At 42.4% G+C, this 72,089-nt stretch overlaps 2 pseudogenes; one reads left to right on the forward strand and one right to left on the reverse strand.

The window, feature by feature from the left end:
- The window catches only part of LOC136132240 (ornithine aminotransferase, mitochondrial pseudogene), a 1,306-nt pseudogene extending 518 nt beyond the window's left edge, over window positions 1-788 (forward strand).
- A 40,425-nt stretch (window positions 789-41,213) lies between these two features.
- LOC136132170 (DNA-directed RNA polymerase II subunit RPB11-a pseudogene) lies at window positions 41,214-41,538 on the reverse strand (annotated as a pseudogene).
- Between the last annotated feature and the right edge of the window lie 30,551 nt (window positions 41,539-72,089).

Below are 72,089 nucleotides of genomic sequence, written 5' to 3' on the forward strand. Positions count from 1 at the left end.
GGAAAGTTTTGGGGTAGAACATTGTCTGCTATCTCCAGTTCCACAGACCCAACCAGTTATGATGGTTTTGGACCGTTTACGCCAGGTTTCGAAATCATTCCATGTAATGATTTGCCTGCCCCTGAGCATGCATTTCCGGACCCAAACGTCGTCGCGTTCACGGTGGAACCAATTCGGCGTTGCTGTTCCGGATCCAGGCTACCTTGTGGGCATGTGAGAGCTCTGCACCCAGCACCAGGTTCTGTTTATTGCTGATGAAATACAGACAGGATTGGCCAGAACTGGTAGATGGCTGGTTATTGATCACGAAAATGTCAGACCTGATATGGTCCTTCTAGGAAAGGCACTTTCTGGTGGTTACACTTCCTGTATCCGCAGTGTTGTGTGATGATGAAATAATGCCGACCATTAAACCAGGGGCACACGGTTCAACGTAGGGTGGCAATCCTATGGCCCTGGAGGTTTTGGAAGAAGCAAACCTTGCTGAAAATGCAGAGAATATGGGTATCATCTTGAGAAATGAACTCATGAAACTACCTTCTAATACTGTAATGGCTGTAAGAGGAAATTTACTATTTAAATACATTTAAATAGTATTAAATGCTATTGTGATTAGAGAAACCAAAGGTTATGATGCTTGGAAGGTGTGTCTGCGACTTCAAGATAATGGACTTCTGGCCAAGCCAACCCACGGTGATATCATCAGGTTTGCACCTCTGCTTGTGATCAAAGAGGATGAGATTCTGGAGGCCATGGAAATCATTAACAAGACCATCTTGTCCTTCTGAGGGTGACAGTTTTCAGTGGTGCCTGGGAGCCGGCTGGAGACAGGCAGTTCATAAAGCTCTGTGTTTCTGCATTTAATGCAGACATATTCCACTTCCCCCATGTCAAGGGCTTTTTAAAATATATATGTTTTTCAGTTCATACATAATAGAATGACATTTATAAAAGTGCAGTTTGCTGTGTAACATAACTAAGAGAATATCCTGGCATCTTATATTCGATTGTTTGTGTGTGTGTGTGTGTGTGTGTGCTTTCTAAGGTGAGATGCATCTCTCTATATAGACAACCTTTTAATCCAGCCCCTTAGCACAATTTATATATGTTTTAATAATTTCTGGTATAAATTGTTTGTATTTGAAAAAGTTCTATGAGAGTATTGCATAGAAGATTAGCTTAACCTCATAAAGTTGAATCATAATTATTGAATTTTAGGAAGGATTAATGGTTAAGCTTATATAAAATACTAGATTTAAGTAAACTCCATATTGGCTAGCACCAAGATGTATTCTATGAATGTCATTACTTTGAATTAAGAATTATTGTTTAACATTCCTAGATTATGTTTTAAGTGTTTGATATAATTTGTAAAAAGTGTTTATTTTCAGTGTTTCTTTAAATTTAAAATAAAGCTCATATTTAAAATGTCTACTTTGGGACCAGTGTGTGATTACTGCAGTGTTATCAATTACCTCACATTTTAAAGTCCTCTGAGAATATTATTACCTGTTTTATTTCATGTGTTTTCTAAGAACATTTTGGTTTCTTTGGTAATCTCTAGAAAAACAAATTATGAAAAGTCTCTTTAAGTACTACCTTTTCCACTTTCAAAATAACTGCTTTTCTCCCATGTGTATGCTAGTATTTACCATTTTTATTAAAGTATCCTTCTTATGCATGGTAAAAAAAAAAAAAAGAAGCAATATTATAACAAATTCAATAAAGACTTAAAAAAAAATGGTCCACATCAAAAAAAAAATCTTTAAAAAGAAAAGATCCCTGCCCAATATCGTAGACTATAAGCATTAAACCTAATAAATAAGTAAATCATATAGTATGTTAGAAACCAAATAAAAAGGAAAACCTAAAACAAGGTGTGAGGAGTCAGGAGGGCCCAGGAGGAAGGGCATGGTGTGATTTGAATTTGAATGGTCGAGGAGTCCTCATGGAGAAGTGGTATTTGAGTGGTGAACGGAAGGTGGTAAGGGAGTTTGCCAGTGGATATCTGGGGGAAACATTCCATGCAGAGCAACTGTCCAAAGATAGGAGCATTCTTGGCACATTTGAGGAATTTCAAGGAGGCCAGGTTGGCAGGAGTTAAGTGAACACAAGGGAAAGTAAAAAGAGATAAAGTCAAAGGGAGATCACCGTAGGCCACCGTAAGGTCAGCTGGAACAATTTAAGAAATGATGGTGGCAGGGTCTGGGTGGTAGTAGTGAGGGTGTGAGATACTGTTTGCAAAGCATCTTGTTCATGGCAGGAACCAAACCCTGTGGTCGTTGCAAGGCATGTCCCTTTTATGATTCTCCGCTCGTCATACCAACTTCAGAATATGATTTAGTCTCCTATCATGTTTACTTCCAAGGAAGCCTGCCTCAGCCTCAAAAAGCGAGAATCTAGTCATCTTGTCCACTTGGCAGTTACAGTTTTCACTATAAATGCACTGTTATTCCAGGTGTGTGCTTGAGTCTTTCCGAGCCCCCGTCTTGCCAGTACAACTCTGAGAGATCAATGAATCCCTAGTGGTCTGAGGGCTGAGCCAGGGGGGTCCACACTGGTACGTAAATTATCCCCCGAAGTCTGCCATTTCTGAAGCCCTTTGAGTGGACAGTCTCTCCTGGGCGTATCCTGACTTTACCAAGTGTTTTTCTTGAATCAAATCACAATAAACATCTAGGATTGGGAGTTACCTAGAGATCTGGGGGAGTTCAGCAACTTTGTTACTTTAATTCCAGTAAGTTAGATTTAGAGACACTGATTGTGCCCTACAGTCTGAAAATCTGAGAAAATTCATTTTTTTCCATTTTTATTGCCTCAAAAAGGAACATTCTGGATTATGGTTATATAAACATCAAAGAACGTTACTGTTTGTTGGACCCTTCCCATGTAACAGGCACCATATTAGACGTTTACATTGTATAATGTCCCAGCCTCAGCACAACCCTTCACAGCACAGTTAGTTTAGCTGGACGGGCAGGACCCTGACATCCTGGAGGTCCAGCGCTGGTGCCTGCACGTGGTCCATCAGCAGAAATACACCTGTGAAGACAGGTCCCTCTATTGCTTTGGTCCATGCTGTTGTTTCCATTTATTTGCTTGTTTAATGGAAAGGAGAGGAGGTTGTTTCATTTTGTCTGGCTTTGTTTTGACTATATTTTTACCATCACACGAATGATGGCTCTTGTTTACTTTTAATTTTGTTTATTTATTTGTTTACTGATCTACTCTTCGTCTTCAACCAGACCTCTCAGCCATAGGAGTAGGAAAGACACCGAAAGTAGCCACAGTTCCCAAAATATATACTGTAGAGCCCTGGGCTTGCAGGTAGTCACCCCCAAAATGGCTCCTTGGCCAAACAAAGTCTTATAGTAAAGAAAATATTTTTAATCATGTTTCATCTCGTAGTTTCCAATATTATTTGCCCACACAGCCCTTTTACTGGAAAATAACTATTAAACCTCCAAGACTAGTTCTAAGGGGCAAACTTGGGGGCTGAGGAGATGAGGAACAAGGAAAGTCATTTGTCTGCTTTCTCAGAGGACTCAGGAAAGAAAAGTGAAAGGTTTTCCCATGAAAATAAGGTATTGAAATAGAGAAGAAACAGGAGGCATTTCCTTGCTACGCGATTCAAATTGCTGAAAAATCTCTGCAATCCAAGGCAGAAAAGTGAGCAATGATGCTGTGCCTTTGGGCATTAAACTTAGACTGTGAACTGAGAAGCCACTCAGGCAGCTTCAGGGACGTGCTGTGAAGTCCCATCCGCAGACGTACCCTGCAGCCCTCACTGAGCGCTGACCCGCCCCTCAACCCCAGGCCAGAGATAAATGAACATGTGGAAGGGCAGCCAGTCTCCCCTCTCTGTTGCACATCTTCAGGAAGAGTGTGAAATTATCTTTCTTCAAGAAAGGAAGCTGCCTCCTATACCGTTTCTCACCCACCTGGACCAACAGTGGGCAGAGCATCTCTGCCCGTGAGGCCACCGCCTGGTACCACCCCAGATCTGAGGCTTTGCTGGGGACGCCCCACCAGCCACTGATGAGAGCCAGCCTCACTTCAAACAAGCATAGATCCTGTTCCCTGGTGCTGGAATTAAATCAGTGATCTAAAGTACTGATTTTATTAACTTAATGATTAAATTAGTTAATATCTAGAAAGATTTTTCTGTGCTCTGAAAGGAATAGCATCATCATTTTAATTTTATTTAATGTTCAACACATTCAACTTACAACGAATTACCAAAACTATGAAAATTAAAATTTCTTAAAACAGTTAAACATTGATTAAAGTCTGAAATAAAATCGCTTAAATGATTTAAATAATTGTAAATTTACTATGACTAATTATTGTTTGAAATAAATAAATTTATTTATTTATTTATTTATTGGCTGCATTGGGTCTTCGTTGCTGCGTGCGGGGTTTCTCTAGTTGCGGCAAGTGGCAAGCGGCGGCTACTCTTCATTGTGGTGCGCGGGCTTCTCATTGCGGTGGCTTCTCTTGTTGCGGAGCACGGGCTCTAGGTGCACGAACTTCAGTACTTGTGGCACGCGGGCTCAGTAGTTGTGGCGCATGGGCTTAGTTGCTCCGCGGCATGTGGGATCTTCCCGGACCAGGGCTCAAACGCGCGTCCCCTGCATCGGCAGGCGGATTCTCAACAATTGCGCCACCAGGGGAGTCCTGAATATTTTTAAATATTAACTAACTCCAATTAAATATTTAAGTAACTCCATAAACAACAAAATGTGTACAATTACAATGAGAATAATGCACTTGCAGGTATTTTGTAAAAGTTAAGACCCAGGGCTTATTTTTTTGTCTGTATATCTTCATTATTTTTTCTCATTATTGTTCATATACCTTCTTTTCTTATACTTAACCTGCTTCTTCCCTCTCACAATTAATGTCTCAGATTAGTTGAGATTCTAGGATTTGGGTGACCAAGAAGTAGAATTTTGGCGGGAGTGAAGAATCTAGTTGCTTCTCTCCAAATAAGTTATATGTGAACTGGTAGTCATTTGTCTGAGCTGTTTGTTTGGCTTTTTACCCTCCTTTTTTTCAGACACTAAGACCTTTAAATGCATGCTTTCACCTAGGTTTTTGAAACCTGGCATCTCACTCCCTTATGTATTTTTTTAACTCTTGCATGGCCGGTGCAGCCCGTCCTGTCACAACTCTTGTCATGCGGACTAGATAGATCTAGTCCTTTAAGATCTGGTGTTAGGAGAACCTCACCTATGCTTTGTTATATCATAACAGAGGCACCACTGAGTTTTCATCTCCTCGAATACAAACCATAGGGTTTGCCTTCTTAGTGATTCTTTCATGTCTTACCAGCTAGTTAATTCATTATCTTAGTACCCTCAATGTTTATTCTTTTCTACCTGGTTGTTCTGTGACACACTCCTTGTGATACGTAGGAAACCTCTCTACCTCGTTGTTCAGTGTGCTCCCCAGCACCAGAAAGTCTTACTGGGTAGCAACATTTGCCAAGAAAAAAAGTGCATGTCTATACTTTCTAAATATAAATTTAAGAGTAAGCTAAATATAAATTTAATAACAAAACTTATATGTCCATGCATAAATAGTCCTCTCCTTATGAAAATCAATAAAATAAATATATACCATCACATCGTTCTTTCTTTTCTATTAAAGTTACCGTGCCCTTTGTATTAACTTTTCTGGAATTTTCTAGGACTTTCAAAGAAACACTCATTTCCATTAATTCTGATCAAATTATCACAACTTGACCAAAAGGGGTCTCCTTATATTGCCCCTAGATTCTTTAGCACTACCCCCAACATCCTTGAAAATATCCCCTGCTTTCTAGCCACAAGAAGATGGATCTTGCTCACTCTGGATTCTCCTTTGACCATGGTATCAGATCAGCTGCTCCCCTGGGTGCCCGGTGTTCCTCTGTGGAGACAAGTGCACGAGACCACATCTACGCATGGGAGTGTGTAGACTTAGAGTGTCAGCCATGTACACGTGCACTGCTGCTCCTTTTAGCCACTCATATGGAGCTGGAGAAGATATTCATTTTCTTTTCTATTTATATTTTTCTTGCAGTTTTTTATTGAAGTATAGATGATTTACAATGTCGTGTTAGTTTCAGGTGTGCAATAGAGTTATTCAGTTATATATATATCTAATTTTTCAGATTCTTTTCCCTTGTAGGTTATTACAAAATATTGAGTAGAGTTCCCTGTGCTATACAGTAGGTCCTTGTTGGTTATCTGTTTTATATATAGTAGTGTGTATATGTTAACACCAAACTCCTAACATCCCCCTACCCGCTACCCCTGTGGTAACCATACGCTTGTTTTCTATCTGTGGGTCTATTTCTGTTTTGTGAACAAGTTCATTTGTGTCATTTTTTCAGATTCCACATATAAGCTATATCATATGATATTTGTCTTTCTCTGTCTAACTTACTTCACTTAGTATGATAATCTCTAGGTCCATCCACGTTGCTCCAAATGGCATTATTTCATTCTCTCTTATGGGTGTGTAGTATTCCATTGTGTATATATATCACATCTTCTTTATCCATTCATCTGTCAATGGACATTAAGGTTGTTTCCATGTGTTGGCTATTGTAAATAGTGCTGCTATGAGCATAGGGGTGCATGTATCTTTTGGAATTAGAGTTTTCTCCGGACATATGCCCAGGAGTGGGATTGCTGGATCATATGGTATTCTTCTTTAAGGACATAAGTTTACTTTGGTTCTCCCAGTAAGACCCATAAATTGTTGCTCCCTTACATTTCTGAAAGACCAACTTCAAACCACACCGACACACTCCAGATTCTTAACCCCCTGAGTAGTACGGGGGATTCTGCCTGGGTCTGGCTCACATGCTCTCCATGACTGGAGTTGCTGAGGTCCCACCATGCCAAGACCATCCCTTGCCATCTAATTGCTTGCTGTGCATAGCACATCATCTCTTCAAAATTAAGTCTGAAGTTTCCACTCATCCTTTTGTTTCTTCTACCCATTGAGCAATGAAGATATCCTCATGGAAAAGTCAAGGCTTTTCAGACATTTTGCTTTTAGCGGAATTATATTTCTGGCAGATCATTACATCTGTGTATCTCTTTTTCTTCTGTAAATAAAATTTCCTTCTCGGTGACATGCTCTCTTAAGAATCAGACCCCTTCCCAAGTCACAAGGCTTCAGAGAGGTTCAGGAGGAGGTCGCTTGTCCACCCCTCCCAGTTCCTCAAGTGACATTTCAGCTCATGAACAGGAACAGGAAGGTGGATCCATGGGCGTGCCACTTAGTAAATGTACATTCTGAGAGGCAGCAGCTCTTCCCCTTTGAGTATTCCCCCAGGGGACTTCATTCCCCGAATGGAATACTTTTCCCCTCCATATCAAGAGGCACTTAGTCCTTTGGCAAATCTTAGTCATTTGCTATTTTCTTGCCTAAGTAACTAGGATAAACCTGTCTCCTCTGAGATGTCATCCAAGTGTCTCCTAGAACAAACAAACAACCTGGAGAGGTTAATATTATCCCTTATTATTGTCATTAGCTTTTGGAGGATATATCACTAATTGCTTGTGGTAGTTCCACGTCATCTCAATTAATCCCAACTACAACCACCTGCAAGAGTATCACTTTTATTCCATTTTCCAGGCGAGAGACCACAAACAGCATTGAATTAACCCCGCTTGGAACTCGCAGGGCAGGGATTAGAACTCACGGCTTTCCCAGAGTCTGGATTGTTAGCTACTAGCTCTGCCTCCTTCTTCCTTTCCATCCTTGCTTGTACCCTCATTTTACATCTAGAGAATGTGCCCCCTAAACAGATTTTATATTCCATTAGCCTAATCATCACACAATTTAATTTAGAGACCCTCCTAGCAACTGCCACCGTTCCTTAGTTTTAAACTGTAATTTACAGTAGCCTGGAGACCACGTGCTGTTTCCAAACTATGCCCATTAAGTGTATAGACTGTCCACACTCAACCTATCCTATCCTACTGTCCATCTACAGCTTCCCTCCTGGGCCCTTATCAGTGAAATCAATTACAGCCTCATGTCCTCGCCCTTCACGTGCCGTCAAATCCATTCTCACACAGCACACTCGGGCTAATTGTGTGAATGCCTTTCCCCCGAGTTACTGGGTTTGAACGGTTGCTGAGCCCTGTCACCTCTTGGCCAGCAGCGCACACAATATTCCCACAGTGATGTGTTGGCCTCATTTTGGATGAACCCTTTGGTGCTGCTCTGGGTGTATCTCTTCTTCTCTCCGCTCCAATTTTCCCTTCCCCAGCAACTTCAGGGGCAGATATGGCTCTAATGCTGATCTGTCCAGAGTCTGTGAATAGAAAATAGTGAAGCTGAAACTATAGGAACTTCTATATATATATATCAACTTCTTGGAATACAGATATTTGTTAAATACAAAAGGTGGGGAGGAAAAGAAGGGTACAGTAGAACTCGATGTATATATAACATATAACTTGTATTCTCTTCGACCAACTCCGTCAGCATTTTGAAATGGTGCATGTTTAGACATTTGGTAGACTTTTGTAATAGATACCATTAAGAGGCTTTTGTGTCTCTCTTCCGTTTCTATCTTCTTCCCTAATGCAGGCTTGAAATTCTCATCTATAATGTCAGTGTCAACTGTCACAATTATGAATATAAAAAAATAATGAAATATCAAAGTATGCCTCCTAAGTAGCAAGTGGAATTTGAATGGTATTCTTAAAACATTCTAGAACACGTTAGATATTTCTAAATTTGGAAGAGGTCTAGAACAATCCCTTCATTTTTCACATAAGAAATTTAGGTGTTTGTTTATATGAAATAATGGAAACAGCTTTTTTGTTAACAAGAATATAGTTAATTAATAACAGTAATTCTGGAACCCCTGACCAAATTTGGAAGCAAATATAAAACTCCTAGGTTGAGAGAGTGGGAAAATGCCAGGATCAATTCCATTTCTGAAATAATACTAGCGCCATCTAGTGGCCAAAGCAATAATTTCCAGTTAATAGCATCTGTGTTTATGATTAATGAACTGTGCTTTTTTTGGGGGGGGGTGTTTGTTTGTTTAATTGGGGTATAATTGCTTTACAATGTTGTGTTAGTTTCTGCTGTACAATGAAGTGAATCAGCTATATGTACACATACATCCCCTCCCTCTTGGACCTCCCTCCCTCCCACCCCCCATCCCACCCCTCTAGGTCATCACAGAGCACCGAGCTGATCCCCCTGTGCTTTATAGCAGGTTCCCACTAGCTAGATATTTTACACCTGGTAGTGTATATATGTCAATCCGGATCTCCCAATTCATCTCACACTTCCCTTTCCCACTGTGTCCACATGTCCATTCTCTACATCTATGTCTCATTTCCTGCCCTGCAAGTAGACACATCTGTACCATTATTCTAGATTCCACATATATGTGTTAATATACAATATCTGTTTTTTCTCTTTCTGGCTTACTTCACTCTGTATGACAGCCTCTAGGTCCATCCACATCTCTACAAATGACCCAATTTGATTTCTTTTTATGGCTGAGTAATATTCCATTGTATATATGTACTGCATCTTCTTTTGGGGTCTAAATATTTGAATAATTTAGACTACAAATGTAGTAAATGCTACCATTTCTGCCTGTGATTAGCCTCTTCCAAAGAGCATAATTATTCATAAATTGTTGTTTAAAGTGAAATTGGAAAAGAGGCAAAATCCAGTACAGAAAACATAAGGTATTTCCTCAATTATCTTCCAAGAAAAGTTCGTGTTCATCTAAAAATCTATTGATATATTTATTATTAAAAACAGCAACAAAATACTATTTTTAACCAAGGCAATACAATTCGTACCAATTTATTAGTTAATATACATTGCCAACCAAAATGTAAAACACATAAATTATTTATTGATTCTAAAAATCCATGGGATTAGTGCTTTATTATCATTTTCCTGTTCTTTGGACTAATAAACTAAAGCATAATGAGTGGATTGTTGTATTTGTATAGGGAGGGAAAGCCCATTTTGTGTTTATCTAGCCCAAGAGTTGTTACCTAGGATTCTGTGAAAACTTAGACATTTCAAGCTAAACTTTTTGTGTTTGTGTGTATTTGAGAAGAAACCTAAGCTCTCTTCAGATTCTCAAAGGAGTTTCTGGCACCTTAACTGTTTATGAAACCCAGAGCACTAGTTACACAAGTGGGTTCAGTGAAAATTCATCAAGTTGTGTGCTTGAGTCATGTTATCCCTTAAAAGAAATCTTACAACTTTAGGAGCCATTGTTTTTGTGTTCCCAAACTTAAATTAATAAACCCTCACCATGTGCTGAGTTAAATATGTGGTAAACGTTATTAAAGCCTTTTGAGGATCAAATTCTCCAATGGTAAAGTATGAGGAACTTCCCTTGGCTTGTTGAGAAACCTACTCTAAAAACTACTATAAAATTAAAACTTTCTGAAACTTGATCCCTGCTTCCAAAACCCACCCACGCTGCTTCTTACTACTTCTTCCTCCACAGCTGGTAAAGTGATGTTTGGAATCTTTAATGCACTGCCTGAGGAAGAGAATTAGACGCTTATTGTCACTCTCCCACAAGGAAGGAAAGGGAACTTGGAAAAATAAAGAACACGAAAGATATGCATGCTTTAGATTTGTATTATAGCACCAAGCCCGTGCTGGTGATCTATTTCTCGTCTCTCACCTTCAGATTCCGCTTGTTTTCCTGCTCCGTGAAAGTAAACCTGGGCCTTTGAAATATTCTTCCTCTGCCACTTGAGCCTGAAGCTTCGTGAGTAGAAGGTGCCAGGGAGACATTCCAGGAGGAAAAGAGTTTTGCTTCCTGGTTGCAGGGTGCTCACCCAGCAGGGTCCTGCTGGTTCGGGGCTTCTCGGGTCCCAGGCTCATGCGGCGTCCAGCCCGGGCAGTGCCTGGGGGTCAGCGCACTCAGCGGGCAGCAGCTTCCTCCAGCCCCACCCCTATGGTGCATGCACACACACACACACACACACACACACACACTCGGTGCTTTTGTAGCAGAGCGCCTGACTCATCTGGGTTCAGCTCCTGCTGATGGTGGTGCGTGGCACCCAGCAGCCAGCTGCCTCCTGGATGGCCCCGCGTGGGGTTCTGGGTGGACGTCCTCCTCTGAGATGCTTCCCCGTGAACAGCTCTCCCTGGCTCTCTGGAGGGTGGATAGCCAGCAAATCCTTCCCGTGGGACCCCACTGGGACATCCGTGCTACGCACGAGCCAGGGCAGTGAGCAATTCCAACAGGGTCTGTGTCTGGGCCTGGGGTCTCCTCTTGGGGCACTTCATCCCAGCCCCAGGGACCCTGACCGGTCCTTATGCTGCTATTCCTGTATTCTTCAGAGTTTTTTTCCGATTCTTAGTACCCCATCCCTCACGTTCTAATCCCCTGGTGTAATTAATAATTCTTTGTGTTAAACTTACATGGTTCGGGCTTCCCTGGTGGTGCAGTGGTTAAGAATCCGCCTGCCAATACAGGGGACACAGGTTCGAGCCCTGGTCCGGGAAGATCCCACATGCCTCAGGGCAGCTAAGCCCGTGCGCCACAACTACTGAGCCTGCGCTCTAGAGCCCACGAGCCACAACTACTGAGCCCGTGTGCCACAACTACGGAAGCCCGCGCACCTAGAGCTCACGCTCCACCACAAGAGAAGCCCGCGCACCGCAGTGAAGAGTAGCCCCCGCTCGCCGCAACTAGAGAAAGCCCGTGGGCAGCGACGAAGACCCAACGCAGCCAAAAACAAATAAATAATTTTTTTAAAAATCCCAAAACTTACACGGTTCAACTTATTGTGCGGTTGTCCTCTCCTCAGTGGACCCAGAGGCTGTTACAGCCTCAGCCTCCACTCAGCTGAGATGTGCTAAAGGAATCTGTCAATAGGTGAAGAGAATAGTAACTAGATTACATTAATTCTATAGAACAGTTAATCTGGTTAAACACAGTTGTATGGCTTGCTACCTCCTCTTTACAGAGATTTCAAATACATGAAGAGTAGAGACGAATCCTTAATTGACAAGAGTTATGCAAACAGGACCAATTGTTGTATGTGCGATTCAGAGAAGCTTGTAAATCAGATATTTGTACCATGGAGTAGCTTTGAAAGGTGTGAAGATCAGAACTGTGGAAAAATATCTGAGAATTCTTAACCAGTCAAATAACTCAAATATGGTTCTTTTCCTTTAAAGTCCAGAGACATCTTAACAGCAAAGAGCGCGAGTGATATGGTGGATGGTAATTTGGGGTTATTGTAGCGGCCATTTTCCACTGGTCCACCATTCTCTCTCCACCTGTGGTTTGTGGGAGTCTGACTACCTAACACCTCCATCCTCCTCCGCCCCCTCCAGGCCCCACCCTATGTATGACATGAGCCTGGTGATCAGCTCTCCCACCCTCTGGCCACGAAGATTGGTGTAAAATGGGCACAGGACACAAATCTATCTGATGAATGTGAACCTGAGCACTTGACTGGAATGTTTTGCAAAGAGAAGATTTCTTTCTGCTGGGCTTACTGAACAGCTAGGATGTAAGCCTGGATGTGCTGATCCCATCTCAGCCAGTGCACAGGGGAAACCTGTCTGATAAAGAGGGAAATGGGAAAGCAGAGCCAGAAGATGCAAAACAAAGAGAGAGAGAGATTGCTGATGACATCATTTGACAACCTGGATCTGGCCTCCGGCTGCAGGTTACCTAAAGTTTTCAGAAACAGGAGATGATGAAAACAGGTCAGTATGAGCTGAGTTCTGTCCCTTGTGGTCAATATAGTCCTGACTGCTGCTGTCACTGCCAGTGGTTTGTCTATCGGAGGCCCTTTGGTCCGTCGTAGGCGAGAGCGAGTGAGGTTCAGCCAGGTTTGTATTAAGTACCTACTGTGTACACAGCTCTCTGTGTTAGAGAATGAGCATTGGAATGATGAAATCTAACAAGTTTTTCAGGGGTGGTGGGCATCATTACCAGAGCAGACACTTCTACCCTCAGTGTTCAGTAACAAAGTGTCACTGCTCTGAATCAGGCAAGCTTCCTTAGAATATTTGGAAAAAAACGCTTGGCAAAATGGCAAAACACCCTTTTTACGCTGCAATTCTTTTTTCTTTTTTTTGCAATCTCTGATCTATTTTTTCTCACTCTTTAACCAGTTGATGATGGTGGAAATATTGAGATAGAAATAACCCACACAAATCCAGGCCAGACTTCAGGCAGACCTGAAGCAGAATAGGGAAGCTGGTGAGAGGCTGAGGTATTCGGCTCCCTTGTCCCCTTCACATACGTTTAAAGTTTTCACCACTGTCTTTGTTTTTATTTTCAAGACTGCTTGATCCGGAATGGATTTGTATAAAATATAAAAGCAAATTTTAAAAGAAATACAAGATGTGACATAGTGACAAAAGCCAGAAAATAGTGCATTCTAACGGACCTGTCCCTCTTTCTTTGGGTCCTGCTTCGTCTTCTCCAGCTGGGGGGTGACAGCCTGAGGGCCTGGTGTCTGTCAACGTTTCTCGCAACCGTGATATTTAAACACAGGCCTCTTTGTAGTGATTTTCTTCCATGCAGTCTTTTTTGGAAATGCGCCAAAGAGACATTTAATACAAAAGGTCAAGTTTTCTCCCCTGCCTTCCATTTAAAGCAAAATATTTTTTCTTTGTTTTATTTATGGAAGGGTTAAGTTCATTATTTTTATCATGCCGTACTAGGTTGCCTCATTACAATCCATAACTAGTGTCAGTTTTTTATAGTTTAATCTGTTCTCGGATGTTGATATTTTCTCCTAGATGCTTATCCCTATTTGTTAAATTTCTTTTTTTTTTCTTTTTTTCTTTTGTACTTAAAATTCAAAACTCAGTGCCAATCTTTTTGGAACCTCTGTACTTTTTTGTTTTGCTACGAATGTTTTTTATGAGGGAAATATTCTTAGAGTGGTGGTTACACGACAATCTGGGACTAAATGAATGCTATTTGCTATATAATCTCATCTTCTAAATGTATCATTTTAAATAAATCTATCAAAAGATGGATTCATATGAGAGTATTCTAGAACACTACTCATTATGTTACAATGTCCCATATGTTAGCAGTAAACTGTCAGCTCTAAGAAGTACAGTCTCCAAGTGATCTAATCATAAAGCAACATACATTGGGTGTTGTTTATTGGCACTTTGTCCTAGAAGTTAACATTTACTCTTTGTCTCAAAATGAACATTAGACATTACAAAACTAGAACCTGTTCTCCAAATATTCTAAAGTAAGATAACTTAATACCTGTCACTCCAAAGTGAACAGAACACATCTCATCTGCTCACAGTCTCTTCTCTCTGCAAAGGACCTCTTTGTTGACAGAGCAGGTGTGGCAACTTTGGACAAGAACATCAAAATTTCTTTAATTCCTAAGGATGTACCATTGACTCAATGAATGCCTCCCCTCAAAGGCTGTAAAGGGAGAACTTAAGCAATATTTTCACCTGCTGGAAGTTTAAATGTTTGTAAATAGTTAAAAATGCAAATATGTAACAAAATTGAGTTATGGCTGTTCTACAGTTAGTTACACATTATTATTTAGAGCATGTTAATTTTAATCCACATGCTTTCTAACGCCAAAAGGATTTGAAAGTGTTCACAATAAAATATGTGCCTTTACAGCAAGGTCCTACTGTATAACACAGGGACTATATTCAATATCTTGTAATAATTTATAATGGAAAAGAATCTGAAAAAGATACAGATATAGATAGATAGATAGATAGTTAGGTATAACTGAATCAATTTGCTGTATACCTGAAACATTGTAAATCAACTATACTTCAATAAAAAAACAAAAATAAAAAAATTAAATCCACTCATATCATAAATGAAAAAAAATGAATAAAACATATGCCATTAAAATTATCAGGATAAAACATCATAATCCAAGAAAGGAGATATTAACATAATTGTACCAGGACAAAAAAGGCTAAAAACACCTAGAATAAATTTTGCCAGGCAAGGCAAAAAAAAAAGCATAATGTATTGTATACTGATCAGCCAATGAAAGGAAGTATAATCCTTCAAAAGACACAAACATTTTCCAAGCACTAATCTCTAAGATTGATTGCTCAAAGTCTATAGGAGGAAAAATTAAGTATATTACAATCTATAAAAGTTTTACAAAAATACCAAAAATCTATCCTATGACCAGCTTTTACTTAATATCAATGACAGCCAAGGAATAGATGTTTAAGCCTTCCTCTTGTGAAAAAATGTTTTTGAAGCACTAACATTATATTTTTAGGTAAATGATATCAATTGGTGTGTAGGTCATACATAGAAAAGATCAGGATAAAATGGTTTTCAAATTGTTCTGGGTGAAATTCTAGAAATTTCGTGCTGGAGGCTCCAGGCTGAGCTGGTTGTGTTCCGCAGAACCCCCCATTCTCCCCACCCTCCCCCATTTCCACAAAAGCAGCTCCACCTTTATATGTGTAAGGCTTCTGCAGATGATCGCACTGGAGGCACAGTTTCCAAGATAAACAGGGACCGTCAGGGTGAGTACTCTATACCAATCAGGTTCTAGCTCAGGTAGTCTTTATGCAGGGTGTTTCTTCAACATCACTTGCCGATTCTTACAACAACCCTAGAAGGGTGTCATTATTATATCTCTTTTACTGACACCAGGAAACTAAGACTTTGAAAAAAGGCATTTTATGAGTGAAGAAGAGGTGAGGTTCCTGGAAGCCCAGGTCATTGGGATTTTGAAGTCATCAGGGAGAATGACAGGCGTGGTTCTGGAGAGTGGCGGTCTTCAAGAAATGAGGAGAGTGGCATTCACAGCAAGGAGTGGCCAGTAGAATCTGTGGGGGGAAATTCAGCACTGGAGATTTCTAGGAAAGAGAGAGGGCCAGTGAGGACATCTGTTCTCCCTCCCAGATCAGGGGCATGAGAAGGATGGAAGAAAACACGTCCTGGGGGGCCAACCAGGTGTGAGGACAAGATTAAGGAAATGTTCAGGAAGTGGGTTGGGGACCATGGATTTGTACTGATGACTAACCACGAGGTCCAGGGCCATGGAAGAAGAGCAGGTGGAAGATGAAGTCAGAAGTGGGAGGGGCAGAGCCATGGGAGCTTCTGCCCATGGTTGACGTAAACAGAAATACGGGCCATGGTGAGATTTTCTTGATGGACCCATCAAAGGGGTGGGTTTTTAGAAAGGTAAGTCTCTTAAAGGAGAACCCAGATAATTAGGGCTTCCACTTGATCTGTGCTAATAGGGACATGGACTCTAGAGAAGCGTGGGCTTGCACTGAGTGCCTGGCTTCCCCCTTAAATTCTGCAAATGGGGCTACAAACTCGCAGAAGGGCCATCTCACCCTACGGTTCTGCACCCACTCCAGTGTGTGGGCTTTTCCCCACACCAGTAAGCAATTCTCTGACACCAGCAGGATGACTCAGTCCTGAGGGTATCCACCTGGGGACACCATCAGGTCCCACAGGTTCAGAGCTAAAAGACTGCCCTCCCCCTGCTTCAGATGCCAATGTCAAGTGCAGGTTGTCACCTGTGCTCCCGACCAACCCAGCTATAGGTTGGAGGTTCTGAGGACCCCTCTCTCTGGGTGTGATTAATTTGCTGGAGCAGCTCACAGAACTCAGAGAAATATTTTACTTACTAGATTACTGGAACAGCCAGATGGATGAGATGCACAGAGCAGGGTGTGGTAAAAGGGCACAAAGCTTCCATGCCCTCTCCAAATCTCCACGTGTTCACCAACCCGGAAGCTCTCCAAACCCTGTCCTTTTGAATTTTTATGGAGGCACGTCACATAGGCACAATTGATTAGGTCATTGGCTATTGGCCATGATTCAACCTCCACCCAGAGACTGGGGTGGGCAGTGACTGAAATGTCCAACCCTCCAGTCACATGGCTGGTTTTCCTGGCTACCAGCCCCCATCTTTAGATACTTTTGAAAAGTCACTTCATTGACATAAGCTCAGCTGTAATTGAAAGGGGTTCGTTATAAATATCAAGACACCTTTATTTCTCTTATCACTTAGGAAATTCCAAGGGTTTTAGGACCTCAGTGCCAGAGATGAGGACGAAGACCAAATACATATTTCATATTATAGACCACAATATCACACACCCCAAGGATGGGGGGGGCTCCCGTTTGACCCTTTCTAGTAGAGAAATGGAGGCCAGATGGAGGTGTCCTTACTCGGAGCAGCATGAGTGGTTCCTCTTAACATCTGCCAGGGCAAGCAGTTTTTGAGCTTATAAGTTATAGATCTAGCTGGCAAGATAGTCCTATTTCAAAACCTCTCTGGAAGCAGCTTCCTAATGGTCCAGTTTAAGTTTGGATCTAATGGTCTGTGACCAGGGCCTGTGTGATCCTGTCTCATAAAATGGCTTCCAAGGGTCCAGGGATGTGACAGAGAGAGGAAAATGAGGGCATCCTTGTGTGCTGCTCACAGACCCCAACAGATGTCCTCTGGGAGTCTGATCATAAAGAGAGTTTAAAAAGACTTTTAGATTTCAGGGCTGAGATCTGTCAACAATAAGTGACAGAAATAGGTAATGTTAAACGACCATGTTTACCTACACGTGTGCCCAGCTTTCTGCCTGCTGCTACTTGATTGGGAGATTTTTTCTGACCAAATGCTCAGGCTCTCTCTCTTCCATATCATCCAGAAAGGGATATTTTATTGCTAAAGAGAAATTTTGCCTTTCGCAATGCAGAATTAAGAGATGAGAGACTGGTGAGTGACCTAAATCTGCTGGAGAACTAGCAGCTTTTTGGGAAAAAAAGAAATCTCTGGGAGTAGCCAGATGAGGTGGAGGTAAAGTAAATGGGAGAGGAAAACAGGATTTTAAGAAACATTTACGAGGACCACATACTGTTTCGTTATGTTTAATGACCAAAAGAAAATAATTTCAACCTTTTGAAAATACTTTTGGCCAGTGGAATGTGTTCCTTTCTCATAACAGCAGGCTCAGGCCAGACCAAAAGAATGGAGGCTCAGTGTTGGGCTCCTTTAAAAAGGGATCTTGTGCTGTGACCACTGGAAGTCAAGGCAGAGACATCTTATTTCAGATGGAGATAAAGATGCAGAGTTCGAATGAGAGGTCGTGCTGGAGTAATAAATTTGGAATTTCTATAAATAGACTTAAAAGTAAACCTTGAGACTGAATTTGTTATACACATACAGAGGGAAAAACAGACTGTGAGAGACCAAGCCTCATAAAAAACTCACAACTGAGGAGCACAGAATGAAGGAGAAAACATAAAAGGTAGAAATATCAAGAACTAGGAGGCTTACGATGAGAGGTGTCAGAGGAAAATGTCCAGGAACAAGAAAGACGCCATGTAACATGAGTTTCAAAGAACTCAAGAAGTTACCTGGTTCAGCCTCTTGCATGGAAAACATCCACTGAAGCGTCTTTGGTGAGTGTCCTTCTGGCTTCTGGGTGAACATTTCCTGTCACAGGAGCTCCTCTCAAAGACAGTCCCCGCGATAGACTGACTCAATGGCGATGATATTGTCCCCAACAGGGGGGTGATTAATTCTCAAGGGGGAGCCAAAAAATCGTACTCTTCTGGAATCTGTGGTATTAAAATGTCATTGTTGGGGGTGAGAGATGGTGGCCAATGATTAGGAAAAAAAATGTCTCAGAAGTCTCCTTGATGCAAAATGGCTAAGAAACACAATTTATACTAATTTGCAAGTTAAATCCTAGTGGCTTAAAGGAACAACATGTATGTGGTTACAAGTCCTTCATTGGAGAGTGAAGGATGTGATGGTAGTGGTTTCAGGAGTGTCCAAGTTACACTTGGACACAAGCTGACAAGACTATGCGATTTTGGGACTGGTGCCATTGTGGATCACTTCCTCAATGGGGAGGAGATGGACTGGAGAATCGTGGGCATTTTCTTTCTCTGCCTGGAAGTCACAGCATCTCTTCTGCTCACATTTTATTGGCTAGAACAAGACACAGGCACTGTCTAAACTCAGAAGGACCAGGAAACACATCCAGGGAAGGAACTGACTATTTGGCCAGCATCACTATGTCTGCCACAGAGCTGTCTCTCCTTGTTTGGCATCTTTGAGCAATACATTGCCACTTTATCCCCTCTGCTACAAAAGAGAAAATTAATTACCTCTAAATTCCTCTCACCATTTCTGGCATGAGAAAATCAGCAACACATTTATCAAACTGTGTTTCCTCCTCAAGACTTTGTAACTTGTCAATGACTATTTAAAAGCATCCAATGGGACTGCAGATCTTAGTGGGGGCGCATGTGGCAGTGACCCCAGACCTAAATATGAATTCTTCGATGCAGTCTAATTTTTTTTTATCTTGCTACATCATTCTGTGCACAGATACTAAGCTAATAGCCAAAATCCTGGGCTATTTTTTAGTCTGCAGGAAAGCAAGAAAGTCTTTTCTTGTTTGTTTGTTTGTTTGTTTGTTTTATCAAGGATTAGAAACTGATGGATAAAATTAATCAATGTATTATCCAAACAATGCACTTCCAATAATAGATTTTTTAAATTTGTTTGTTTGCTCTTTTGTGTAAGAGAAGATGAAAATAAAGCTAGCAAAGCAATGGCTATTTAAAACAAGTTATAATTTATGGTTCTTAAAAATATTAGTTACATAAGCATTGACCTGTGGTTTGCTGTTTGTTTTGCTGGGTTTTGTTGTAAGTGAAATGTCTTCATGGAGCTATTGAGGCTGACCCAAGCACAAGTGGCTAATCAAGGAGGTGAAACCTCAGTGGCTGAGGTTCTCAGCAGCTTTTATTCTCAAGACAGTGTCTCAAGTTTCCTCTTGATTTTAGTGACAATTATGATTGTACTTCCTGTCCTTTTTTTGTACCCTTTCCCCACATTTCCCACAGAACTTAGAACTCACACAGTGAAATGGGTCACTGTGAAAGACAGCCAGCTGATAAAAAACCTTACCTTCTAATTTTTTAGATCAAAAAATTCTTACGTCCTAGAGATTATTATATTAAGTAAAGTAAGTCAGACAGAGAAAGACAAATATCATATGCTACCACTTACATGTGGAATCTAAAAAATATATAAATAAACTTATTTACAAACAAAAATAGACTCACAGACATAGAAAACAGAGGGGTTATGGTTACCAGAGGGGATAGCGTTGGGGGGGTTGGGGGAAGATAAATTAGGAGTTTGGGGTTAACATATACTCTACTATGTATAAAATAAACAACAAAGACCTACTGTGTAGCACAGGGAACTATATTCAATGTCATATATATATATGTATATAAAAAACTGAATCACTTTGCTGTACAGTTGAAGCTAACACAACACTGTAAATTAACTATACTTCAATTTAAAAAATGGTTTAAAAATACTTAGGTGCAAGACACGGCAACTGTGAAAAATAAACTTTACAAATAAAAAATTTTCTCTTACAATAAAGTTTCTTACTTCCTTTTCAGCTTTCAAGAACCTTACATACAGAGAGCACACGAGAGAGAGATAGGGAGAGGGAGAGAGAGAGAAAGGAAGGAAGGAAGGAAGGGAGGGAGGGAGAAAGGAAGGAAGGAAGGAAAGAAGGAAGAAAGGAAGAATAACCAAGATAAGCATCAAAAGATTTTCAGAGGAAACTAATAGACTTTACATGGACTAGAATCACAGAAAAGAATCCATAGAAGGAGAGTGCCTTAAAGTTTGTCTGAAGGAAAGAATATTACTTGGAAAACTGTGCGATTGGGACAAGGCATTACATATTTTTCCATGTGTGGGGTCTAGTATGAACAAAGGTGAAGTGGTAATGAGAGGAAGTTGCATAACTAAGAGGACAAGGAGTAGGGAAACTTTACCCAAAACCAGAGTTTGTGCTGAAAGTCCTGACAGATAGATTTTGAAAGATGTGTGCATCACGTTAGGCTGATGAGAGTTTAGACTTGGCATTGAAGAGCCACTGAAGGCTTTTGTGAGAGCAGCGATGTGATCAAAGCCAACTCTTATGACAGACATTGTGACAGCAGTATCTCAAATGGATTGGGTAGAGACAGGGTAGCAATAGAGTGAGGAATTAGAAACCAAATGCATTTATCCTGTGTGACACGGCTAGAGGCTGCACCGGGGACTAGAACAGTAGTGAGAATTAAAAGAAACACTGGACAGAAGAAAGGTGACAAAGGGAGGAATAAAGGTCAGACTTCATCAATTGACTGCAAGTGGGAAAAGAACAGAAAAGAGGCTTCCAGTCAACATGGAAGAGTAAGATGCTGAGCAAAATACCTTCCCCATTTTAACCACTAAAAACTACACCACAGCCACAAAATCAAATCCATAGCTGAGCTGAACCAAAAGTCAGAGTGGTAACAAGGAGGTGAACCTGAAGGATTAAGAAAGAATCAGGATGGATGGTAACACTTGCCCTGGGAAGGTCACTAGAAGCTGGGACTGAACTCGTGAAATGCAGCCTAGAATCAGGAAAGGCTGCTCTGGAGGTGAAACAGACATGAGAATTCCTGCACCCACCAGCCCTGGAAGGCATCTAGGCAGCTTGCCAACCTCCTAGAGCCATGGGTAGAAAATATTTAACTGTGAGAAATACAAAACACGAGCCTGTGATGCACACTTCTGTAGACTGAGTTAAAGCAACCCATGTAGTAGAAACTGCTTTCTGAGAAATTGGCTTTAAAACTGAGGCCAGTGAAAATCCTCAAGTCCCCTTCAGAGGCAAACACAAATCATTCTCTACATTTTCTCATACAGATTATGGCAGAAATTACAACTCACACAGTGAAAAGGATCACTCTGAAAGAGAGTCAGTGATGAAAAAAACAAACAATGAGAATTTGTACTCATGAAACACAAGGTAATAGATTTTTTAAAAGGAGGCAGAGTCAACGATGATTGGACAATCAAACTTGAGTGGTTAGAAAAATGGCTAAAATTCCTATAGAAGCATTACTCATCTTCCTTACGCCAGAGGAAGAGGTCTCAGGGCAACCCAGGTTGTGGAGAGCAGGAAGGAAACCAAGAAAGTGGAGAGCCAGAGAAGCAAGATCCCAAATCCTGTGCTTAAGTTCATCTCCAGTCTCTGGTTGATCTCTGAACTACACATTCAGAAGACAAACAGAAAATAGCTTGTGACTCAGACTGGACTAATATCTGAGCTGTCAACCACTATAGACATGAAAATGTGCTGCTGGAGCCTAGCCATGTCAGTTTCCTGCCAAAACAGAAAATTTTACACTCTGTGAAGCAATATAACAGAATTCAGAGTCTACACAATGTGATATTCACTGTAGCCATGATACAATCCAAATTTATTCAGCATAGAGAGTCAAGAAAGTGTCACCCCTTGCCAAGGAAAAAAAAAAACAATCAAGAAATGCTTGTTAAAGCATTTAGCTTGTTAAAGATAAAGAAACATATTCTCATAAGTGAAAAATAGAAAAATTAAAAAGAGAATTAGAAAAAGTGGAAAAAAAGAATCTAAATGAAAATTTTAAAACCAAAAAATAAAATATCTGAAATTTAAAATGTAAATGAAGATCTTAATAGTATAACGGAAATACCAGTAGAAAGATTGGTGAACTTGAAGATAGATCAATAATAATCAATTAGAAAAAGGAAAGGCAGAGAAAGAGGAAGAGGAAGGAGAAGGAAAGAAGAAGAAGAAGAAGGAGGAGGAGGAGAAGGAGAAGGAGAAGGAGAAGAAAAGAAGAAGAAGGGGAAGGAGAAGAAGGGGAAGAAGAAGAAGAAGAAGAAGAAGAAGAAGAAGAAGAAGAAGAAGAAGAAGAAGAAGAAGAAGAAGAAGAAGAAGAAGGAGAAGGAGAAGGAGAAGGAGAAGGAGAAGGAGAAGGAGAAGGAGAAGGAGAAGGAGAAGGAGAAGAAGAAGAAGGAGGAGGAGAAGAAGAAGAAGAAGAAGAAGAAGAAGAAGAAGAAGAAGAAGAAGAAGAAGAAGAAGAAGAAGAAGGAGAAGGAGAAGAAGAAGAAGACGAAGAAGGAAGAAGAGAAGAAGAAGAAGAAGGAGAAGGAGAAGGCGGAGGAGGAGGAGGAGGAGGAGAAGAAGGGGAAGAAGAAAGAAGAAGAAGAAGGAGAAGAAGAAGGAGAAGAAGAAGGAGAAGAAGGGGAAGGAAAAGAAGAAGAAGGAGGAGGAGGAGAAAGAAGAGGAGGAAGAGGAGAGAAAATGGGGGGGGGGTGAGGTTATACTAAGCAAAAACAGAGCTTTAGGGATCTGCAGGATATTTTCTAAAGGTCTATAACTATTTATGGGTCGTTGGAGTCCCAGAAGCAGAGAAGCTAGAGAATGGGGCTGAACAAAACATTTGTAGAAAGAATGCCTTATAGCATTTTTTTAATTGGTGAAAATCATAAACTTACATATTCCAGAAGCTCAGTACACTCCAAATAGGATTAGTTAGAAGAAAACCATACTAGAGCACATCATGGTCAAACTGCTCAAAACAAAAGATAAGAAAATATTGAAAATGGCCAGAGAATGACATTACATACAGGAAAAGAGTGATTCCAATGGCCACACGCTTCTCATCATGAATGTGTACAACTGTCAAAACTCAACGCAATGTGCACTCAATGCATGTATTTACTGTACATAAAAAAGTACAGTAAGAAACTGCTAAGAAATGATAAGAAAAAATAGAGTACCTTTAATTTGAGAACATGAATTATATGATCCAATTTTTCTAACATTTTAAAATTTATCTTTCTATTGTTTTATGCAGAAGTTTCCTGAGTGAAATGCCTCAAATGTGTGTGGTGGTGATCTTAAGGAAATGGAAGGCTGGAAATGAGGTTTGTTCTTTTTTTTTTTTACTTTTCTATATTGCTTACATCTCTTTTTATGATAGCCATATATCTTTTTTACTAAATCAATAAATTTTTGAAAATGAATTGTTCACTGTTAATGAAGAAACAGAAACATGATAGTAGAACACTTTTTTATAAGATTGACAGCAAATAGAAGCAAAAAATCATGACCATGAGGCATATTCAAAGAGGGGAAGAGCTTTCACAAAAGGGAAGTATCTATAAATAGGTGAAACAGAGCTGTGGAGGAGCCCTGTGCTTTTTCCTTACAGCCCTTTCCTTTTCCCCTAAACTCTGTGTTCCCAGATAGCAGCTACTCAAAATGTGAAATAAATTCATGCCGACAGGCAAATAAGTACAAAGATTTTCCATCAGCCTGTGTCAAATTTCCTCTTAGCCGAAGCCAAGGAGATCCAATGCCTTCTATTAAAGAAGAGGTAGTGATGTTGCAAAATAGGTAATCTGAGAATACAAAATATGGCATGAAATAGGTGCTCAATAGATATAATTTGAGTAAACAAGTGAGTATATGAACGAAGACAGGATGGCTTTCCAGCATCGCTTAATTTATGCTCTACCAATAGCTGCGCATGGCACACATCTGTTCCACCTTTCAAGCCCTTTAAATTTGTGATGATTATTGATGAGATCAGTTTCTCTAATGATAGGTCCCTATAAAGTATCTCATTATACTGTAGGTGAGATTTTATATTTCATTGATATTATGACACTTGTGTGTATACTGAGGGACCTACAACACTATAACCATTAAGCTGGAAATTCTAAATCAGATTCTAGTTTCTCAGCAGTTTCTAAGACTGAATTATAACATCCAACAGTAGAAACTAGACTCCCATGAAACACATCATGCACTAGGATAGTTTGCCTTTTGAAGTATCTAAACATCCCCTCATTAGGTTTTACTGTTTTATTCATAAAACAGAAATATAAATCTGTGATAGGAAATTTAAAGACTGACATCTAAGAAATGATGAAAAGTTCAAAGAAATTTTTGAATATTATGTTTATAGTCATGAATATCTAGATATTTAAGTAAACGAGGTGTTTCAACTGCATTTTTTTCCTTTTTATCTAGGAACTGGTTATTCTTAAAAGTCCCTGTAGGCATGTATTTGTGAGTTTTCCCAAAATAATCTATTTCTGTGACAATTATTTTTGGCCAAAACTTAAAACAGTTGGTGCTGTTGCCATTAGCAACAAAAAGAATACATAACTCAAGCCGTATCCATTCGACAAATCTGACAAAATGATGGGTCACACTTATGACCCAGGAATCCTCATTTAAGATTCAAAGATGTGAAGACCAAACCGATTTGAGGCCATAGCCTGGCTACTCTGGGGAACTAATAGTAAATTGTATGAGATGGATCTACCTCCAAGAGGAAAGAAAAAAAATATGGTTCTGAATTGTCTTAGTATCAAGAGATTTTTAGTTACATAACTAGAAAGTTAAAAATAAAAACAAAAACTTAGGCCTGGGTCCCATTCCTAGGTTTTCTGGTATGCGGTGTGCCTCGTCATGGGGATTTTTAAGGACTCTTAGATGGTTCTAATATACAGCCAAGTATGGGACTCCTGACCTGAGTGCCCTGAAATCTTCCTGCCCCACAGCTGACTTTTCTGGCATAAACACAAAGGAAATCTGCTTTTTCTAATAGTTGTATGTAATTTTGCCTTTATCCTGAGGTACTTGTTCTGCTAGCAAGAAAGAAAGGGTGACTCAAGTTTGGGGATAAACTGCAAGATTCCATAAGGGCTGGAAAGTAAGAAAGTCAATGAAAAGTTTAAGAAATTACATTTTTCCTTACAAAGAGCACAAAGCGTCAGCTTGACATGTACACCACTCATATCTGAGCTAAAAAATTTAAACTTTACTATTTTAAGTTGCAATACCAAAAAGTATGTTCCTGAAATCGAAATATGCATATGTGTATACGTGATAAATATGTATAAATGATAAATACGTATCAACTAACAGTCCTGTCCTCAAGAAATAACTCTTAGAATTATCCTCAGCTTTTTGAGAGGTAAATTTTCATTTTCCAATTTATATATTGATATATTTGTATTTAGTATAACTGTAGTGCACACACATGAAATAAGTTTTGAAATGACCTAGAACTGTTATACTGCATTTTATCATTATCAAATTTTTCAAACATTCATTTATGTCCAAAGAATAACTTTTAAAATGTAACTATCGCCTAGATTTTCTTTTTTAATTTGTCTGAGCCAGGTCTTTTTGCGGCACGCGGGATCTTCTTTGCCACGCGCGGGATCTTTGTTGCAGCACGCGGGATCTTTTAGTTGCGGCATACGAGCTCTTAGTTGCAGCATGCATGTGGGCTCTAGTTCCCTGACCAGGGATTGAACCCCGGCCCCCTGCATTGGGAGCAGAGGGTCTTAACCACTGGACCACCAGGGAAGTCCCCATCACCTACATTTAACATACATTTTTACTTAATAAGCTTTAGCTTTGGAGCAGTTTTAGGTTCACAGCAAATTGAGCAGAAAGTATAGAGTTCCGATAAACCCTTAAAAGAAATCTATCAACAAGCCCCGCCAGAGTGGCATGTTTGTTACAACCAATGAAACGACACTGATGCACCATTGTCACCCAGTGTCCATATTTCACATTAGAGTTCACTCTTAGCATTGTACATTCTTAAAATATTATTTTGCCATGCCATGCATACACACGTGCACACACACACACACACACACACACACACAGCAAACACGGCAACCTACTTCCCTCACAATCTTTGTAGAGGTAAACAGCATTTTAAGGTTGATGGGTGTCCTTTCACCCCATGTTTTCAAAACTTTACTGCATCTGTATAGTAATACGTATTATGATTTCTTAAACTTATAGTTGCCTTTCTCAACTGAATGTACTTAAATTTGGCATAAAGAAAATCATGTGACACATAATTTTGTAACTTGCTTTTTTTCACCTGACATGTTTTCATGATAAATCCATGCTGATAAATGTAAATCTAGTTTATTGATTGACACTGCCATGCAGTATTCAATTCTCTGACTATATCAAGATTTATTGATTTTTCTGCTGAGGGATATTTACATTTTTGTGCCTTTTGCATTTATAAACAATAATACAAATAATAGCTATTTCTTGTGCATACATATGCTCACGTGTCAGAATTTCACTAGGTTAAGTATACCTAAAATGGAATTTTAAGGTTTTAAGGTATTCACATCTTCAGTTTTTCTGGGTATAGGTAGGCAAAATGTTCTCCAATGTGATTATACCGATTTATGTTCTCATCAACAGTTGGCATTTCTAAACTGTTGGCATTATTAAACTTTTAATTTTGGTCTTTGTGATAGTTTGAAAAGTGAACCTTGTTTTGAATTGTGTATCTCTACAAGTTAAGCTGGACTTCTTTACACATGCTTACTAGCCATTCAGGTGTCTTCTTCCAAGAACTGCTCTGTTAACCTTGCTTGTTTTTCAGTTGGGTTTCCTATATATATACACACACATATACATATGCATAGTTTTATTGAAGTATAGTTAATTTACAACGTTGTGTTAGTTTCAAGTGTACAGTAAAGTGACTCAGTTATGCATATATATAAATTTCCATTATAGGTTATTACAAAATATAGAATATACTTCCCTGTGCTATACAGCAGGACCTGGTTGTTTATCTATTTTATATATAGTAATGTGTATCTGTTAATCCAAAACTCCTAATTTATCACTCCCGCCCCGGCACCCACCCCCCGCTATACCCTTTGGTACCCATAAAGAAGATGTTGTATGTATACACAATGGAATATTACTCAGCCATAGAAAAGAATGAAATAATGCCATTAGCAGCAACACGGATGGACCTAGAGATTATCATACTAAGAGAAGTCAGACAAAGAAAGACAAATACTATATGATATCACTTATATTTGGAATCTAAAACACAATACAAATGAACTTATTTACAAAACAGAAAGAGACTCACAGACGTTCAGCTGAGTTTTAAATCTTTTTCACATTGATTGTGGGAGTGCAGGACTTTATGTATTTTGGCTACTAATCTTTTGTCGGCTGCAAGTGTTTCAAATGTCTTTCCTGGTTGATGGCTTGTTTTTTACTTGGCTTATGGTGTCTTATGCCACAAAAATTTCAATTTTAATATGTCACATCTATCAATCTTTTCCTGTACAGTTTCTTCTCTTTGTGGTTGCATCTAGATTTATTTCCATGAGGTAGAAAGGTATTTATTTGGTAAAAATGACTGTAAACATTTTGAAGTTCTTAACAAAATGGTTAAATTATTTTCCAAAGTCGTTGAAGAGTTAATATGCCTATCATCAATGCAAGTGAATAGCTGATTTACTATGTTCTTGTGAGGGTTACATTTATGTGTCAACTTGGCTAGGCCAGGGCACCCAGAAAGTTGGCCAAACACATGTGGATGTTACAGGGAAGGTATTTTTTACATGCGATTAACATTTAAATCAGTAGGCTCTCAGTAAGTAGATTACTTTCCATAATGTGGGTGGACCTCATCCAGTTACAGGTCTTAAGAAGAAGACGGGCCCCTCCCAAGGAAGAGGAGATTCTCCCAGAAGATGGTCTTCAGTCTCCAGCTGCAACGTCAGCTCTTCCCTAGGTCCCCAGCCTGCCCACCCACCCTGCAGACTTTGGACTTGACAGCCTCCACCATCACATTGAACCAGCTCCTTAAAATACATCTTTCTCTATACACACGTCTTATTGGCCTGTGTCTCCTGAGAACTCTGGCTAATGCGCTTCTTTACACAAGTTTTATTTTTCACGTAAATAAGAGAGATATACGTCCCAGTGTCATTCACAGTTAATATGAGTTGTCGGGCTTTCTGATTCCAGGCTTCTATTAGGATACTTTTTTAATTTTATTTCAAATGTAGTAGTCTGTCCTTCTGCTCCTTTTATCACCATATTTGTCTTTGCCTTGACTTGGCTGGCATTTCATTTGGATGGACATCTTGTGATACTATGTCCCTATTTATAGTTTTTGTACTTGGAAAGTTTATTTCCACCTATCAAATCTCCTTATATGACTCTGAATTATCTTTTCTTTTTTCTTTTTCGCTTTTTAAAATATTGCTCTGAATCATCAAATCATTTGGCATATGCAATAAATTTTCTGGAGTACATTTATGTTTTCTTATTTTCCAGCAACCGAATGGTGGTGTTTCAATAAAATAGTACCTTATGAAGCAAAAAACAATTTCTAATTACTTAATTTAAACCGGTTGAATATTGTTTAAGGAGAAATTTGTACATCAATAAAGACAGTAATACATTTACTTTCAGATTTAGGAAATGTTTCCCAAAAAGTATTTTAAAAAGTGACTTCTGTAACATTTAGTATACGGCTCTAACTACAAGAAGGTGTACAACAGAATCATTTCCTGATCTATGTAAACTACTCTACTTGAATTTGATGCTTTCTTCAAAATATAGTTTGAAAAGCATAAGGAACTTTCAGTAAACAATCTCAGGGACTGAAAATGGGAAACTTGCCATTGTTTCAGCTTCCACAGTAACCACACCAGCCTTATTCACATTCTACACCAATAGCCAAATGCCATTCAGGAGACAAAATAATTGCTGATAGCGACAGAAATATTTTTAAATTCCCCTCTTCTTTTTACTCACATCTGTTCGTGTTTGGATGAATTTTCATCTTGTTTTAGAACATGTGCTTAACTGTGTATTAAGTAGTTGGGATCTGTGTGTGTGAGAATTAGCTGAGAACAGCTGACACGGAGTGAATCACAGGACTGAAACATAATACGGCCCCAGTGACCCACGATGGTCTTTGCCTTGAGGGATCAAGTGTAAGAGAATTCTTTATTAGCTTTCCAAACATAAACAGTCCACATATTTGTGTGCCTTATCATTTTTGAATCGTAATGTTATTCTTAGAAATACGTGCCGGCATTAAAAATAGGTACTTAATTCCTAAGCACAGGGCTTGATTGTATAAGAGTGAAAACTGCCTTTTGATTTTACTGTTTACAAGAACCAAATCTCCTAGGTGGGAAGAATAACAGTTGAGAAATAAGCTGTTTTTTACTGTTGTCTTCATGAAGCAGTAACTATAACTGATGCCCAGAGAATCTTAAAGTCCTCATAAAACACAAACATTTAAGAGAAAAGAGCTCCTCCGTAATTGTAACCCTAAGCAAATTTCTTTCTCTGAAGGAAAGAAATTTCTCTCTCTGAAAATCAGTTTCTCCTTTAAGGACCCTGGTTGGACTCAGTCTCCCCTAGTCTACTCCCCCACGGACAATGTCCTTTGCAGCTCTAAGCAGTGACCCCTCCTGAATCACAAGTTCACACCACCAGCCTGGTGTGTGCCGGCATCTGCCGTCTTTCTCCAGGACCAAAGCTCTTATGAACTTGAGTGAGGGCATTAGACTCTTAAAGCTACAGAGTGCTGAATACTTTTTAAAGAAATTCCCTATTGAGCGTGTCATTTCACAAGGATAGATTCAGTTATTATTTTGTCTTTTCTTTTTTTTTTTTGCAGATAAAAAATTGAAGCCAAGGGCGGTTTCTCAACCACAGGTCTCACAGCCCTGCGTTGTCCTTTGTTCCACTTCCCTTCACACTCCAAACCCAACCCATAAGCAAGTCTTGCCAGCCTGCCTTCAGAATGTACCCCAGATCCATCAACTTCCGCCATTACCACCCTAGTTCAAGTGGCGACTCTCTCCAGCACAACTGCATCAGCCTCTAATTGGGTGCATCCCGACCTTGTGACCACCCAGTATCCACACAGCAGCCAGAGATCTTTCTAAAGAGTAAATCAGATCCCCGGTCTCCTACGTTTACAAATCTTCCAGGACTTCCCATGACCTTCAAGGTTTTTGGTGACTTGGCCCTGCCTGTCTCTCTTACTTCATCTTCCTCAACCTTCTCCCTAATTCATGGGACTCTAGCCAAATTGGCTTTCCTTCTGTGCTTCAAACGTGCTCAGTTTTTTCCTGGCTTAGCGTCTTTGCTCCTACTGCGGCTTGTTCAGGGGTTTCTCTCCCTGCCCCAGACCTCTCCATGGTGGCGTCTTCATGAACAGTGATGTCTCAGCTCAAGTAGGACAAAAGCAAAGCACTTCCTCCACCATCCCTCTATCAGACCGTCCTATTTATCTCTTCCAACACTATACTTGAAATTATTCGATTTATTCATGTATGTGTTTATTTGATCACTCCCTCTATGTGTTACCAATTGCTGCACAATAAATTACCCCAAACTTAGCACCTTTAAAACAGTGACAAACATTTAATATCTCACACCGTTTTTATGAGTTAGGGATTTGGGGATGCCTTCACTGGGTGGCTCCAAGTCTCACGTGAGGTTGCAGCTGGATGTCAGCCAGGCTGCTGTCCTCTGAAGGCCTGACTCAGGCTAGAAAACCTGATTTCAAGGCAGCTGACACACATGACTGACAGATATTTGCTGGCTACCAGGCGGAGGTTCCAGTTCCCGTATGGATTTCTCCCTAGGGCTGCTGGGGTGTCCATACAGTATGGCAGCTGGGCTGTCTGAGGGCAAATGATCCAAGAGAGAGCAAGACCGAAACCACAGTGTGTCTTAGGACCTAGACTGAGAGGTAACACACAGTGGTCCGGCGATATCCCATGATTCCACAGGTCACCCCCATCCCGTGTGAGCTCTGGACAAGAGCATGAATACTGGAGGCAAAAGTCACTGGGGGTTCATCTGGAGAATGGCTGTCACAACCTGGATGTCACGGACTCTGTCCTGTTCAACAGCATCCCTGTGACTAGGAAAGCACCCGATACCCAATGAATGTCTCATTAGCAGTAGACAAACTGGGGAGGGCAGACTTGTGTCTCAGTTTCTGAGTTTGGGCCCATGCATGTGTGTGTGTTAAAAAAAAAAAAATCCTAACTGGAAGATAAGATACTGGGTTCCTTCCAACTCTTTCCCTACTTGGTCATGTGACCTTGGATAAATCACCTAACCTCCATCATCTTTAATAACTTTATCTATGAAATGGAAATAATATCTATGCTGACATATTCACGTATCTGTTGTAAACAGTAGGTAATAGAAACGATTCAGTTGGAGTTCAGGAAACCGGCTCTAGATTCAACTCTTCTGGTTTTTTAATTATGTTACATTGGTCCCAACCTCCATTCCCTCTGTGATAGAACAAACAGGTTAAATTACATCATCTATAATGGTCTCCCAACCCTCAGATTCTACAGTTTTTACTGGCTAAAGCCACAACGACATGTTAATTTGGAGACACTTGAAGAACCAGTATTGTGTGGTTTAGATAAGGAACACTATTATTATTGCCAAAAAAAGCCAAAGTATAAGCATGCTGTCTCTGAAGAAGTTCTTCTGATGGAGGAGGTAGGGCCGGCTGGTATGGCAATGGCACACACGGTTAGAAAGGGCCTGGGGACCATTGGAGGTGGGATTGGCCATTACTCACAAAACTGACTTCAAGTCTGCAGCTGCTATCACTACTCAGGCCCCGGTTCAGCTGCTAAAACCTTGCCTTTGGCCTCTGTGGTTCCTGACTTGAAGGCCTGGAGGGTTCAAGAAAGTGTGAGGAAAGCTTTGGCACCAGGGCCCAAGAGGGCACCCTTGTACCTTTCTCGAAATGAAGGGGAAACAGGCATAACTACAGGTCAGCCCTGATACACAGTATTGTGTGTCCTATAAGGGCACACTTTTATTCAGAAATTCCCTGCATATACTCACAGATGTCCACCAAGAACAAACTTGCCCCTTAAAATTGTAAGGCATTTTCTAGCAGCCACCAAATCATGAAATGCTAAGACTCCTAGGCCACAGGATTTCACGGAAGTCCTCACTGCTTTTGTTTTTAAATTGTTGACCAGAAATCAGCGGGAAGCGAGGCGGTAACGCCGACCATATTTGCACTGCAGTCATGTTCGTTTCCTCAGTACCATTTTGAAAACTAAGACTTGTAGGTTTTATTAAAGAAAACAATTTGTTGGTTTGGCATGGAGATACGTTTAACTTTTTGATCTCTCACTGATTGCTTTTCTTACCCAAAACAGCTTCAATCTGAAGTATTCATAACCCGTTCAATCCTCATAGTAGACAATACAATTACCAGCCTGTGTGTTTTTGTGTGTGTGTGTGTGTGTGTGTGTGCTTGTATGTATGCGTGTGTATACACACATTGGTTTTGGTTTATATTGTGACAGAAAGAGAAATGCCTGAAGGAATTTTAATGTTTGTATCTTATAAGAATACCACATTTCCCATGCTTCTAAGAACTCAGAAACGTCTTTCATTTGTGTTTAGAAGAAAATCTGGGATGTAAAATTCTGAAGGATGTTGTAACTGATATAGCTGAACAAACATCTGTAGGGCAAGACGGAGTGTCATTGATTGGGTTGTGGAACTGAACCATTTAAAGTCAAGTATGAAGGTCTTAGTGGTTTATTTGCTAGCATTCTTACCAGTTAGTCAGTTTGTAATAAGCTTAACATGTCCAAGCACATTAGCGCAGCTCTGAGCCTAGGACCCGAAAGAAAACATTGGGATTCAAAGCCATAGGAAACAATGCTACCAATTGCACCGCATTACACGGCCTAAGTGTTTGATGCTTAATCCCTCAAAGCCACCTTGAACCACACACTGCAGCCATCAAGAGTGTAGAATGAAAAAATCCGAGGGATTAAGGAGTCATTGTCATGAGAGGGAGACACATTTTCCCAGCTGTTCTGGTTTCAGTAAAGAGGGATTTTCCCTAAACCCTCCTGCCCGCTTCCCTTTCCCTTTACTCCCCTTTCCCCCCGGCGGGGGGGGGGGGGGGGGGGGGGGTGGGGGGAAGGAGAGTAATTTATCAGGTTGGGAATTTAAAATAAACTTGGCATGCAGAGCTCAGTCCCACAGACTATGGGAGAGAGGTCCCTTGATCCTTCCATTCTACCTGGCGGGCCTCACAGCTGGGAGACCCACCGGGCTCCAGCATTGCAAAGAGGGTGGGTAAGTCTCTCTGAGGTACAGTTAATGGGACCATTTATCTCTCATGAAGTGCAACCTTTAACCTTGCCAATATTTTGGGTTTCCACCTGTCAATCTCTACCTTCCTTCCCAAGATCCCAACAGTTTCTAACAAACCCCTGAATAACCTAATTAACAGAAACGTCCTGGCAAGTTTCCATGCACTTTCACATCCCCTACACCAAGCCCGTACTTGCCACTGTGTACCAGGTTTGAAATGTACGTGCTACAAAAGTACTTAAGGTTAAAACCAGAAAATGGCCCTGACACATTAAGTGGAAGGAGTAATGGAAAAGTTTTTATATTTTAAACATTGCAATAAGTTCTATGGAGGTCAAATTTTGTGCATATTCATGAGTATTTCTATTGGCTTTTTTAATTTGTATTTTTATTTATTTTTTAACCTTACATCTAAATTCTTACCTCTTGGCTTTTATAAAAGATTTTTTATGTTCTAATTAGCTCTCTCTGTATCAACCACGGTAACTTTGGTATAAAATATTTAGCTCTTTTCTATAATTACTTGATTTTAGGCTGTTAAATGGAACCTTAGAAAAGAGATAATTGTATTTAGCCCAAGAACCGATTCAGGGGGGAAAAGTATCTACAGACAGCCAAATACTTGTTTTATGATCAGCGAAGGCATTATCAGAGCTATGCATTATTTGTTTTATCCAGTCTCCATGGAGGGAGGGAGCCTGACAGTGTTCCTTCCGACCTGTGCTTCTTTCACTTCTTCGCCCCTCGCTTTGAGATCATGGTCAAAAGTTCCACTTCCTGGGCTTCCCTGGTGGCGCAATGGTTGAGAGTCCGCCCGCCGATGCACGGGACGTGGGTTCATGCCCCGGTCCGGGAAGATCCCACATGCCGCAGAGCGGCTGGGCCCGTGAGCCATGGCCGCTGAGCCTGCGCGTCCGGAGCCTATGCTCCGCAACGGGAGAGGCCACAACAGTGAGAGGCCCGCGTACCGCAAAAAACAAAAAAAAAAGTTCCACTTCCCCAGTGACGGCCAGTGTCGGGGACTCCCCCCCCCCCCCGCCCCCTCCTGTGCATTGGGCAGAAGTCAGCCCAGGTTATTCACATCTCTGAGAGCTTCCTCATTTCAAGCACACACGCAAGTCCACGAGAATGCCACAGTGTGACCTGAACCCTCCTGTCTTCTGTCCCTGATTAGACTGCTACCTTCACCTTGAAGCTCGGAGAATCCCATACGCCTCATTGAGGGTGGACGCTCCTGGTATGACCTTGAAACTACAGAAATCCCTTATTTTCTACTACAGAAAAATGTTATGTCACTAGCCACTTAAGTGTTTCTATGAAGGTCTAAATTTATTAATAAGTTTACATTTTTAGCCTATACTCTGTCCACAGGCTAGTTAGAAGTGTGCAATCTTTTTTAGTACCTACACATCTTGAATCCCTCTGTGTGTGTGTGTGTGTGTGTGTGTGAGGAATAGGTGTGTGAGCTGGGGATGCTCTAATTCATGCTTAGCTTAAATTCCTACATCACAGACTGTTCAGCTTCTCCCATAACCCACCTGCGTGTCAGCTCCCCGCTTCACCCACCTGGGCGTCTAAATGTACTTTCTCAGGCTTTACTTGAGAATCACGAGACATCATTTCCTTTCAAAGCACTCCTGGTTTTGAGATCCTCAGATAAGAACAGCTCTCTTGTCCTGTGTTTTCAGGATATAACAAGGAAGGGCGATCTACTACTTTGTTAAATAGGCTTCCTCTGAAACTACTTAAGGATTCTGAAATTACAGCAGAGGAAAGTCTTATCATGACTTGCTTCACAGGGGAATGAGCCGGATGTGGCAGGTCCCAGCGTGAACGGAAGGGAGGGGAAATGGACAAACGGGAGACACTCTCTGGATTCAGCAGGGAAAGTCGAAAGGAGGTGATGGAGACCCTTTGTCAGCATTAAACGACTTTTAATTTACTTGGACTCTAAGGAAAAACACGAAAGCAGTTCTCCATTTGGTTCACCGTGCCAAGATTTTCATTTCCTTCATGATTCTTACTTGTTATGAAGGGAGTATTAAAACAACATTATAGGAATTCCTAACCATGAAGAACCCTGTTTCCCATTATCCTCACATACTGGCCCTCCATCCGTTCTCTTCCACCCTCAGACCAGATCCAGTGCCCGTTTAAAGCTCTCTGCGTTTGCTTTCACAGATTTAGCCCAGCAGAGCTTAGATGCTTTACCCTCTATTGTATGCCCAGCATCTAGTGTAGACCGTGGCACATAGTAGGTATTCACTACATGTTTTTGAATAAAAAATGGATGCATGAATAAATATTCCTTTTAATTATTCATCCTTGAAACCCGCACATCTTCCTGTCTCCCCGGTTTACAGCTGCAAACAACAGCATTTAAACCATTAAACTGATTTTCGTTCTAAGTCTCCACCTGCTCATGCAGGAGATCCTGGGCCCTAAAACGTTCCCCGTAAATATTTAGATTCCCAAGATTCTTCCTGGGCCCCGCTGGTCCAAAGGGCAGTTCTCTGTCAATCATACCAGCCCCAAGGCTCTTAATGTCACCCGGATGGAGAACAGTAGTCTCTTCCGCCCTCTCCCGCCTCCCCTCTTTGCCCACAGCAAGACCCCTCGGGCTCTGCAAAGCACAAAGATTAAGGGGCACACAGCCTACCTCCTCCCCACTGTAAACTGGTGTAGGCAGAGACCAGTCAACTGATGAAGCAAAGAGTAAGAGCCAATTGGTGCAAACAGATTCTAAAAGGCAAGTGGCGTCTTCTTCCCCTGCAGCTTTTACACCTTTGTGTTTAGGAAACCGGTTCACCCAGCAGGCTGGTCTTGAGAGGGACATGACATGTGGGAGGTTTTTGTTGTCCTTTGTTCCTATCGCTGTATTTAACCATAAACTGGGATTTTCTTTTTCAGTCCCTTCTTATCTCCGGAAGATCCCGTAGCTTCCTGGTCCCTTTCAGATATTAGAAGAGTATCATTCAATCCTTCTCATTTTAAGTTCTGCTCTCATATTTTCCCTTCCCCAAAGTTCAGCCTTGATCGTTAACCTCTGTAACCCCTGGTTCCTAAGAGGCGTGGTCTGCTCTTCTCCTCCCCCAATCTCCTTCCTATGAGCCGTCATGTAGGAAGAAGAAATAGAAAAGTGGGAGGGGTCTGGCACGGTTGGCTGCCTGTTGATGGGAGAAGATAACCGTCCAATGGACTCCTTGGGGTCTCCACCAATACGATGGCCTCTGAGTAGAGGCTTTGTGTGATTTTTCAGGGGCTTTGTTCAGCTTCTCCTTGACTGGGGATCCCTTCAGGGAGGGGCAACCACATCCAAGGACTGCTGTCTCCAGACACCTCTCGCTGTCTCCAAACACCTCTCCAAACATCCTCTCATCCTCTTCAGACTGCTGCCTGAAGACCTGCGCATCTTCTCTGACTATACATACATCCTTGCAGAGCCTCAGTGTCCTTTGTGGGTCCTCTGATGGATCGGGAACCTGTCTCCATTTTCTTCCGGCGTATCCAAAACCAGGGTTGCCACACGCTGCGTGATTCCGCTGCTCTGGTGGGACTTCTGCCTGATGAAACCACAGGTGAGATGAAACCACAGGTGAGAAGTAGCATTAGTCTCCATGCTCACATCTGGCCCCCTGACTTTGGAGAACACACATCAACATCTCCTAAGATCCCCGTCACCTTCTGTCCCAGAGGTCATGCCAGGGTGGTGCTGCCAGCTTTGCAGCTCAATAAGCGTTTAGACGAGAATGAGGTGCCTGGGGTACCCTTCTTGTAGTTCAACCTCTGTCCCTCTGTCCTTCTTGAAAAGAGAACTCGCTGTCTGTGAAAATGCTGCTTCCCCTCTCGTGTCTCTGGGAGACCATGACCCAGAGGGAGACACAGGCATGTAGGTGGGATTTATGGGACTCGATCTGACCCCTTTCCACTGACCTCAGTGGAAAGACAGTGGAGGTCATGTGTCACCTCCAGGTCTCGGCTCGCAGACTTACTAGACAATGGACTTGAGGACGTGGGGAGGGGGTAAGCTGGTACAAAGTGAGAGAGTGGCATGGACATATATACACTACCAAATGTTAGATAGACAGCTAGTGGGAAGCAGCCTCATAGCACAGAGAGATCAGCTCGGTGCTTTGTGACCACCTAGAGGGGTGGGATAGGGAGGGTGGGAGGGAGGGAGGCGCAAGAGGGAGGAGATATGGGGACATATGTATATGTATAGCTGATTCACTTTGTTATACAGCAGAAACTCACACACCACTGTAAAGCAATTATACTCCAATAAAGACGTAAAAAAAAAAAAAAAAGATGCTGGTGGCTTTTTGCTTTCTCTTCCTCATTCTGTCAGTTCAATGCAGAGGACTGTTATGCCCAGAGAGATGGTCGAGATGGTCAGCGCACAGCATGCAAGGAGCTTTAGCTCCTAAACATCTGCACAGAGGAAAGCCACCCTCTGACCAACAGCACTCACATAGATTTTGTGTGTGCTGCCGACCCCACATCCTGTTACAGTACCCCAAACTACCCAGCCTAACATCGAATGTGTCTGTGAGAGAAGGCAAAGAATTTTGTGGTGTTCCCTGGAGCTGACATGGCCAGTTCTGCCCCCTGTAAATGAGGTCTAGAGATACCTTGATCCCATTGTGGAGGATTTTCTTTAAAATATGGATCACGAGCTGGCTTCCTTTTACTCAGCTTTGAGCCTTAATCTTTATCTTCACCGTAGTCATTATCACCGTCCTCATAGCTGAACTTTATGGGCCAGAAACTGTGCTGATTCTCTTATAGATATTAGCTCATTTAATCCTCACAGCAACCACATTTCACAGATAAAGAAATTAAAGCACAAAGTTTACGGAATGTACTGAAGGTTATATACCAGGAGGTGAGGCAGCCAGGATGCAAACCCAGGCTCTCTTGCCCTAAAGCCCAAGGTTTTAATAAATGAAGTACACAGCCTCCAATTTCAAAGTGCTGTCCCTGGTTCCAGGACTTTGAGAAAAGTCTATTCAACATCTTCTTCTATGCACATTTTATGTGGTTATATGACTCCTGTTTCCCCAGACCTCACGGAGGGAATATACACCCTGAAGATGCAGTGGAGAGATGAATTTTGTCCCATTTAGTTCAGGAGCCACGGGCTTCCAAACGGCCATCATACTCCTCTCTCTCCGCTAATCCCATCTGCGCTGGCCACAGCTGGAGTCTCTGTGATGGGTGTGATTCTGGCCTCACTTCTACACAAACCATTGCTGCTCTGAACAGGAAAAATGGTCCTCCTCTTGACATCATTAAAACTCCCAACACTGAACAGGAAATTTTTGCCTTCTTTATATCACACTCCTACACACACACACACACACACACACACACACACACACACACACACACATACACATACATTGTCCAGCTCATTCTTTGACTCATTTTAGTTTTCAGTTTTACTCCAAATTTGGCACCAGTGCTTGGGAATAGGAGAAAAAATCTATAGAAGAAGTTGTGTTTGAAGAAAACACCAAATGGTCGTTGTTAAATATTGTGCTCAAAATAGAGCCCACCATCACCCCGGCCCTTGCCCTCCCACCTCCATCCCCTCCTTCCCAAATTTTCATCAGTGTCTCTACACAAAGCTTGTGTATCATGCGTCTCATGTTTTTCTGGTAAACTTCCCAACGGCAACTGCAACCCCTCCCTGCCCCCCTTCTCCATATTTAGTGCGAGGCTTGGGGATTAGGATCAACCATGAAGACCTTGTGTTCAGCTATTTCCTCTCTGGGAAAGCTGTCCAAGTTCTCGTGGCAATGGATTCCTCAGCAGCACCCACCTTTGAAAGTCCATCCAAACATGAAGAATATTCTTTGATCAACCTTCGTTCAGAACAGCTATACCACTGAATTCCCTACTCAGGAGCCATGGGTGGGATTTTTAACCTTAAAGGAAACACCATGTTCTTCTCTTTCTTGTAGCATTATTTCATGCTAATCTACTATGCTCCAACCTTGTCTTTCTAGTTTTGATTTTCATAGTTGCATGAGATTACATGACACAAATAAAAAAATAATTTATATAACTACTCTTTAGTTGATGAACATTTAGGATTTATTTACGTCCAGCTTCATCTTATTTTCACTAAGGAAAAATGACTACCGTGGTATCTTCATAAAGACAAATTATTGAAATATAATTAATCCTAGCTCTCTAGAAAAAGCCTACCTCTATGAAGTAATGATTTCCTGCAGTATCTCAGAGTATCAGCTAACAGCTTCCAGGCACTATAACTGGGTCTGTAAAACTAGGTGTGCTATGTTAAAAGTTACCTACTTGTTAATAATGAACTTATTAACAAGAATTTTCCAAGCTTTGTTCACTTGGCAATTCAGGATTCATGAAAAATCCAAGTGTGGAACTTGCCTAATAATCCAAGTATTCACAGAATTTCACAATGGTTTTTGATGTTAGATTATTAACCTTGACTTTGAGAGAGAGAGAAGTTCTGATGATGGCTTTCCCACTCTATTGCTATCACCACCTAAGGGTGTTGACCTTCTCCCCTACCCCACTGCTGAGGTTTTGGGGTTGAATGACCAAGTAAGGCATTCAAAAGGTACAAGGCCCCTGGGTCCAAGGCTGGAGCCTGAAAGGAGAAGCTGAATCGTCCATGGATCACAGTTTGGGAACGGTGCTCCATGGGTCCAAAAGTGACAGTGGGGAAAGCAAGGCTGAGGACCACGCCCCAGGAGAGTGAGGGAGAAAGCAGAAGAACTTGGAACCATGAAACGGGGTAAGAATTCCAAAGAATGGGGTGTTAGGACAGGACGTTCAGAACCGGTATGAGAAGTTGATTGATTGATTGCTTTTTTATCGGTGACTATTTTTATTAAACTCCACTATGTAAGAGAGGCCTGGGGAGAGCTGTTTGTGGGCCCCATCTGAGGCAAGCAGGTCTGGCAGCTGAGGCTTCTAGAAGCACATGGGCTTTCAGTTTCCCTCTGCTTCAGACACTGCCTGGCAGCCGCAGGTTCCCAGTTTTTGTCCAGATGAGTTTGTTCCTGCCATGCTCTCAGACAGAAATCTGGGTCTCCGGGCCAGGCCGCTTTGAAATGAGGCCCCCGAGTGGCTTCGGAACAGGTCCTCTAGCTCCGCTGAACTGACGGTCCATGGCTTGGAAGTCACCTCTGCCTCCGCCCGCAGCTGGGTCTTTTCCTGCCACACTTTATTAGGAAGGTGAAACAGACTCTATGTACAGGACACATCGGTGTCAGGGATGAGGGGCTCGCTGGAATTTCTACAAGGAGGCCCACGGCTGGAAGAAGTGTTCTTGTCCACCTGGTGCCTGGAGAAGGGCCAGGTGCAGCCCGCTACTCAATTCCTTCTTGCTTGTCTCTGACGGCCAGTCGGACGCGCTCTTCCAGCAGGGAGAGCTCGCGGAAGCGGTCTGTGATGGCATTGGGTGAAGGCTGGCATCCAGTGCGGTCAGCACACGATGAGGGTCTTGTGCTGCAAGGCATGGGGGACTTTGTAACCAGCAAACAGCACCTGGGGGGCCTTCAGCAGCTGCGATCTGATGATGTTTCCTAGCGCGTGGTCCTCCTTGTTGGAGATGAACAAACAGGCATCGGGTGCCTTGATCTTGTTCTCGCACTTGAAGAACAAGAACGACTTGAAGGCGGGAGAGGCATTCATCTTAGCATCGCAGCTGCCACCGCCACAAAAAGTAGACTCGAAGCATCTTAATCAGGACCGTAGCCTGGCGCTCGGTTAACAAGTGTAATTACAGGTGAGTGATGATCTATTTATATAACAACCTGAAAGTGATATAAGATCTCAAAAGTGCTTCCAAATGATCCAAAATAGTTCATCCAATCGAGGATGCTAGTTTGTGTAAGATGTGTCTGAATGCTTTAAATGAAATTTTAATAGGAGCAAAATGTAAAAGCTAAATATAAAAACAAAAGAATATGTAGAAGACTATTTGTACAATTTTGGTCAAGGGAGAGACCTTAAGATAGGTAGGAGACTTAGAAAGAAATGCATTTATATTTAACTGCATTTGAATATATATATTTTATATATACATATATATGTCTGTAAAACATATATGACATAAATGTGTATATGTATAAAACATAAATGTAAATGTTTTATAAATATGTATATGTGTATAAAACATAAATGTAAATATTTATATATGTAAAACATATATAACATAATATGTATGTATAAAACATATATGTGTAAAACATATATATGTTTTTAATATATATATTTTTTACAATAGAGAGAAAATGTATATATACATTCTCTCTATGTTATATAGAGAGACTATGTTTGTTCTATAGTCCCTAAAGAATACTATCTGTATTGTTGTTTTAGTTGGGTTGGGCTAGACCACAAGGACCAGATATTGACCCGCAAATCTCAGTAGTGTAACCCAGTAAAGGCTTCCTTTTCATTCACATCCAGTCTGATGCCATCGGGAAGCTTCCCCCACCTGTGTCATCAGCAGCACCAGACTCCCTGGCCACTGCAGCAGGGAAGGGATGAGGCCGTGGGCAGCCTCGGCCCAAAGCCAGCCCTGTGCCTTCTACCCCTAGCCCATTGCCAGAGTGGCCATCTAAGCAAACTGAAGGGCTACTGCATAAGGCAAATTACCCAGCTGGTTAATAGCAATTCTCATTTTCTAAAACACATAAGGGCACATAGCTTTATTTTGCTTTGCTTTTCTTCTTAATTTTATTGAAGTAGAGTTGATTTACAATGTCAAGTTAGTTTCGGATGTACAGCACAGCAGTTCAGTTATATATGTTCACATATATATGTACACACACACACATATGTATATATTCTTTTGCAGATTCTTTTCCCTTATAGGCTATTACAAAATACTGAGTATAGTTCCCTGTGGTATACAGTAGGTCCTTGTTATTTATCTATTTTATATATATAGTAGTGTGTATGCGTTAATCCCAACCTCTTAACTTATCCCTCTCCCCTTTCCCCTTTGGTAACCATAAGTTTGTTTTCTATGTCTGTGGGTCTATTTCTATTTTTAGATAAGTTCACTTGTATCATTTCTGTGTGTGTGTGGATTCCACATATAAGTGATATCACGTGATATTTGTCTTTCTCTGTAAGGACATATAACATTAATAGTGAATACGATTTCATTCTACCCTACACACAGTTCTGAAAGATACTTTGCTAACATGTTTTAAGCCCAGACAGCTAGCGTTAATGTTATTAGTAAGTATTATTCACCAGAAATCACTTGAAGTCTATTATATTTATTCAATCAATTCACAGCCCCAGCAGCTGGGTAGCCAGCATACTTCACTATAGTTGGATGATGTTACTTGTTTGTTTGTTTGGCTTATGTGATGAGTTAAAATTTTCATCTGATTTTTTTGTATAGTTTGCACTTCTGATTCACTAGTGAGGAAGAACATCTTTAGAGTTTATTTTCTTTGGCTTTTTTCATTTATAACTTGCTTTTTCTTTTATCAGTCATTCGTATATTAGGAAGAGCAACTTGTTATATCTTCTGATAGTATTCTAATTGCATATATTTTTCCCAGTTCACTGTTTTGCATAAGATACGTATTAAATACATACATACATGCACATATGTGTGTGTATCTATATATATTTCTATAGAGAGACAGGTTAAATATAACTGCGCTTTCTAAGTTTCCTACCTACTACCTTAAAATCTTCCCCTTGACCAAAATTTTACAGATATTCTTCTACATATTTTTTATCTTTTTTTTTAGTTTTTATATTTTATTCATATTAAAATTTCATGTAAAGACAGAGTCAAGGAGGAACCTCTAGAAGCCAGTCACCCTTTTAATTTCCAGGATTTTCACCCACATCTTCCTGTCATTCCTTGCCCCCAGGTCATTTCCTTCTAATCAAAATACCTCTTCTAAGTGTTTTCATTAGTATATGTGGAAACAGCAAACCACTTTTCTCTTATAATAGTCCATAGAAATTTTTCTTAACTTTCCTCAAATAAATTAAAAAATTTTAATTCAACAAGCACTTACTGTCTACTGTTGTCTTCTCTGTGTCCAGTGTTGGGGAAACATTGCCAGAGACACAAAAAGGGGTTTATGTGACAGTGATTTCCTGCAGGCCCTTCCAAACTCGTCAGATGAGATGTGACACCTGAAACCAAGACTCCACAGACTTTACAGAGTTAAGCTTTATATGAAGGGGCCAATTTTTCATCCTCTAATCATCATTTGGAATTTGGTAGTGGGAAGGGTAATGGCAAAAGAATGTCGTATGGGGGAAGGGATTGTCTTTTCCGTCCTCTTGTAGGAAAAATAAAATAAAATCTAATTTTTACTTCCTTTTTTTTTTTTTCAGTCTGTATGTGGTTTAGAGGAAGGAAGTGTTTAGGGGAAAAATCAGTTTCCTAAAGTTTTTAGAACCAAAACACTTAGGAGACTGGTTTTTTCTTTTGCTAAAACAACAACTGCAAACAGATATTTATATAAAGAGTTCAGTCAAACCTAACAACTTAGGAGCTTATTTTTAGATTTCTGCTTGGCCAAGGGGGAAACATGATAAATGAACCTTATGTTCTTAAATGGGCAAGCAGTTGAACTCAAAATATTTGAGCAATCTGACAGAAGTCACCAAAGAACACAGCTTCCTTAGGCATTGTTAGAAATCCCCAAACAATGACCCTATTACCACGGCTTTATTTTCTTCCTTTTTTTTTTGAAACTTACTTTCAGTTTTAGTAGTCAGGATCTTTTTAATAGTTTTGAAGACACCAAAACAAAAGAATAAAGATTATGTAAACACAGAGATGTAAATAGAAAGTCCAGTAACTCTGGCTGAGCAGGCAGAGGGCTACACTCTCCACTACGGAGGCCACCAGCCACGCATGGCTCCCAACCACGTGAAAGGTCCTAATGGAGCCGTGCAGAAGTGATAACTCCTGAAGTGTGTAAAGAAGACTATTTTCTGTGATTACATATTGAATGGTAACATCTTAAAGATGATTGGTTAACTTAAATATATGATTAACAATAACTGCACCTTTGGGGGAGGCAGAGATTGGGAGTTGGGGATTAGCAGATGCAAACATATAGAATGGATAAACAATAAAGTCCTACTATAGAGCACAGGGAACTATATTCAATATCCTGTGATAAACCATAATGGAAAAGAATATGAAAAAGAAGGTATATATACTGAATCATTTTGCTGTACAGCAGAAATTAACACAGCAGGACTTCCCTGGTGGAGCAGTGGTTAAGAACCCGCCTGCCAATGCAGGAGACATGGGTTCGAGCCCTGGTCCGGGAAGATCTCACATGCTGCAAGAGCAACTAAGCCCGTGCGCCACAACTACTGAGCCTGCGCTCTAGAGCCCATGAGCCACAACTACTGAGCCTGCATGCCACAGCTACTGAAGCCCACATGCCTAGATCCCATGCTCCGCGACAGGAGAAGCCACCGCAATGAGAAGCCCATGCACCGCAACGAAGAGTAGCCCCTGCTCGCCGCAACTAGAGAAAGCCCGCGCACAGCAACGAAGACCCAACGCAGCCAAAAATTAATTAATTAATTAATTTTTAAAAAGATATTAACACAGCATTGTAAATCAACTATACTTCAATAAAATGAATTTTAAAAATTAATTGCGCCTGTTTCCTTTTTTTTTTTTTTTGAAATGTGACTACCAGAACATTTTAATTGCATGTGTGACTCAAATTCTTTCTACTGTGTAGCCATGTAGTAGGACAGTGGAATTAAGAGTGGGGCTCTGAAGTGAACCTACCTGGATTTAAACCAGACCACAGATGCCCCAGCCGTATGACCTAGGTCAAGTTAGGTGGGCAATCCGTGCAAGTCGTCTGTTATGTAAATTGCGAATGATAAAATATTCCGTCTCTCATAGGGCTGAGTGAGGATTCACTGATCAGAGCCCGGTGCAAAACAAGAGCTCACTAAAGCTCGGTTCTGTCATTCTTACTTCAGAATCCAGAAGAGTGAGAGAGGTTTTTCTGCATGAAGACACTCTCAGAAGGAATGGAAAAAAATAAGTTAAAATCAGGGATTTGCTGAAGTGATGCTTCCCCTCTCCCCCTTCCCCATCCTCCTGCACAGCCAGTTTATTGTGTTGAGAAGAAATCGGACCATCCTTCTAAAAATGGCACCTATTCGGGATTTGTAGATTCTCTAATTAGGTATGTTTGATCCTCCATAGCTTGACCCAGTTCTCTGAGGAGGCCAAAGCAATTACACAAAACTGCAGATGTTTCCTTTCTGTGGGCACATCTCATATACATATATACATGGATCTGACTTTAAAAAATTAAGAGCATGTATCTGATGCCCCTGAAATCATGGGTCGTGCCCTGAAAACAGCAGTAACAGGTACTTCTGTTGAGCTCTTGCTACGTATTTAGCATCACCCCTCAGGGCTTTGCATGCTTTTTTTTTTCATTTAAATTTACACCACAGCTCACTGAAGCGGGTATTATTATTTTCTCCATCTTATGGTGAAAAGGTGTCTCAAGAAGATTACGTAATTGCCCGAAGTCACATAGTCAGTGGTGGGCAAGGATTGATTCTCACCCAGGTCTACCCGTGGACAGATATTTCCAGGAGGTCTTTTCATTTCTCAGACAACTGTCGATAGGTCTGTGTAGCATAGATCACAGCCCTGTGGAGAAAAAGAAACGCCCTCAATCTATAGCAAAAATATCAGATTAGTGAAAAAGGAATACTTATTAGAGTCATCACATCGTTCCTGCCTGAGCCTGACTTCAGAAATTATTTTCAAAATTTCCTGTAGTCCACTCAGCATGACGTCTTTGAGGGAGAGCCCAGAGTCCCTTATCTCTGCTGTCACACCACATAAACCAACACTGAGCACTGAGTGCCTACTTCACGATTGTTGAATGAATAAGTGTGTGATTACGTGTGCCACTAGCCAGGGCTTGTCATCTGAACCTCAGAACACAAAAGTCTTTTGAGTGAGTGTTATTCAATTCTCCCAAGTGTGTACATAACAAATACCATTCTAAATCCACAGGAGAGAAGTTGAGTCATTACATATAATGGATGCTTTAGGACATTAGGGCTTAATTCCCTCTTGGAACCGCGTGGAGAACCATACTCAGATTAAGCCATAGTCATTGAGGGTCACTTTAATTTCAGTCGGGGGTGACAAACTACAGCCTGGGATAAATGTGACTCATAGCCTGTTTTTATAAGACCTCTGAACTAAGAATGCTTTTACATATTTAATGCTTGTTTTTAGTAAAGGAATATGCAACAGACCATATGTGCCCTGCAATGTCTAAAATACCTACTCTCTGACTCTTTGCAGAAAAATGTTGACCCCTGCCTGAGGTCAAAGTGGCTCTATATTCAAATGGAGTAGGATTAACTTACCTGGAAATATTTAGGAAGCCCTCTTTGATCTGTGGTCCCCAAACACTTCCCTACCAATCTATCTTCAGACATAAAATTCTTATCTGCTTTCGTTGGTACAATGGCACCAAAACAGCCTTGTCACCTTCATCCCCGACCACAGGCCCCTGTAAAAAGGCATGTGTCCCCCAGCAGCTCAGCCTAGAGGGTGACGTGATACCTTGGGCTTTGAGTGACATGAGTTCCAATCTCAGCTCTTATTAGGTGTTGCTTGTGGGTGAGAAAGTGGAGCATGTCAGTTAGTTATTTCATTCACCAGCCATAAGGACAGCAGACTCCATCAGTAATGCTTCTCAGTATACAGCATGTGTATCGGTCATCTACTGCCGTGGAACAAATGACCCCCAAAAGTAGTGGTTTAAAAGAAAAACCACGACAGCACTTACTATGTCACCGTTTTGTGGTTCAGGAATGCAGGCATGGCTTAGCTGAGTTCTCCAGCCCAGGGGCTCTCACCGTGTCAGTGAACCTGCAGTTCAATTGGGCTGAGACCTGACTCCAAGCTCTTCATGGGTTGTTGGCAGGATTCCGGTCCTTGGCGACTACGGGTGGCTTCTCTCAGTCCCCTCCCCAGGACCTTCCCATAGAGCAGCTCACAGTAAGGTAGCTGGTTTCATCAAGCTGAACAAGAGGGAGTAGGAAAACGCAGCAACACAGAAGCCACGGTCTCCTGTAAACTGATTTCAGAAGTGATATTTCATCACCTCTGTTGTAGTCTATTCATCAGAAGCAAGTCTCTAAGTCCAGCCCAGGCTCAAGGGGAAGAGCTTACGCCAGGCCATGACCATCAGTATGGAGGGCTGCCCTACATCATGACTGCCACGGGGCAGGGAAAACAAAGCGTGAATCCAATTGGCCGGGTGGGACCAGAGAAAAGGCAAAGCCCAGCGGTGCATCTCAGGAGGACACGTGCTGAGCATCACAGCTCTGAAATAAAACAGAAGTGAACACACTCTCTTGTTCTATGACTTACAAACTGGAAATAAAACGGAAGTGAACACACGCTCTTGTTCTATGACTTACAAACTGTGCATCCCTGGACAAGTGACTTTGTGTCTCTGAGCCTTTGTTTCCTCAGCTGTAAAATGACAAGCGTAATACCTACCCTGCAGAGCAGATGTAAAGATTAGATTAGATATGAATCCAAAGTACCCAGCCCAGGACTTGGCATACAGTATATGGTCAATAGCAACAGTTATTATTTTCCTTCTTACCTACTAGTCTATCAAATTAGTAGTCAATCCTTTTCAAACCTCAAAGCTCTGGATGAAGAAAATGACACCCAGGAAGGATGCTTCAGAGAAAACCACACTGCAATAAAAATCAGACCTCACATCAGTTTTGCACTTTGCGAAGTGTTTTCACGTGTTTGTTTTACCTGCTCCTCGCAAGCCCTGTGTGGGCAGCTTGCAGCTTACCTAGACTCATATTTGTAAAATGGGAAAACCAGGAAACAGAAAGATTACATGACTTAACCCAGGATTGTACAGTAAAACAGTATATAAGGAAAAGAGCCCTGAAAAGATGGGGAGGGGACCAGGGGTGTCCGGTGGCTCCAGGACCAAGGACAGGCTGGTGCCAGGAGTCCCAGTGAGGCAGGGGGCCACGTCGTCAGGAGTCCTGAGGGTCCCCCAAGCCAGACAACAGAGCAGACCAATGAGTCAGCAGTGAGGAAGCAAGTGAGGGTCAGGGCTCGCCCAGACCAGAGCTCAGAGCAAATTCGTAACAGAAAAAAAGGCAGTCAGGAAAGAACCATGCAGCGAATGCAGAAGAGTGAGGCTGGCAGAGGCCAGGAGGTGACGAGTCCCGGGCCCCCGGGTGGAGAACAAGCAAAGGGGACTTGGCCGCCGAGGGAGCTTCAAGTGGAGCTTTGATTGCCAAGCAGCAGCCAGGAGGGCGCTGGGACGGTGGTATCCCTGGGGTGACGGGCTTGGAGAGGTCATGACCGCAGGCTGGTGGGGGGGTGGGTGGAGGGGAGGGGTCGTGGGGTGGAACTCTTTCTTGATGGTAACCTGGTTCCGGAGCCTACTCATCCGATGACACCACCAGATTTGTATGTTAGAAAACTCAGCTGGCGTCAGAAAAAAGGATGGAATCATGGGGGAAAGATTTCAATATCACAAGCACAAAAGAGCAGAAGAGGGCTATACCTGACTCTTAACACAGCCTCTGCAGGCTTCTTGTGCAGCAAGAAAGGGAAGGTATGGAAATTACCAAATGGCACACGACAGCCAGCTGCCATCCATAGAGCTGAATACATAATTCTGTGGCATTAAAGAAAGGGGTGTGTGTGTGTGTGTGTGTGTGTGTGTGTGTGTGTGTGTCTTGGGAGAAATAGTGTCACGATGTTCAGAAAACAAAAATAACATCATGGACCCATGATTTATGCCACAGATGATCTCAATTTTTGTTTTTTCCCAATTAGTTTCTTAATTTCCAGAACTAAATACCAGCTCTTGATAATGGATGCTGAATAGTAATCATGAGTGCTGTTCACCAAGAATTTCTGGTTCTCTTTCCAAGCACGAGATAGGACAGTAGTTTCCTGTCCCCTTGAAGTTAAAAAAACACCCATGGAGGGATGGAGTGGGAGTTTGGGGTTAGCGGATACAAACTGGTAGATACAGAATGGATAAACAACAAGGTCCTACCGGATAGCACTATAGGAGCTATATTCAATATCCTGTGATAAAGCATAATGGAAAAAATATGAAAAAGAATGTATATATATATATATATATATGTTTAACCAAATCACTTTACTGTATGGCAGAAATTAACACAACATTGTAAATCAACTATATCAATAAAAAACAAATTTTAAAAAAGCACACGTGTGACTCACTTTGGTCAATGAATTATAAAAAAGTGACATGTATCATATATGAGGACAGGCTTTAAGGGGCAATGGCTCTCTTATCCCCCTGACATGGCAAGAGGGTGGCCACTCCATCAGTCAGGGTCCCTGAGCGACCACCAGGGGCCCATTGTCAACCAGGTAGATATGCAGCAAAAGCAGGAAATGAATAAGAATGTTTTGTGGCAAAACTGGTCTGTCCTGATGGTACTGACATTGATCCCCTGACACGGAGTGCTACCGTAGCCAATAAGCCTAAAATATACGGCAGTGGCCAATGGCTGGACGGGGGACAGTGAACCAACTAACACTGGACACCAGAACGATGGTCATCCACGTAATAGGGGAGTTTTACCGAAACATTTGGTGACCCTGTTGCCTGTGATAACATAGCAGGAGAAACTGTAGCTCTAGAGAAGAAGATTAGAAAGCAGTGTTAGTGGCATGTATTTACTACCAATTGGCTGTATTTCACAAGGCACAGTAGAAGGAGATATCCTCCAAAACGATCAAGCAGTTTGCAAACACCCATAAAAGAGAAACAGGCAGGGTCCAGAAATATGGGAAGCCTAAGGGTTAGAAGAGGCAACTTCCTCTCTCCAGCAGATGAAAGGTGAAACTAAAGGCTTTGATGCACAAAAGCCCATCGGGATCCTGCTTTGTGACAGGAGTGTATCGAGTGTGCTGGATTGCGTTCCCCCCAAGTTTATATGTTAAAGTCCCAACCCCCGGAACCGCAGAACTCAGCCCTAGTTTAAGATGGAGCTTTCAAATGGTGATTAGGCCACAATGAGGCCATTAGGTTGGGGCCCTAATCCAGTAAAACTGGTGTCCTTATAAGAGGGAGACACAGAGGCCGAGGGCCCCGAGGGAAGAGGTCGGGTGGGAAGAGAAGGCGGCCTCTGTAAACCAAGGAGAGAGGCCGCAAGAGAAGCACACCTGCCAGCACCTTGATCTGGGACTTCCAGCCTCCAGACTGAGCAGAAATAAAGCTCTGTTCTCCAAGCCCCCGAGTCTGTGATGCGTTGTTAGTACAGCCTCGGCAAATTAATACAAAGCAGGTGGCCAGCACTCTGCTGAATGAAATAAGGTGTTTCAACAAAAACCGGTAAATGTTTTTGATTGTACCAGCTATTATCACAGAGCCCAAAGTTCTAAGAGGTGTCACCTACCAACTGGCACTTGCCATCTACCTCTACAAGGACGAAATCACGAGCCACTGCAGCCGCTGACCTTCAACACCCCCTGAAAGGAGTCCAGGGTGGAGATCAGGGGTGAGGCCCTCTGTGCTCTGGGAAGAAAAGGCTGAACAGGCCTTCATATAGTTATATATTTTCAGGAGAAGATTTTATGAGCCCGATTCTTGCATCTCCTTTTATCTAGAAAAGCACTAAAATCATGGTGACGTCTGCTCCTAGCGACTAGCAGAAACCTTCACGAGACCAGCAGAAACCTCTGCAAAAAAAATGGGCTTGATTGTACGTACTCCCCCTTCACCGAAGTCACATATATACTAACATTCCCCCCTACCTCTTTGGAGCAGTTTCTCAGAGCTAGCGGAAATGTCTCCTGGGTTATAGCCCTCATTTTGCCCCAAATAAAACTTAACTCACAGCTCTCACGTGCATTCTTTTGTTTTGCAGTCAACACAGTGAAGAGAAAGAGAGAGCCGTGGGGATAAGAAAGCACAGAAATAAGGCACATCTAAGAAATATGTCAAGAAAAGAACGGTGGGTGAGGATACGTACAGCTGTTTGGAATCCAATAAGTAAGACGTTGTATTAGTCAGTATGGCAGGAAGCAGACAACAGACACAAAGTCTTTAACGGGAGGGAATGGAATAAGGAGGTGGCTGACAGTGATGTGTCAGAGCGAAGGTATCAGTTAGGGATGACCAGCAGCAACAGGAAACTTCCCCCAACCAGGGCCCAAAGGACCGAGGGAGGGTGCAGCTGGCAGGATTCTGGTGGGGTCTGAAGCCGCGAGGAAAGGGTTCAAGACAGAACCTGGGACCACAGAGCTAGGAGCCCCTGCAAGGATGCCAGCAAGGTTAGGGAAGGGAGCTTCAGGGTGGGGTAATTACCCCAACCTCTCTCAAACCCTGCCCTCCAACCTCCTACCTGTGTGCTACGGTCTCAAGGTTTATGCCCTCTCCCCAAAATTCGTATATTGCAATACTAACCCCCAAAGGTGATGGTGTCTTTGGGAAGTGCTTAAGTTATGAGATCAGTGCCTTATAAAAGAGGCTGCACAGAGTTCCCTGGCCTCTTCTGCCATGTAAGGACACAAGGAGAAGCCGGGGACCTGAGAGGTATCACCCGGCCCCCTGGCTCCCTGATCTCACACTTTCCACCTCCAGACCTGTGAGCCATATATTTCTGTGTTTAGAAGCTACCCGTTCTGTGCTGTTTTGTTACAGCCGCCTGAACAGACTAAAACACTGTGCTTCCCACTCAGCAAATCGACAAAAGGCCAGAAGGTCAGAGAGTTTGGGTGATGCATCCCTAGAGGGCCAACTCCTGGGCATAAAACAGGGCAGGGAAGGGAGCACATTTGTCAGAGAATAACCAACACAGAAACTGACTAAATCTGTAAGAGAGACGTATGGACAGCAAAGACAGAACAGCCTTGAATGAAGAAGCGAGTGTCTGAGACATAAAATGACCTTGGACCCCCCTTCTTCTCTTGGCCGGAAGTAGAAAGCTGCTCGTCTCTTTCTCCTTGGAGAATTTGGGCTCATCAAGCAAGCCCTGCTGCCCACCACCCAGGGCATCGCTTCTGCCCTCAGGTTCTAGTAGTTTCTATGGGTCAGGGACCACCTTGTGTCTCCTCTTCTCTCCTTCCTGACGGCCCGGTCGACATCAGTGCTGCTCTGCATCTCTCTGCATTCCTCTAACCGGTGACATGACTCGCTCTCATCAATCAACTGAGAGCGGGGTGACACGTGTCCCTTCCAGTGGAGAAAATTCATCCCACTCCTGCCCTTCCTTTCCCTCTGGCCCAGCCACTGGCAAGTTCCAAACGGCGAGTCCTCTATCTGATTCGGCCCCCGAGGCCCTACAACAAGCAGAAATGATGAACGTGGGTTGTGTGTTTTAACCGCACCCTAACTCGGGCAATCCTGGCTGATCGGTGTAGACAGTGACTTAACAGCTACGGTTTAGACTGTGTCATAGTGAGTGCTAAGGTGGAAACAATCACATCGGAATCCTTAACATCGACATCCCCGTCATTCTTTAGGGCCACATTAATTGGGAACCAGAAGGAACTGGATTCCATTCTCTCCATGCTCCACCACCCTGCCCTATGCCTCCTCCACGCTTCAGCTTAGGGTGTGGCTGTAATCGGAGCGGAACTGAATAATAATAGCTAATAACAAGCGCTTGCTTCTACTTTTGCCAGATCCAGGGAGATCCTCCTAAGACCATCAGCACAGTTCTTGGCCTCAGGTATAACACAGTAGACTGGATGGGACAGGGAAGCCCCTGCCTTCCTGAAGCCCACCTTCTTTCTAGCAGGAGGCAACCTCCCACCAAAACTCAGATGCTTTAGCCAGGAGGTTGGAGAAATCTTCTCTGAAGAGGTGATACTGAAAGTAACATCAGAATGACAGGGAGCCAGGCACCTGAAGACAAGGAAGAAGAGAATTCCAGGAAGGAGAGCAACGAGTGCAGAGGCTCTGGAACAGACGGAGCTGGGTGTATCCTAGGAACCATCAAAAGGCCACAGCCAGGGCTGGACAGGGCAGTGGAAGGTACAGTAATGGGAGGAGACTTTCAAGGGATGGGCAAGTCCAGATCACATGTGGCTTTATAAGTCATGGTCGGAGTCTGGGGTTTATTCTAAACACAGTGGGAAGGCACCAGAGGATTTTAAGCAGAAGTTATTTCCTCTTACTAAATTGCAAAAGGCTCCCCTTAACTGATGTGCGGGGAAGGAGTTAAGAGGACACGGTACGGGAGCAGCTGGACAGGTGAGAGTGTTACCTCTGCTCGCCGCACGACAGGCCAATGAATCGGAGACGAGGTGTCGGCACAAGGAATACGACTTTCTTCGGCAAGCTGGCCGACCGAGAAGATGGCAGACGAGTGTCTCTGGAAAACCATCTTATCGGGGTCTGGATGCCAGTTTCTTTTATAGAACAGAAAGGGGGAGGAGATGAGGAAGCAAAGTTAAAAGGCCATAAGCTTTGCAAATATCCCATGGAAGGGCCATCCTCAGGGAGGGGATGTGTTAATTTCTTCTTGGGGGATGTGTTAATCTCTTCTTTCTTGCAGCCATCCAGGGGTGGACAGGGTCAGGATGCTTCCCTGAACAAAGACTCTGGTTTAACATTCAGGCGGAGGGGCAGGGTTCCCCGAGGCAGGCCATTGTATATAGACAGCATCCTTTTAGTGAACAAAAGCAATGGGAAGCCAAGGGTAAAGTAAAAGAAACAGATCCAACATGTAGTCAGATTTGGCTCTACGCTGTTACAAGAGGTCACGGTGATGCAGAGAAGAGGGCGGATGCGAGATGTTTTCATGTGGATTTTGGCACCTCTGAATGCTAAATTGAATGAAGAAATGAGAGAATCAAGAGTAACTCTAAGATTTGGCTTTGGCAACTGGATGGAGGTTGGTGTCATTTCACCAAGCTGGATGTCAGTTGAGGTGCTTTGTTAACATCTGTATTTAATTGTGGTTACTGCCTTAACCCAGGATGGTGAGATGCTGAGAGACAGTGCCTCCTTCTTAAAGAAAGGAAAGAAAGGAAGGAGCGATAGAAGGAAGGGAAAGAGAAAGAAAGAGAGAAAGAGAGAGAGAGAGGGAGGGAGGGAGGAAGGGAAGGAGGGAGAAAAGAAGGAAGAAAGAAAGAAAGAAAGGAAGAGGGAGAGATGGAGGAAGGGAGACAGAAAGACAGATTTCTCACTTTAGCATGAAAGAAGGATCTCTTTATGGTGTGAGGTGATTTGACCTCAAAGCTTTAGTCTTCCTGATAGGTTCACCCTGTACCCTTGGTGAAATCTTACCCTTTGGCCCAAAGAGTGAGAAGCTAGGGGAAATTCCTATTTCCCTTTAAGGGTAGATCCAAACTAGTAAAAAAAAAAATGATTAAAGAAGACAATCGGGGGTGATACAAACAAACTTGAACATTTGGTGAGGCTATAGCCACCTTTTGGAGAAGTGCTGCCCAAGGCTGAAGCCAGGAAGCTTTTGTAAGATAAAGAAAAAGGAAGAGAAGATGACTGGCCAGGGCCACAGACTCCACTTTGCTTGAGGTGACAAGGCCTGGATTTGGGATCAGCTGCCTGGATGCCCTGCAGTTCTGGTCCAGCAGAGCATTTACAGGAAAACGACCTAAGTTTCAGTTTGCTGACGTGGCACCCCCGGACCTGGAAAGTTATTTCAACACAACAGCTGCAGGACCCTTTCCTTAGTAGCTCTGGAGCATCTCTTGGACAGAGAGAACGTTCCAAGGTGACTTCACTAAGGGAAATGGAGAGCAGAGCATGAAACTTGCTTTTCCAGTTGAACAAGACCTAACTTATCTTCTGCAGCTTGTTGCCCACAACAGGACAGGGATCCTTTGCAAATTCCCAGTCTGTCCCCTGGAGGCAGGGATGGGGGGCGGGGCCCCCTACCCAGAGCCTCACACCAAGATGCTACTCTCATGAGTCCGCTGCTCAAAGCTTCCCTCCTTTTCTTGCACAAGGCCTCCTCTTTCCTGGATGATTGATGCTGGCGAGGACCCTCTTCCTACCCAGAGGACTGTGGTATCTGGGCTTTAAGGTCAAAAGAGCCAGACGTGAGCTCTACCTAGACACTTGCTGGACCGGAAGCGATGGGGTCTTTTCCTGACTTTAATCTTTTGGCATCTCAAATCAGTCCATGTCAAAGCGTTCTCTCTATAAACACCTACTCTAGTAGTAAGAGCTCAGACTGGGGAGGCGCTACCAGATTTCACATCTTAGCCCAGCTGCTTGCTAAATGAGTGAATTTGAGCATTTCCTTAACCTCTCTGAGCTTTTGACGTGAAGATCAAGGGTAATAATAGCACCAAGCTCACAGGGCTGTTGTGAGGATTTAAATGAGATGATTTAAGTCGAATGCTTAGCCCACTGACTGGTACTTATTAAATTCTCCATATACGTGAGCTATTTCTAGTATCTTATTGTTACCAGCATTATCACCATCCCAGTCCTTTTTGAAACCAAAGAATGTTTGCAATTTTTTTAGAGTGTCAACCCAGAATTAGAGAGCTTCAGAGCAATTTCTGGAGAGTGTGCATAGCTGATTATCAAAAAGTAACTAAATAAGCATCTTCCTGCATTTTTTCCTGTCAATCCAAAATTATTTAGCTTCCTTAGGTGCTTAGAAGGGTTAAATCTGTGATTTCAAAAGCAACACATTTAAAAGTTTTAAGGTACCCGCTTGATATTAACTCTATTATTCGTTGGTATTAAAATTCTCAATGCTCAGCTCATACCACACTTTATTACGACTAAGAGTGACCCCTTTCATAGTTGCTGCCACGTAATACCAAAGGAGCTCCCTTCTCCTATAAGTTCACTACAGAGTAGCTGTTGGCAGATTACTTTTAATACTTTTACTGTTTAATTACTTCTAATACTTTTACTTTTAATACTGTTATTACTTTTAATAACAGTGCAGTTGAGTTCTGTGTTGATTCGTGCGTAAGGTTGAGAACTAAAAGGCCGAAGATAAACCATAAATCCTGGTACTAGAAGAGACACTCAGGATATTCAAACAGATGGACCCCAGACATCTAAGATTTGTGATCTTCTGGGTCCTAATCATTATTCTCAACAGCAGAGAGAATTAAAAATAGTTGGACGTCTACGATGCACAAGGAGGTAGTTTACACAGGGTCTTTCTATTTGGGTTAAAAATAGAAATATAAGTAAAAGCAAAGCAACCACCAAATAGTTAAGGCCCACTAGAGCAAAAACAGCTACTTCTGAGTTCAGCTGCGTTTGCAATAAGGCCCATGACAGCCCCATTCTAAAATATCCCTTCATTTTACTCTTTTTTCTCCTTAAAAGACAAAAAGGAAAGCAAAACAAAGCAAAATGAAACCAGAAAAACAGAGGAGACAAGTTATATAATCTAACCCTGGAAGACTAACCATTTTTATTTCTTATTGCAATTTGAATCGGAAAGGAACACTCAGTCCTAGGACATGGTAATTCATCTCCTGTTTCTTTGTCCACAACTACAAGTAGGAGATAGTTCAGAGCCATTGCCAATCAGAAAACACAGCAAAGCTGTATTCGCTTCTCATTTGTTTACTGGCCGTCACAGGCCCTCTCCTCAAATCTCAGACATCCTTTTCGCTCCTGGAGGCTCTCTACCCAGGCATACATAGAGCGCTTCGGAAGACAAAGGGCGTCTGAAAAGTCTCCTCTTTTTGTTCTGTGAACATGTCATAGCTGAGCTGAGTTTTTAAACTCCTCTCCACCCTTGTTTGTTTCTTAATGCTGCACCAAAATGTAATTTGTATGGAAGCCAAAGCTGCAGACATGCTGAATCTGTGAATACCGAGGAAGTGGTTTCCTTAGCAATAACTGGCATGTGAAAGTCAAAACTTCCTCTCCTTTTCATGTGACCTTTTTTCAAGGCAATTCAGCTCGAGGACAATGGAATTGAATTCCAGGCACCCACAGTGTTCATGAATTGTTAAGTAGTGATTCACCAAGTACCCAAATTACCCTAGACGGCTTGAGCATTTTACTAGTGAAATTGCTTTGTATTTAAATGTTCTTTCCTCGCTTTGTACATCAGTTTTCCTCATTCCTGAAGGCCACTTCCTCCCTACTCTGAGACAGTGTAGATAAACACTGGCCCTTCTTAGGGATTAATATACGGGCTTTAGAATGTTAGAAGTAGAACGTTACATTACCTACAGTAGTCATAACTATTTGCTCCCTTTGGATACCTTGGATATTAGATAGTTATAGGAAGGTTGGTTTGATAATTAAAGTCTATTATTTGCTCAGAATAAGTAACATAATTTAATTTTTTGGTAACTCCTTGAACGATATTTTAGAAGCACTGGGGTTTTCACTCATTCCAACGACCAATTTATCTTTATCACTCTTCCTAAAAAGAGTGCTTCATTTGGCTTACAAACTGCACTTTCTGCTCAGTCCTCCGAGGTTAAATGGTGGTAACTTATTTAACAATGTACCAGCGAGCTGGGACCTGAGGCTCTCGTGCTCTTTTGCCTTTAATTAAATTGCAGCATTTTTGAGGAACACAAACAATGTTGTCCTAGGAACTCTCGGTTTCTCTTTCTAGCCTCTGAGTCGTGAATCTCAAAATTCCTAACGTTACTCAGCTTCCTGCCACCATCATTCTCTGAAGTGACTTTGCAGTGAGTGTCGCCAGACAGACCCAAGACCTGTGAGCTGGGCGCCCTTTCCTCTGGGACCCTCATGTGCCCTGGGGCTGAGGGTGACTCTCATGTTGGGTTATTTTACTCACAAAGTGCATAAAGAGAGTGATCTCCGGTGGCCTCGGTCTGCAGCGGCTTGAAGCAGGGTTTCAGTTCCCGGCCAGTGATTGAGGTCGGCCGGGTCGCAGCAGGGAGAGCACCGAATCCTAGCCACTAGACCTGTCGTCAGTGACAAGGCCCTGGCCCTACGGCTTTGCAGAAGAGAATTCCCACAAAGGCGGAAAGTAGTGAAACAGGGAAAGTATTTATTAGGAGAAAAAGAAGTACAGTACGTGTGGATAGACACACAGGCAGGATCAGAGAGAGAGTCGCGACTTCGCGGCAGTTTGAATCACTTTTATGGGGCATTTTTTCCGGGTTTCCTTTGGCCAATGATCTTGCTTTGTCTGGTTCTGAGTCCGTATCTGGTTTATCTCAGGGTCCTCCCATGTGTGTGCACGTGTCTCTTAGCCAAGATGGATTCTACCAAAGAGGCCTATGGGTAGCTTAGCATCACTCGCCTTTTGACCTCCAAGGAGCCCTTCTGCACATGTGCAGTTGGGGAGATCTCCTGACTTCGAGAATGAGGAATATGTGGTCTCTTATCTTCTATCTGGGCAGGGCCCAGCCTCCACTCTCGATTGTCCTGTTATTCCCTTCTCAGAGTATCGGTCCACAGGGAATGAACTCAAATCGTTTGCCCCGGGGGCCATCCGTCTCCTGTCTCAAGAGGACCCAGCAAAGTGAGTGTTGCGTAACAGCTGGTCAATAAATATGAGTTTCGCTTCTGTTCTGTACATAACCTCTCCATTCTGACATTTTTCATTCCGTTTATGCTGAGCTGCTCCTGGTTTCAAGGCTCCCCTGGACTCAGAAGTGATCCGGTCTAGAATCTTCATGTTCCGGTGGGCCCCAACTGTTATCTTCCTTGATAGTGAATTAGGGATGAATCCTAATAGTAGTGTAAGGCTCTCCAGAGAATTCACTCCACCGTGCTTGTGAGATTGTTTACCAAACACAACCTGAGCTGCCCAAGCAAGTACAGTAATTTTCCACACCCTCCGACAAAGACAGTGGACAGTGCAAGTCTGCGATGTTCTCATAGGCCCAGCACACACCGCACTCTGCTGGTGAGAGGGAGAGGTGGGGCTTTGGGGAGCTTATTTCTCCACCCGCACGTGCGTCCCACAGTGTGTGTGCACCGGGTACCCTCCATGAGAAGAGGGTCTCAGTTTTAGGGCCATCAATCCTCTGAGCATCCTCTTCATTTCCTGACCAAGGCTTGCTCGAGGGGTGGCAGTGGCTCGCGCCGCTTATTCCACTATTCCTGCTGCCACTGGACCCAGAGTCACTAGGAAAGTACTTGGCTGCCTTTTGGAGCAGAACATTCGGGTGAAGAGAGTGGGGAAGAATGAACACCGTGGTAAGGAATTGCTTGCCAAAATAAGCTTCGTGTTTATCTGCGGTTGACTCAGCTGGTTGGAGCAAGGTGACTCCAGGAGTGAGGAGTGACCTTGACTAAAGCCCTTTATCTCTCTAGGCTTTGGAACCCTGGATTAACCCCCAAGGGTTCAAACTGCGTTCCATGGAGCCTTGGAGTTTTGCTCTGCTGGGGGCAGTTGATAAAAGAGACACTTAGCAGGTGGGCTTCTGGGTGTCTGGGCTTGGAGAAGCTCTGCTTTCATCTGATGTTATACACTGTTTAACTTGTTAAAAGAAGGGCTTCTCTGGTGGCGCAGTGGTTGAGAGTCCGCCTGCCGATGCAGGGGACACGGGTTCGTGCCCCAGTCTGCGAAGATCCCACGTGCCGCGGAGCGGCTGGGCCCGTGAGCCATGGCCGCTGAGCCTGCGCGTCCGGAGCCCGTGCTCCACAGCGGGAGAGGGCACAGCAGTGAGAGGCCCGCGTACCTCCAAAAAAAAAGGGGGGGCAAAAAAGAAAAAGGGAAAGATACAGGCTAGATATTTTCTAATTTCCTTTCAGCCTTGACATTCTACAATTGTACTTATAATAAGTATAATCGAACCAATTAGGAAATCAAAAACAACCACAAAAACATGAACCACAAACTCTGTTTCATGACCAAAGAGTATTCTAAATCTTAGTCAGAATCTTATTCATTCCCATTTGGTCCAGAGTGTGGAGAAAGATGTCATAGATAATTCACGGTAAATCTGTGGCAATTAGTAGAAGGAAACAACCAAAAAGGCAGCACGAATGTGATGTGCTCGTAATTCAGTACAGTTTTCCCTATTATTCAGGGGGAGAAAAGTCCCTAATACCAGCAAGGCGTTTGGAGCTATCTCACATTGACCGAGTTTACTAATTCTTTTCGGCCTTTGAGAATGTCATAGACGCTGCTGGGTGTTCAAAGTGAAGGTCTGAAAAGTAGATGATACTCTGTCCACGTGGCCAGGCACCGTGGGAAGAATTACGGCCACAGGGAGGGACGGTTGGTTCTCTCAGAGACACAGTTGGGCCACTCTCTGCACAGCCAGGTTTTTAGGCAGTGAACTACTTGATTCCTGTTCCCTATCATTCAGTATCTTCTGAAAAGGCTGAAAGGGACACAGCCAGCCTTTCTGGCATGGTTTTACCCCGACTACAAAGGCTATCGTTGAACTGGTCCAATCGGGATGCTTTGATTGTGAGCAGGTTCAGCAGGCTGTGATTACAGTAATTACAGACCTGTGAAGGTCAAATTGACAAAACTGAATATAAACGGGGACAACCCACTGCCCTGCACTCTTTGGGATTTGGTAACAGTTGTTGGAAGATTTGCCAAGTGGTAAATCTGTAATAAAAAGTAGAAAGGAAAGTGGTTGATTTCACAGTTTGACTTTGACTCCTTCCAATCACAATTCCAGGTCCTGACGTGAAGGCTATGTTGTACTTTCAGGTCCAGGTATAACTTTGGCTCAGTCCCCTCCCTCCCTAGTCGTGACCTTGAGTTTGTGTGATGTATCTAGGCACTTCTTAAAGCCTGTCATGACTCTTCAGTGTTTTCCCTCCCTTATTTTTCTCTTTGCATGAGTGTGATGCTGGATACAAATGAACAGATACATTTTTTTTTAGCTCATCTGTGTATTGTTTTGTGGAATATTTAGCAGAAACAGCTCTCACGGAAAGAGAACCCACAAAATTCTATGAAAATAAATGACATGATCTCCCTATAATTGCCTAGCTAAAGACTAGAATAAAGCGACTTCTCAGGGACGCTAAATATAAACAAGTCTTTATTTTCCTTTGTCCTTATGGTGGCGACAAACAATAGGTTAAGTAAAAATAGAGTCTATTATCAGGTATACAATATGGAGGGGTGGAGACAGGTAGGGAAAAATCCTCTCTGTACGATAGATGACAGTGTTTGCGCAGTGCTAGGAGAAGGTAAGGGGTCAGCACAAAGGCTGTGTCTGGATGAAGCTGAAATAGAAGAGGCGGATGGAAATTAATCAGTTCAGAGAAATCCAGATGTTTTGCACAGTCAGAGCCAAGTCTCTGAATCTTGGCTGCTGGAGATTTTCATGTTTCCTCCAGATGTTTGCTTTCAGGTAGACATAGTCATCTCCTCATGCGCCTGATTTCATCATAATTCACCACATTGTTCAAAATGTAAAGTGGCTATGACAAGAGTAAGCATAGGGTAGTACAAGCCATTGCTCACGTTTCAGCAGAGAAGGCATCGCTGAAGGACACCTTTTTTAAAAAGAGGATAAAATCATGCCTCTCCTACAAATGTCAGATGAATGCATGTCACAGATTTTATTTAAGTCATCAATTAATGAGGAAAACAGTAAAATGTTACAGCTAGTTCAAAGGAGAATTCTTAGAAACGTATTTGGGTGTATGGAGAGACAGAGATACAGATATAGATGTAGATATAGACATAGATATTTAAGGGCATTTTGAAGTGAAATTGCTCATAGATGCAAAGTGGGTCTATCCACAGTTGCATTTTACCAGACATGATTATTTTTATTTCTATGGACAAGAGTCTTTTGCATTATTATCAGTTTCTGCAAGTACAGAGCTGTATAATAACTCAAAGACAATGAAAGGCAGAGCCAGCCCAGAAGAATGTGCACTAAACAGGACACTGACTTTGTTTACTAACTTAAAATTATTGATGTCTACAAATATTTCCGAACTCCCACAGGACTTTTACCTAATGTCACCTAATTGACCGCTTTCTTAGGCACTCAGTTATATTATTGATTCTTGTATATGTCTTACCTAGCTGCAGCTCCTTGTTTAATTGCCTCCTATTCACTCCGTTGATGAGGGAGGAATTCCTGCCCTCGTAACCCTGGGGGACGGCCAAACACACAACCCCGACACTGGGCAGATGGCTCAAAAGCAATTTCTTAGTCACATATGCTCACGGCCAGGGGAGGGGTATACCGTGCCATCCAGGGCCACACAGGGCTGCACTCAGGAACGGAGTAAACATACAGGGCTGTGGGAAGCAGGCTTTGTAGTACCAAGAGGATGAGGTGCCCCTGCTTCCCACAGGAGGGCGTGATCGGTTTGTTTAACTAAATCCACAGGCTAGAAAGGAACTGAATCTCACTACCCAGGGACCAGCAAGAGCTTCCCCTGGTCTGTTTGACCAGGAGGGTTGATCGACTAGGGGACCTCCTCTGCTGGCACGCGTGGGGAGGGAGACCTGTGTTAGCTCATTCGAGGTTGTCCCACTTTTACCCACATAACAGGGAGCCTTCATCTCAGGCCTGGCGTCGTGCTTCTCAAGAGTAACAACTAAACCTATCCACTGAATAAGCAGTTTCTGGAGCTCCTGTTATGTGCCAGGTGCGGTTCCAGGCTCTGGATGTGCAGCAGTGGGAGATAAAGATCCTTGTCTTACATTCCAGGAACAGTCAATAAGCAAATGTAAAATACTTGGTATGACAGAGTGAAAAGGGCAATGAAGAAATTGTAAGCAGGAGCTGGAGAGAGGAAGGGCAGAGGGATGGGGGTAGGGGCACTGCTTGGAAATTTTAAATGTGGTGATGGGACATCTCACACAGCAAAGGAGACATCTGAGAAGAGAACTTGTGAGCCAGGAGGATGTCTGGTGAGAGAGCCCAGAGACAAAGAGACCAGCAGGTACCAGAGACGTGTAGCAGAAGGATGTCCTCAGGTTCAAGTGTCAAGGATGGATGACTTGAGGAGTGAGCTTGGGAGGAGTGGAAGGAGATGGGGTCCCACTGAGACACAGAGGTCAGAGCTAGAACTGGGCAGGACTTTCTAGCCTTCGGTTTTTACTGAAAGGTTTGGGAACCCATTGAAGGGATTGGGACCATCATTTGACGAGTCATTCTCTTTCATCTTTCAGAAGAAGTACTGAGAATATAAAGGCTACTCAATAGATTGTTGTCAGTTCATTGCAGAGGAGGCAAAGTCTTCCTTTACTGCTTTCCAGAATTTTCTACCATGATCACAATGAGATGTAGGTGCCTTCTCCCCTAAAATATATGCAGAGAAACGGACACTCAGGAAATTCAGCTTCCATACAGTTGAGTTTTTGTTTTTTGGCGGTACGAGGGCCTCTCACTGCTGTGACCTCTCCTGTTGTGGAGCACAGGCTCTGGACGCGCAGGCTCAGCAGCCATGGTTCACGGGCCCAGCCGCTCCGCGGCATGTGGGGTCTTCCCGGACCGGGGCACGAACCCGTGTCCCCTGCATCGGCAGGCGGACTCTCAACCACTGCGCCACCAGGGAAGCCCAACAGTTGAGTTTTTGAGGCAATACCTATTTCTCCCCTCATCGCATCCCCTAGCATATCTGGGCCTTCTTGCCACAGAAAGTGGAGGAAAAGGAGAAGCTAATACACTTACATGCAGTGAGGGATATAGTCTTTCCCTTCTTGTACAAACTGTAGAATTTCCCGCGGCCCTCTCCTACAGGACAAGGAATGTTTGAACTTGAATGCATTAAACATATCTCAACTAGATTTTCTCCTTCATAAATTTTATTTATGTGATGGAAATATATTTCAAACTATATGGCAGCTCTAAATTTATACTGGGCTGGACTCTTAACATTTTTCTTTCTATGAACAAGTTCACATATAAAACCAGCACACGTTATAAATTCTGAGATCAGTAACTAGACTAGGCACAGTGCAGTTTGACAGACAGGACTCATAATTTTGTCCACTCATGCCTTTCCTGAATAAATGTATATCTATCACTGACACAATTTCCCCATCTTCCTGTTTCCCCTCCTTGGCCATGGTTTTGGTGTTTTCACCATGAGCATTTAGAGAGAGTGGTTGGTACATAGGATACAATACAGAGTTCGTGATGACGAGGGAAACTTGGAGGAATCAGTTCAGCGGCAGCAGGAATGTGTGATTCTGAGCCCTGAAGCTGCTGGTCTGGTTTTAATGAGGTTAAACAGCGGTTATCATCAAGACTCAGCTTAAGCATAACTCGATCCTAAGCCTTTTCTTCCTCTTCTCATCCCTCCCAGAACCCACCATGCACTCATTGGACCCTATCTTCCTTGCTATCATTCTGTATAAGGCACTCTGTATGTGTAAATCTGTTTCTCCTGTTAGACCAGAAGCGGTTTGAGGGCAGAGGCCACAACTTCATCATCCTTTTATCCTGAATACCGAGCCTGATGCCTCGCACATGAAGGATTCAAGAAATATTGTTGGTGGTCCAATACTGTCAGGCTCATGAGGTGCGACGCTATACCACGTGAGAATGGAGCCTAGTTCCGCGTTATGACTTGAGGAAGGTCATTCTTCTTTTTCAGAGGCAGCGTCATTACACAACAAAGCCACTAAGGGCAGTGGAGTTTGGTATATAATAAAGAGAAATGGGATCTCTAGTCTTTAAATAGTTCCCTTTTTCAGCATTACGTTACAACGTATTTACTTACTAGAGGCTGTCTCCTTTTTTCTCCAGCAGCATCATAAAGGGAAAACCCACTTTCAGTGGTTCTAAGGTTCCAGCCGATAGTTGCCTTTGGCGCAAACTCTTGCTTTGTGTGCGAGAAACCAGTTTGCTGATCCTTTTTTAGTGACACGCATGCAACCACTGTATGTAACCACGGTTCTTGGGAAAGCCCTGACTGGTAAAATATCCAAACGGCCATACCGCAGAACGGGATTTATACATACTACATTCTATTTTTTTTTTTTCAAGTATTGGATGCCTTTTTGGAAGCTAGCATGACACTGCTAGGATTATTATGGTATTTGATAATGCTTTTTGCTTCCACATACAGGCCCGGGGTGGGGAGTTGGGGCTTCATGTTCTGGAGGAGAGGCCTAAGGAAGGGTAGCCCAGGGCAGCACACGTGTCAGCTTCAAGGCCAAGGAGGGAGGACCACGGGGTCCTTTGAAAGACCTACAGAGACTCTGACAGCGATCCTTTAAAAGGTTGCCCACCCTGTATTATAAATGCTGTCCTGTACCCTCCGGGGCTTCATTGATTCTGCCAAACACTGTAGCTTTGGGTTCAGGAAAGAAATGGCTGGTGGCAGTAGCCTGGGAAAGGACACAGACGGCCGGTGGGCTGCGGCTCTGGAGCGGCGGTCCCCTACGGGAACTGACCAGCAGAAGCCAGAGTAGCTTTATGCGAAATGGGGACCCGCAGAAGGGTGCTCTTTCACATTGGAGAAGAGCCCTGGGCTGCCTCTGGGAGGCAGGCTGGGGACCAGCTGGGTGTTTGTCCAAAGAAAGGAGGCGCCCCGGCCAACGGGAGAAACCGGTCTACTACTGGGGTTACAAGCAGATGGCTTTTCTCAAAGAAAGTTTCAGGGAAGACTGAAACAGGTACAGTGTCTCTCCTGAGGGCAGAGCGTTTCAGGGTGGGCCACATAACTCTCTGTCTTTACTCCTAGATCGAATCAAGGGTCTCCTGGACCATTTGTGGCCCCGCAGGCCCGCGGATACCGAGAGAAGCGGCACGTCTAGTCCAAAGAGCAGGTGAACGACAAAGGCGTGGGGACACGGGAGGAGAGGGAAGGGGGACAGGGCGGAATAGACAGTCCCCGGGGAGCGGGGGAGAGAATTGCTCAGGGCGCTCTCGGCGTCGCACATTAAGTCAGGGTGAGGGTTGAGCCAGCAGGTGCCACGGCACCAAGGCAGACCAAGGGGGGGACAGAGGACAGCACCCCCGAGGGGCCGGGCTGGCTGGACGTCCACTGCGGGTCCTGCACACGCCGGCGGCCTGCAGGCGGCTCTACGCATTGGCCCTGATTCCACCGCGCAGATCCGGGGATCAGAGGTCCGACCTCATCACGGGAAGCATCCTGCCCTGGGGGAGGGGGTCTTCTGAAGGTGGAATGAGGAATTTCCCCACTTGGACAGCCTCCTCCCCTCATGTGCCCTTTTGCCTCCCCACCCCTCTTTGCTGGGCTCAAGTCAGAGCTGTTTCCTCTCCCCCCCCAACTTTCCAGTGTGTACTGGGTGAGCACTCAGCTCTTTGGAATTCTGTGGGTGGCAGGGATTTTCTCCTCCAGCTCACGCTCAGTGATGTGGAAAGTGAAGAACTCTGAACTCTGACACTTTCTTTTTTGTGGGCATTTTGACGGAAGGACCAAGGACAGTCACAAATCTTCAGGCAGGTGGCAGAGATGTGGAAAGCACCTTCTTGATCTCCCACAGCAGCTCCTTTCTGGACCATCCTAAAAGGCTGGTATGGGCCCAACAGGCCAATTTGGAGAGAATCCTATTTATTCAAGCCCCAGATAGAATAGGCCAGGCAGTGGGTCGTTGCATAAATAGCCCATTCTCTTCCTTCGCTAAGCCCTAGATCTGTCCCTCCTGCACTGTGCCATCTTTGCTATTTCTCTCTTTCATTAAATGCCTTTGAAGTGGTGGATTATATTTTCTGTCTTTGAAAGTTCCTTCTGGCTCGTGGATTTCACAAGTGCAAGTGCTTTAAACTTTTCCCTCCTCTTCTGAATTAATACTGTACTCCACATTTTTTTTTTCCTTTCCATTTTAGGAGACCAACTACTGTGTTGTTTCATATTACATTTTCATTTCAGAACTGTTTGAAAATGGAACTCATGCCATGCACGTGAATATTTTGCCTCCTCTTGGCTGATTTAATCAGCATGGTTACCATTATTCATGCAATTGCATGAATAATTTATTTCACTGTTGTAAAAGTTGAATAAAAGTTTTCTTGTCTTTATCAAATTCCATGTTACGCTTTGTACATTTTACCAGCAGCAGCACAGTCAGAATATAGAGCAGTGACTGGCTTAGACTGCAGCACTGAAACTCTTGGGTCTATTTTATTACAATTTTACCTGTGATTAAATAAGACTTCATACATGGAGAAAATATAGTAGCTCTGTAGATCTAAGTATGACCAGCACTAACTGATCAGTGCCACTTAGAAGAAATTTGGAATCACATTGTCACAAGTTTCTTGCTTTATCTTTCTTTACCAAACTTTTAAAAATATTATAAAAACAGGTCTGTGTGTGTGTGTGTGTGTGTGTGTGTGTGTGTGTGATCTTCCACCCATCGTGTAACACTATACTGGTGATGAATTCCTAATCCAGGATGGGTATTATTTCTTACATGAATAGCGACACTAAAAACAAATGTTTGCTCAAAGTGAATCTTTCTCTTGAACCTCCAATTAGCCACTTTTACACAGTGAAATTACCCACTTTTACGCAGTGAAATTACCCTATAGATGAAAAGTATCTTACTATTTATGTGTGTTTCTTCAATGCTAGTGTGTCAGCCCTTATAAGCAAGAGCCATCAACATTTATATCTGCACGAGTAAAGTCACATTATTATAAATCTTTGGTTGCTGAAATTGCACGCACACTCTTTTCATGCAGTAAGGTACCACATAGTTGAAAGGTAGAAATTAACTCAAGATGGCTATGAAGAATCCAAGAAGGCATTTATCTGATAAAGGATGGAAGTATATATGGCATATGACGTAACTACAGAGGAAAAAGAGCTGGTAGCAGTCCAGAAAGTGTTCATTTGCTGGCAGAGATGCACAATTGCTTATCTTACATTCTTGGAGCCAGGATGTGTCTTATAAATCAGGATTTGGGGGATTTTAGAGAAGTAATATAATAATCTACTGTGTATCATGTAACATCACCTGCGGGGCCGAGAGCAGCCCCCTAGAATAAAATGTTTAGTACATCTTCAGCCAAAATTATAAGTGTTTATTATATGTGGGTAATGAATGACTAGAAGCACTTTTGTGTCAGTTCAGATCAGGTTTTGTTGCCAAATGAGCTCAGATCAGGTCAGGTTTCAAAGAGCCAAAGTGATTGGCCACCTTAGCTCTTTGAGATTGTGGATTGGTACCTACATATCAGTAAACATCTCTGAGTGCCTTCCTGGCCTGGGTTGTATGCTAGAGGCCCTGCTTAAGTCAAACATGACAAAGCCCCTTCTCCCGAGGAGTCTAGTTGATGAGACACTTAAGCAAACCAATATTTGCAAGTTTGTGTTGGACACCAAAGCTAAAAAGAGAAAGCATCTGGATGACACTGGGGAATCCGGGAAAATTCCTAAAGAAATTGCCATTGCTAATCTCATAAGAAATATTTTTCATGAATGAACATACATGAATATTTTACATACTTCCAGAAGAAGTGTACTTCTATACTTGCTTTAGGAGCCAAGCCATCAACACACCATAATATTCTAATCCTCCAAAATCCCCTGTGGGTAAAAGTAAACTTTTACTAGATTATGCCACAGTAAGAAACCATTTCTAGATTTCGGTGGTTTACAACGTAAATGATTTTGTTTCTTGTTCATGTTGCATATAGCTCGCTCCATGTGTTTTCTTTTTTCTGGGATGCAGCCTGAAGGATCAGTTCTTACCTGGGACATTGCTACTCTTAGAGAAAAGGGAAGGGGATTAACGGCAGAACCATGCCAGGACTCTCAACACGTCTGCCTAGAACCGGCATGTGACACTGATATTCATATTACACTGGTCAAAGCAAGTCACATGGTAAAACCTGATATCAGGGAAGCATAATTTTTCCACATGGATGTCCCATAGTAGCGCCCCATAAAAGAAAGGTAGCAAATGCTGACATTAATATGTCAATGTTATATATATATAATATTATCAATGTAACTTTAATATAATCTACCAAATGGCTTCCTCATTCTATGGTCCATGTCCTTCATTGACCAGCTGCCCTGTCTGCTTGAATCAGTAGCAAGTCTCTCTCTACTGAACAAGTGGTGAGTCAATTCCCTCGACTAGTGAGAGGGCCATTCCTATCAAATGGAAAACTGGTCTCAGGTAGTGAAAATGGGAGTTTGGAAAGATGGAGGTTGATGAATATACTAAAAAGTATAACAATTAGAAGCTTAAGAAGAGATATCGATAAACAAAAGGCAACTGGGTCTTTGGAAATGGGTGAAAAGTTCAACAACAACACAACAATAGAAAAAGAGACCAAACATTTCTGGAATCATATTTTGAACTATTTCAATCATTTAAAGAATAAAACATATCTGCATAGAGCTATCATTGGATGAATGTACTGTGATCATTCAGAAAGCTTCAAGCTGGAAAATTCATACACATATTTGACAACCTAGAAACATTTGTTTCCAATCATGTGTCCACTGGATAAGGAGCATAAAATAAGATGCAAGGATGGGAGATAGAGGATTAAGCATCTGTTTCCAAGTTCAACACATGATAATTTAATGACTTTTTGTCTGTGGAATATATGGTGATCCGTGGAGGAAAGGGGAGAAGCTTTATAAAAGATAATAATACTAGTAAATATACTGCACTCTGTCTCTCTCACTCTCTTAAACACAATATCTTGTTTTGGTCTTCCTATGATCATAGATTTATAAGAAATTGTAGAGGTACCAGAAAATAGGAAGAAAAAAATTACTAATGGTATCAAAATATGTATGTATATGAAATATTGCATATTGCATGTATATTATATATAGTAAGTGAAAGTCTGAGGCTATATAAAAAGATTATGTTCCTATATTTATGAAGAAGGCTAACTATAAGTTATACTTTTTTAAAAAATCTTGCTTCAAGACAGAATCAAAAGATGTGGAATTTAGTTGAATCAAAAGATTTAAGATCTTGAAACATTAGTCATACACATATGTATTTGGTTATAGTGATTTCCTATAAATATTATTTAAATATTACCTGAAATTCAATAATCTCATAATTCAATGTATGTGATTATGATAGTTACATATTTCTGTTTTTTAATATTTGATGAATAATATCAATTCTGGCCCTTGTTTGCAAACAGCAGAAATAACTTTGACTATTCAAAGCAGAAAGGGAATTTATTATAAGGGTATAGGTGCTTCTGGTTAGGATGTATAAACCACCGTTCCCACTCTAACAAAGAGAACAAGGCAGACAAGTTATAAAATTATGGTTTTGTCTTTTATTCCTTTAGAGAACGGAAGATAAAAAGATACATAAATGAATTACATTCCAGAAAGGGAAGAATACTTCCTAGGAGAGAAGAAGCCCAACCCATGGGCACAAAAGAGGAGAGGCAGATACACCATAGACAGAGGTAAAGAGGAACTAGCCAAATTTTTAATAAACCTGTACTAGCCACACATGGCTGTCGTGATAGGTGGGAACCCCAAGGAGGTCCTGTGAGAGTGTATTCATCCATGATCATCAGCCTTACCCCACAGGGCCTTCCCTGAATACATGTATGGTCAGCTGGAAACAGAGCAGAGGGCCAGAGGGAGATCCTGGCCCTGAGGCCTTACAGCCACACTGGGCAGTGCTCCAAAGCCTGGGGACAGGGAAGAAGGGAGAGAGAGGTTTCCTGGAAGGGGAATAAGTACATAGTGCCTGAAAGCTGGGGACATGATAGCAGAGCTAAGAAATATCCCTCATGTCACTCAGGGCCTTTATCCCAGTGCAATGCAGTAGCAGGCAAAAGCTAAGGGCAGATCAGCAAAGTAGAAATTGATTTTGTGAGGCTCAGAAAGTCAGAAGTGGGATGCAGGGCCTGGAGAATACCACAGGAAACCCCCCAAAATGGGTGGCATGGAAAGAGAGTCATTGGGCTGTAAAACATAAAGAATCACATTGGTGCTTAGATCAACTAGTCCCAATCCCTCTCATAAAACATTTGAAACCTCTGGTGAACTGACAGATCTAACAAAAGCCACAACAAACCTCAAACCCAGCTCAATGTAGATTGGAATTCTTCTACTTCATCCCCTGCAGCCTGACACAGGCAGAGGAATTCCTTTTTCTTGAGTCAATAATATTGACAGTCCTTTTACCCACAATTTCTGACATGAAATGAAAAATCGTGTGGTATGCAAGCAAGCAGGGCAATTTGATCCATCAACACAATACATAGTAGAAGTAAACCCAAATGTGTCCAAAATGTTGGAATTAGCAAATAAGAATTTCAATATAAATATCTTTTAAAAATTAAGGGAAAAGGTGGCCGACATGTGGAGAGAGATGGGAAATTTCATTTCAGTCTAGTACTA

This window comes from Phocoena phocoena, chromosome 12, assembly GCF_963924675.1.
Source record: "Phocoena phocoena chromosome 12, mPhoPho1.1, whole genome shotgun sequence".
Lineage (NCBI taxonomy): Eukaryota > Metazoa > Chordata > Mammalia > Artiodactyla > Phocoenidae > Phocoena > Phocoena phocoena.